This window comes from Mobula hypostoma, chromosome X1 (assembly GCF_963921235.1).
Source record: "Mobula hypostoma chromosome X1, sMobHyp1.1, whole genome shotgun sequence".
NCBI lineage: Eukaryota > Metazoa > Chordata > Chondrichthyes > Myliobatiformes > Myliobatidae > Mobula > Mobula hypostoma.
In genome coordinates, this window is record NC_086128.1 from 36,390,396 (window position 1) to 36,462,484 (window position 72,089).

The 72,089-nt window shown below is 39.3% G+C and overlaps 1 protein-coding gene across 1 annotated transcript; it reads right to left on the reverse strand.

The window, feature by feature from the left end:
- Positions 1-1,655: 1,655 nt before the first annotated feature.
- On the reverse strand, positions 1,656-59,883 carry LOC134340149 (serine/threonine-protein kinase 17A-like). The gene is made up of 7 exons (XM_063037052.1): positions 59,480-59,883; positions 36,030-36,242; positions 14,895-15,039; positions 9,156-9,282; positions 8,365-8,413; positions 6,822-7,001; positions 1,656-5,172 (listed from the first exon to the last, which is right to left on the reverse strand). The coding sequence occupies exons 1-7, from the start codon at positions 59,575-59,577 to the stop codon at positions 4,917-4,919; spliced, it is 1,068 nt and encodes a 355-aa protein (XP_062893122.1). The 5' UTR covers positions 59,578-59,883; the 3' UTR covers positions 1,656-4,916.
- Between the last annotated feature and the right edge of the window lie 12,206 nt (positions 59,884-72,089).

Here is a 72,089-nt window from a genome sequence, read left to right on the forward strand (position 1 = left end):
ATTGCAATCCATGTGGTAACTTCCCATGTCCGTTTTGTAACAGACATAAACACAGTGCTGCTGAATGGGATTACTAGCCCAATGTCTTTAAAAAGGGAATTTCAGTGCTTGTGCAAATTCAGAAGCAGCTTTGCCTTCGTCCCGGGAAGAAGGTGGTATCAAAAAAATAAATTTCCAAGTAAATTTATTATCAAAGTACATATATGTTACCATATAGAACCATGAGATTAATCTTCTTGCAGGCATTTGAAAAAGAAAAAAGAAATAAAAGCTCATTGTTGAATTTGAAGGTAAGAGGATTGGCATAGAATTCCCTCTGCCCCAGCTAAAACATGTTAAACAGTTCATGGCACAGTAACAGTGGGGCTGCTGCTTGGAGATTCAGTTGTCCTGGGGCACATGGTGTTGAATTCACCTTGTGTAGGAGAGGACCCTTCCTTTACATGCTAGGTTGGTGACTGTATGAAATTGAGCATATCTGGGGGACATCGATTGGAGGGTTGGGGAATACTTGTTTTCCGGTGATTAGTGATGGTAGAAGAGAGGCTGGACTTATCAACAAAGGGATATTGTATAATTGGAATGTTGTGTGAGGAATGAGAATTGAGGAGGGAAATATGGGTTGTTGCCATGGGATGTTGCCATGTAAGGAGAACTGTTAAGAGAGGCCTGCATGGGCCAGACTCCAGGCTCTGGGGCAGGAGTCTCTGTCCAGTTGGCAGTCTGTGGGCATAGCTCACTCAAAGCTGACTTAACATTCAGAAGATGCCAACAAGCATTCATTATATTTCGATGGCCACCATTATCCAGATCTGTTTGTTTAAAGCAAGCTCCAAGAAGAATTGTATAATGATCAGATAATCTGCATTGATAGTGTTAGTTGAGGGATACAGGTTAAATCCCCTGATATTTTTGAAATTTATGCCATGGGATTTTTTACTTCCTTCCAAAGAAACAGACTGAGTCTTACATAAAACATAATAGGAGTAGGAGCAGGTGAGGGGATCTGGGGAAGATCTTTTTGACCCAAAGCTGGTTGCAATCTGGAGCGATCCGCTGATGTGGATTGTGGTACAAACGCTTTTATGTTTAAGGCATGAGCAGGTGAATTGCCAAGACGGAGAAGGCTACAGATCAAGGGTTGGTGAATTTGTACTTGCTGACTGGCAAGGGACACAGTGGGCTGATATTTTTCTCTATTCCAAAACCCTGTTTTTGCACTAAAGGCAAAGCAGGATTAGAGTAGGCTATTATCTAATTGAATGGCAAAGAAGTGGGCTAATGTCTGATGGAGCCCAATACCATATTACCCGAGTTCTGAAGCACAATACATTCATTCAAATACAAGTATCAAAAAGGTCAATTTTGAAATGTTCAAATGATACAACTTCAATAACCCTGATCATAGGCATTTCAAATTTCTGAAACCCCTTGTGTGAAGATACTTTTCTCCTTTATTATGGACCCCCTCTCCTACTAGAGGATGATTTTTTAAAACTATGCTACAAAATCTTTTAGATTTAAACAACTGATCATCATTTTAATTTTCCATAGTTCAGGAGATAAGTCTAATTTTTGCAAATTGTCTTGGTATTATTCATAATAGCTTTGGAAACTGATTTTCATAAAACTGAAAATAAGCTAATGGACTTTAATACTATTTTATTGTAAAAAAAGTCAACACATTACATGAAAAACATTAAACAGTACCTTTGTCATCAGTTTTGGCTATCACAACTATTGCATAAACATATTGTACATTATATTATTTGTGGAGGTGCTGATAACAAAGTTGACAGTATTTTAAAAGGAAATAATACAATTATTATAGTTTAATGATTTGGTCCAACAAACCTTCTATGCCCAGGAATTGCCAACCATCCTATAGAATTTCAGTAGTTAATTGTCAACTTTATACTTGTTAATCTGATTGTTCTACATAAATTTTACACTTTTTCCATTACAGAAGAAACAAGCTACAATTGTTTCATGACAGAAGGAATACTTTCTTCTAATCCGATTACTCAAACAAAGGATGCAACAATCATTGCTGGCCTTCTTAACCCCAAACTGGTCCTCCTTTTGGTGATTTCAGATGGTTTATATATTGTTCATTTTAACACATCTTTTCTTGACTTCTCTGAACCACATGCTGCTGTAATCAACAGACACAACACATTTAACAGATCTTGCCTATTCTTCTGCTCTTGGTAACATAATTGGTTTTCTTTGCTGTTGGAAGCTGAACATTTTTTAAACCATCCAACTGACTGCATTCAATACAATTGTGTTAAGTGTCCATATGATAACAAGATTCAGATAATATCTCTGAAGCCACATTAACATCACTTCTGATAGAAGACATATTTGCTACTTTATCATTAATCCATTTAAAATAAACAGAATAATGACTATTGGAATAACAAAAGGTACTGCCTTCAACAAATTAAGTGGCATCAATAAACAATTGGTTTTGGCAGTTTTCTTAAAACATAAGCAAACCCCACCCCTCCCCCAAAAATAGTTTTTACCAATATTGCAGGTGCTTTTCTTGATACAAATAAATTTATTGTACAACTATTGTATTCAGTCAATAACAATACATTTTAATATCCTGTGAAAGCTTTATCTATGAGTAATTCAATCCTAAAATTGTCTGTGTGGCATTGAGACAGAGAGGCACTAAAGCAATACCCGGACCTTTCATTTCACACACCAGTTCTGCAGAGAATCTGCTTGTTGCTTCTGTTTTCTGGCAAATAAGGGGATGTGATCTGTCGGAAGTTGGCCAATGCAGAAAACTCCTGCAATTGTACTGATTAGTCATCAAATTACTTTAAGGCAGTCACGCAAAACTTCAAACAGAATGCATCCTGATCAGTTCAATGCAGTTGACACAATTGGCCTAATGGTCTCTGCCTGAAGAATGTCTAAATACGTTGATGATTCTATTCAACCATTGAAAATAGAATACAATACAAAATTCCATATCTCTATTTCAAATATTTCAGTTCTGATGTACAACAGGAAAGTTGAATGAAAGACTTCTCACTTGTGCTTTGTGGCAGATTTCCTGTCAGCCATGTGGCAAAGTCCTCTGTGCAATGTAAATATGCAATCAATGTCTCAACACTTTTTTTTTGCAGTCTGTTTGTTACGGGAAAAATCATGCAGAAAATACTGACTGTTTAATTGTTGAAAAAGATGTTTCTTAAAAAAATGTCCATCCACTCCTCCCTCCTCACTTTGAATGTGTAAATGAGGTCAAAATAAAACAATACCCGGAAAGCATTGCTGTTGACACCTTAACTGCTGAATAATTATTCCTCAAAGTGAGCAACTGTACATTATTGGCCCACTCTTATAACTGTGACTCATTCATTTGCTTAAAACTTAGGTGGTCCATGCTACAAAGTGGATCTCTTGCTATCTATCCTACAGCGACTTACTCATGAGTATTTTATCTAGCTTCAGTGATAAAAGTAAAGTGACAATTTATGTGTCTATTACATAGGCCCCATAGGTGCTCAGTAAAACCCTTCTAGCCCAGCCATTGAATACTCAGTTTAAAGTGATGCTTAACAATCTAAAAAACCGCGCGAACGCCTGATGCATGCCTCACTGTCACAGGGCTCCAAAATTGATAATAGGAAGAAGTGAGCCACAAGTTAATAACCAGGATAAATGTCAGATTCCTAGAATAACAAAGCCAATATTTCTGGAATATTCTTTAAAAAAAGAAAATATTCTATTCCCTGCCAAAAAAATCTTTCAATAATGGTTCTTTTTCAACCAACAAGATACAATAAATAAGAGTAAAAAGGCACACCTTTTCCCTAGGCCTGAAAAAGACAATCACATGTGCACTAATGCTTTATGTGCCATTATTTCATTGCAGCTCCACACATTCCAATGTATAGCTTTACAAGGAAATTTGCATAGCATTATTATTGTTTCACTTTATTACTTGAATTTTAGACCCACCGATCTTACTTTGGATCTCTTAGAATTCCTTCCTAATTTAATAAAAAGAGCTATGGTTCTGTATTTTATAATTGCAGGAACAGGGGAAATCAGGTTTTATATGGAACGGAATTTAATGTGAACTGAAAAACTGAATACTGCACAAAGCATGCAGCTTGAAATTATAAACAGCAGCGTACCTAGTAGAAACTGATATTTTTACATCAAATCCAAACTTTGCTGGTCTTGTTTTAAAAAAAAAGCAGTTTTAAATACCACACATTATTTCCCTTTCTATTTAGGAAGAAGGCAAGTATAAAACAGGCCTGGAAAATGAGGTGCCGTAGGGATTGTTGGAGCTTTTGCTCGTTAGCATAAACTGCATTCTCCAGTTACAATGTAAATGGAGGCACCTTCCACCAAATAGTCAAATTGCACTCAAACTTAATGCAAGATTTGCTTTTGCTGAATTGAGAAGTGCCGTTTTGTTCAATAAAATCTATTGATTGACAGGATCTAAGTGCCAGGAGACAGTGAAAAAGCTAACCCAATGTTGGCCTGCTCCACTTCTGGCAAAGATCTTCTGTAACTCAACCACTGCAGCTAGTTACCTAGCAACGGTAGGTAAGGGCATGACATTGAATTCATACATCCAATCGGTAAAGGTGCTATGGCTTTAGCTAGGATTTCCCTATACCAATCTCTCAGCTTAATCACTAGGCTTGGGAAGGCACCATTTCCCTAGAAAAAGGTTATACTTTTTACCTTAAAACCATGTGCTCAATTCAGGCTATTCATTCTATATTACACCAGGCTTGTGCCCAATAAAAAGTTAATTGTCCAAGATAATGAAAGCCTACAGAGCATTCAGCCATGTGGCACTCTGAGCAACAGGCAAATGTGGTGCTCTGTGCAGCTAGATTGAGACTAGCATGTTAGCAGTCCAACGCACATCAAGCACTCAGAAAATCCCGCAACGTTGTGAAGGGTTCCTTGAATTTGAACTGTTTGTGCACTGTTGTCCGCTCAACGTCTTTGTCTAAAGGCTGGCACAGTGTGTAGGACGCCATTAGTACCAGTTCTTCCGAATCAGGGCTGTTCGGTTCAGACTCTGATTGTTCCTCCTCCGACTCGGTTATGGGTTTTTTCACCTCTACTTCAGGAGAAAGCCAGGGGTGTTTGAGACACTGTTCAGCCTTTGCTCTTTTCCTTCCATAACAAAAGAGAATTATTAATGCAATGTTGAAATCCAAACATCATTTAAAAATTATGTTCCTGAACTAAAATCATAACATCTATCAACCTAAAATTTATTTTGGATTGTGGTTCCCAAAGCTGAACATATTATAGTGAGAAATGGATTTACTATAACACAAACATTCAAAATACAGAAGCTGAGTTCCCTCCCCCCCCCCCCACCTTCTTAATCAGGCTTCTTCCCACTTCCTTTTCAGTCCTGGTGACGAATCTTCGTCCGAAACGTCAACTGTTTATTTCTTTCCGCTACTCTAGATTTCCAGCATTTGCAAAGTCTCTTGTGTTTATGGAAGCTGAGGTTATAGTGCTTAAAGATTTGCATAATGGTTGTACTCTTTGCTGTTCTAATGAATGTCTTCTGAATCAACAGCATTAGAAAGCATTTCACAAAAATGTATCAAGCAGTCAAAGTATTATCTTTTGCTCAAAGGGCATTTCCTTTTTTAACAGGAGGCTGAATTTAGAACCAGTGATAATGAAATCTGGATAGTGTGTGACTTGATGGGATGCTTGTAGGTGGTGGTACTCTCATGGACTAGCTCTTCTGTTCAAGATGGTAAGGGTCTTAAGTTTGGAATGTGCTCCTGAAGAGTTGCCTTTAGTGACAGTGAATACAACTTCTCCATTCTGACATATATTCAATGGCTAATTTATTAGGTAAACCTGCTTGTTAATACAAATATCTAATCAGCCAATCATGTGTCAGCGACTCAATGCATAAAAGCATGCAGACATGGTCAAGGGGTTCAGTTGTTGTTTAGACCAAACATCAGAATGGGGAAGAAATGAGATCTGAGTAACTTTGACCAGGAATGATTATTGATGCCAGATGGGGTGGATTGAGTATCTCAGATACTGCTGATCTCCTGGGATTTTCATGCACAACGATCCTTGTGCAGGATTTCCTAAAGGTTAATTTGCAGGTTGAGTCAAAGGCAAGGGAGGCAAATACAATGTTAGCATTCTTTTTGAGAGGACTAGTGCAAAGATGTGAGACCGAGGCTTTATAATGCATTGGTCAGACTGCACTTGGAGTATTGTGAGCAGTTTTGAGCCCTTAATCTAAAAATAATATGTGCTGCCATTAGAGAGAGTCTAGAAGAGGTTCATGAGAATTTTTCGGGGAATAAAAGGATTAATGTATGAGAAGTGTTTGATTGCTCTGGGCCTGTACTCACTGGAGTTCCGAAGAATGAAAGGGGAAATCTGACTGAAACCAATCAAATATTGAAAGGCCTAGACAGAGTGAATGTGGAGAGGGTGTTTCCTTTAGTGGGTAAGTCTAGGACCAGAGGGCACAGCCTCAGAATAGAGGGACATCCATTTAGAACAGAGATGAGAAGGAATTTCTTTAGCCAGAGGGTGGTGAGTTTGTGAATTCTTTGCATGGATGGTTGTGAAGACCAAGTCATTGAGTATATTTAAAGCAGAGGTTGATAGGTTCTGGGTTAGATAGGGTGTCGTAAGTTACGCTGAGAAGGCAGGAGAACGGAGTTGAGAGGGATAATAAATCAGCCATGATGGAATGGCGGAGCAGACTTAATAGGCCAAATGGCCTAATTCTGCTCTTATACCCTATGGTCTTATGCCTTAAAGCTTACCTGGGGTCTTTAATAAGGAGAGATTGAATGAAATCTATCGCTAAATCAGAGATGCCTTCAAAGATATCCTCTGAATAGTCAATATCCACTTTGGAAATGTTGAGGAATGTGGTCTGTTTGTCATCTCCAAGGAAAGGTGAAACTCCTGTTAGCATGACATACACCAGCACGCCAATACTCCTGGGAAAGCAATAGAAAACAGAATTAAAGGAATGTTGCTATTCTGCATTCGAGTATGAATCAAACCTCAATGACTTTGCCAGTAACCACAATGACATTCATGTGTTAAATCCTTGAAGTGTAACATTGTTTGGTAATTTCCAGAGAACTAATGTTAAATCCAGGCTTACATCCAAAGTTCTGTGGAAACTCTGGAGAAGTAGCAGAAGCTTCTCCCTTTCACACCTTATCCTGTAGTTCCACCCATCATTTTTATCTGCTAGCAGGAATTTAGAGAAATAGTTAAATTCCAGGGACAATTATATTGGGACTGTTTGAATGATATTGATTTCTTTACTGAGAGGAGTTGGTGTGGAAACCATGGCCCTGCAGTTTCTGAAGCTAGTTTGTACTAAGAACCTTGGACAATGTAGTAAAACAGAGAGACTGAGGGTTACATGCACTTAGTTCACTAAAAGCATTGACACAGCTACAGGGTGGTGAAGGAGGCATTTGCACACTTGCCCTTATCAATCAGGGCATTGAGTAGAAGAGTGGGACATCATGTCGTTCATGTACAAATTATTTTGACTTGTACCAGGAAGTACAGGAGCCTTAGATCCCATAACACCAGGTTCAGCAATTGTCAGGCTCCTGAACTAGTGTGAATAACTGCTCTCACCCCGATGCTGAACTGACGCCACAACCTATAGACTCACTTTCAAGGACCCTGCAACTCAGTATTATTAATTTACACTTGTTATTTCCACGACTTGTCTTTTGCACATTGGTTGTTTGTTAATCTATGTTATTTGTAGTTTTTCATAAATTTTATTGTATTTTTTTTTATTTTCCTTTAAGTGCCTGCAAGATAGTGAATCTCAAGGTAGTATATAGTAACACACACATACATTGATAATAAATGTATGAGTAGGGAAAGATTTTAAAGTCTAGAGGAGAAACTTGTTCAAACAGAGGGTGATGGATACATGAAATGAGCTGCTAGAAGAAAGTATAGAGGTGGGTAAAATTACAACATTTAAAAGACATTTGGACAGATGCATGGATAGAAAAGATTTAGGATATGATTCAAATGCAAGAAAATGGGACTAGCTCAGATAGACATCTTGGTCAGCATGGATGGGTTGGATCGAAGGGCCTGATAACTTTATGACCTTCGCTTATGGTACGCTTCCACAGATACATTCTACCTTTTTGATTTTTTTTAATACATATTTAAATATTATATAATGCAGCTTCAGAAGCTGACAATTCATAACTGAAAACTGAGCACAATCTGCCAATAACTTTCCAACATTCATATCCAATAAGAGTTCACTGTTAAAATCTTCCGTCGCCAACCCAGGAAAAATTGTGCTCTTACCACATATCCGTTGCTGTGCTGATTGCTTCATAATTTAGTATTTCAGGAGCTGGTGGAATTAATGGAAAAAAGAGGAAAGAGGATTAGACACTTGATTGCTTGTCAATTTTCTGTTGCTTGTGCATTGATTCTGTAACTACTGCAGGTAAAGTGGTTTCGCCCCTTGTGCAAAATGGTTTTGCAGTAGAGCCAATTTTATCTTCAGTTTAGTATTTTAAGAATTACTAAAATCAGCTGCATCTACATATGAATTATTTTTAAAAATCATTTTGGTAGGTAGTTGCTGTAGCAGCTTGTACTCAGCTTTCAAAATTCAAAAACTGAGTACATAGTGCATTTAGCATTGCTGACTAGAGAAGAGTTCTTAGGCAATGTCTTTAGGGAAGTTTATATACTTCAAAAAAATGTACATTAGAACTCCCCTTCATCTGGGATACCTCAGACTTTGGTTGGGCTGTACAGCTTTTCTGCACTATTGAATGTTATTCACTTAATTCTCTCTTTAAACATTATACAATAGGATAATATTTTCCATTGGCTCCAATGAGTTAAAAGGGAACATGGGAATCGGTATCTGGTGAGTCAGATGCTGAAACATTGGGATTCTGGATAGCTAATTATTAGACTTTTACTGTAATTCGGAATCATCACAAAATTCACTAAGGAAAATAGATTATTTAATTCTTTACAGAATATTCTAAACTGATCAAAAACAGACTGCCAATAATATTAGTCATTAAAATAATTCAGGAAATGTCTTTGAGGGAAAGTTGCTATGGCTGAATACTTACCTACATATTCTGGAGTCCCAGTAATTTCCCTGATCTCTTCAATGCTATCGACCCTCCTGGACAGGCCAAAGTCAACGATCCGAATGTTGCCCAGTGGATTGCAATTAGTAAGCAAAATGTTCTGTGGCTGAGAGAAAGAACAGGAATAGAGTTTCAGGAACCCCAAGCACTGTGAAGGACACTGAATGCAGGCTTCTCAAATGCTTTATCAGTTTGCTATGATAATGTATACAACAGGGTGGAAAACCTTTTTGAGAGTGTCCACTCAATTTGGCGATAATCCTCTAAAAATTCTCTTGTGTGCCATGAAAGTTTTGAGCAGAGATTATCATGGATTAATGAATTAGAAATGTTAAGTATGGACTTTTTTTTTTAAAGGGGAAAGGACGAGTCCTGTTGCTTATTTATGTGTATTAATTATTTTACTATAAAAAAGTATAGCAGAGACAGATTGAAATAAATGAAGCATTTTAGAAAACCTTTTCAAAAATATTAATATTTAAAAAATACAATTGAAAAATAATACTATTTCTAAATAGTATTATTATTGTAACCATTTACTATTCAAGTACCAATTTGTACACCATGTCTGAGGATTTTAAGATGCATCATCCAAAGTTACGTGTTCTCACAACTGTCCAGTTGGCACCAAGCTGGTAAGAGCCATTGCCTGTGAAAACATCTCTCTGCTCTCGGGTTATAAAAATTCATTTGCCGCTTTATTTGGCAGTAAAGATAATCAATATGTATCTTTTTAATTATAGGTCAAGTTTAAAGAATCAAGGGATGGTACTGCATGTTGCGTGCCAACAAACTTTTTGCACGTGCCATCTTGGGCACACATGCCACAGGTTTGCCACCTCTGAGTGCAAGCATAGGATAAACTGATACAATGTCCTAACCAAAGCTTTACATTGTCAATTTGAGTTTAAAAAGATTGACCACATGTTATAAAAAGTTGCACAAATTATTCATTGAACTTTCTTGCATTTATTGGGAATACAAATGCAAGTCTGTTTTCTTAATTGATTTTAGGATGTAGGTATCACAGGTATCACCTACATTTTGCCCAAGTTTGGGTTACACTGCACAGTTGTTAGACAACTTCAGAGGGCAATGAGAGTCAATAACAAAATGTGGGCTTAAGTCATGTGTAGGCCCAATGAGTGGGGTGTTTAAGTTCTTTTCTGTCTAGTACACTAGTGATAAAGCTGAAATTTTATAGCTGTTCTTTTTGCCAATTTACTGAACCATATCTTGCATTTTGCCTCAATGAGGTTTGAAACCTGATCACCAGTCCAGATCCAGAAACTGTACAGCCCCAGAGGTTATTAAATAATGGAGCTTCAGTACAAAGTGTGATTTTATAATAAAAAGGAAGGTCACAGGACAAGTAATGAATGATAGACAGTAATTGAACTAGATCAGGAAAGGAAAAAGGACAGTGGAATTTGTGATTTATGGATGCTTGATTATCTATGATTATAAAAATACATGGAAATGTCTGTCAGTGTGATGGTGAAGGTTTCATTGATAGTAAACAGTGCCACTTTAGTGTTTTGCCATTCCAAGCAATGGAAAACAAAAAGAACAAGACTAGGTCATACTCCCCCTCAAGGCTGCCCCCACTGTTAATATGATCATGGCTAATCCTCTCTTCTACTTTTCTGCACGTTTCCCTACCCACTGATTCCACAATGGTTAAAAGAAACGGAGTTTCTAATATACTTAATGCATGCTCTGAACAGTGATTCACATGTGTGACCACCTTCTCAGGCTCTTGGCTCGATCACATAATATAATTGGTTGCAAAACTACTCTGAACACATTCTTCAATACTAAAATGAAAATGAAATTCAAAATGCCCTAAGTCTTTCCAATTTGAACACACAAGGTTACAATGTGCAAAATTGAACTGTCAAGAAGTTTTGTTTTAAGTGAATTACTTACTATCTGTGTTGACTAGTTTCTTTCTCTACTCACCTGGGCAAATGACATTGTTGATGCAATGTGTAGTACTAATGTTTGCAGTGGATACATTAAGTTAATTCTGTAAATGTTTAACTAATGAGCAAAGTACTATGATTTTCACAGTCACCACAGTGCACTTTGTGGCACTTGGCAATTCTGATACGAAGCCATCATGTAGGACTTCACTTAAGCTGTTTAATTCAGAGGCTTTCTTACTCAAACCAGTCATTTTCTATTTCTTTCAGAGGCTGGCGTGCATTTCACCACATGTATGTAATTTTCTTACATAGGTCATTAATGCAATGCAGTGCTGGTTCGACAGTAATTCACAACCTGCGCAATGCATCATATATCAAGTCTGCTGAGAAGAACAAAAAGCCCTCAGAAACCCTTCATTCAGTAGGTTAACGTTGCTCATTAAGTTAATTCAGATTTCACAACATGGAGACTTGAAAGTTATATCACACAAGCATAGCTGTGCAATATGACCATTATGCAGTATGCTAATAAGCATTTCAGTTGGCACCGATTATGAAAGAATGGGCATTATCCTTTTATCCCAAAGGAAAAATGTTCATTCCAACCATAAAGACTCCTGAAGCGAGGCTGAGTCTGGCTCGAAGGGGAGAGGGAGCTAGCAGCCAGAAGTCCAAACAATTAGAAGTGGACAGACACTTGGTACAGATCAGCAATTAGTATCACAGCTTCAGTGGAGGTGTGGAAGAAAGCGAAGGGTGTAGCAGGGTGACTAGTCTCTCCAGATAAGGACAGGACTTGACTTAGAGGTGTTCCAGTCTGGCACCATGTCCTGAAACCACAGATGCCCCAAGGCTGACAAACACCATGGTGGTCTTATCCAGGGCAACTGTCTGAGCTGGATGTGATGCCAAATACCCTTTAGGATGAGGAATGAGTATCAATAGAAAAACAGAACACAGATCTTTCATGAGAAATAAGCACAAAGTGCTAGAAAGTTTCAGCAGATCAGGCAGCACCTGTGGAAAGAAAAATCACTAATAGCTTGGGTCTGAGATGGGAACGAGAGAGCTGAAAGTTAGCTTTGAGTAGGAGAGAAGGTGGGAGAGGTATGTGTAGAACAGGGACAGTTACCAGCACATTAAGCTTCTTGGTCTGTGAGATGTTGTTAACCTGCCCAGCAGGCTAGACTCTATTACCAGAAATTCCCTTTGTTGCATCTAACATCCTGCCCTACCTTTGCTGCTACCTAGACCAATCTGTTTTTCGCTGCCTTTGATCTGATGGAAGGTCTGAAATGTTAATTGATTCTCTTTGTCAGATGCTGCCTGACCTGCTTAAAAATGGAAAAAAAGTACTGAAAAATCTACATTTAAATTATATTGGTTTAGTTTTTCTTAATTCTGATGAAGGGTTGTAGATAGAAAATGTTTACATTTTGCTGTTCCTACTGAGTATTTCCAATACTTAATTTTTCAAATTTCCAGCAGCTGTGTTCGTTTCTTTTTCCCACCCAAATCCCTTGCCTGATCCTCTCTCTAACTTGAGTTATCATACTGTGACCAAGAATTGTCACTCCCAGGACAACGCTACCTAATATGTCTGTTCTGAAAGGAACAAAGCACAAGGAGCACTGCCACCTGATGTACATGAGATCTTGAAATCACTTTATTTGCATGCATATGGTCAGACTTCTTGGATGGTGCATCCAAAGTTTATTTCTAATCTCTTTAAAAACTAAAATGAACAGGCTGGGATATTTTGTTTAGTTAGCAGAGACAGCAACAGCTTTTCTCATTGAACCTTTAGAATAGAGGGAGAGCCCAAATGTACACCATGTACACTAGAAGGCTCCCTGTGAATACAGCAGGATATAGACCATGTTGGAATTTGAACAGAATGGTGGCAGGTGGAACTTAATCCAAACAAGTACCAAGTAATGCACTCTGAGAAGTCAAATTCTGGTTGGGTAGATCAGACAAGTGGTCAGGATCTTCAGAGTGTTAATGCATGAAGAGACCTTCAGGACCAAGTCCCTGAAAGCTCCTTGAAAGTGGTGACACAGGTGTTATACCACACTCGGAGTGTACGGGATGTGTTACATGTCAGCGGTCCCTGTAAGCAGAAAGTTGCATAAATTTGTTGTTTTTCTTTAATGAAAGTAAGATTGCCATAAAACTTTCAGGAAACAGGATTTCTGGACAAGGAACACATCTGTTCATCATTGTGTAAAGCTGAGATTAGCAGGTTTGCTGTTCTACCCATTAAAACATCTCATTGAACAATAATGGATTCTATTTCTTTCCATCTTCATTAGATTGTCAGTCCATTTCATTGTAACAAGTCCCCTCACAGTACAAGTCACAATTTAAAATTCAGCTCAATGTACATCTTCATGCAGATTTATTTGAACAAAAATGGATCCTTAATTGTGTCATTTAAAATGGAGTGGAATTTCTGAATGTGCAAAGGAAAAATAAGACTCTGGACTGTTAATTTAATGAATGTTGCATACATACTGATTACCAGTTAAAACTTGCACTAACTTCATTGGTTGCCAAGCACCTACCTGCTGATTCCTTATTTTGTTTTAGTGGTAATTTCAATCTGGCAAGTGTCCCACGCAAACTTAGAGAAATCCACCTAGCCACAGATGTGATGATATGAGCAGACAGCAATCCTGTCACATTATAGAACCATTGTGGCGCCTGCTCTATAAGCCTTTCATAGCGTATTACTAGTGAGTTTAAATCTATCCACTAATAGCGTGTAGAAACAGGCACACCATACAAATTCTCTTTGAGGCTCATAAACAGTTTGTTCCATGGAAAAACTCACAGTTAACTCTCACAATGGCGAATCCAGTCGAAGTAGTAAAAATTTTTCTCCTTGGCATTTAGTGGCAATGGCAACACTGGAGTCTAAAGCTACGTTCAGTGGCCATTTTATAGGCACCTCCTCTACCTAATGAAGCGTCCGCTGTGTGTATGTTCGTGGTCTTCTGCTGCTGTAGCCCATCCACTTCAAGGTTCCATGTGTTGTGCATTCAGAGATGCTCTTCTGCACACCACCGTTGTAATGCATGGTTACTTGAGTTACTGTCGCCTTCCTATCAGCTGTAGCTAGTCTGGCCATTCTACACTGACCTCTCTCATTAACAAGGTGTTTTCAAACCACAGAACTGTCACTCACTAGATGTGTTTTATTTTTTGCACCATTCTCTGTAAACTCTAGGGACTGCTGTGCGTGAAAATCCCAGGAGATCAGCAGTACTTAAACCACCCCAACTGGCACCAATGCTCATTGCACAGTCAATGTTATTCAGATCACATTTCTTCCCCTTTCTGATGTTCGCTCTGAACAACAACAGAACCTCTTGACATGTCCACATGCTTTTATGCATTGAGCTGCTGCCACAATTGCTGATTGGATACTTGCATTAACAAGCAGGTGTACTGGCGTACCCAATAAAGTGGATGGGATACTCACCAGTTACCTTGTGTGCCACAAAATCTGGCATGCGCTATAAGCCTTCAAAATCTTGATAACATCTTAAACTGACAGCAAGAATCAAACCTCTCTCGATATTGCTATACTCCCACCTATCTTCAAATGATTTTAAAAGGATCAGCAGTTTCATTTTGCACAATCCCATGTTTCATCTGTGTAATTACACCCCATGGTGCAAAGGCAACAATGTCATTGGAAACACAATACTGCCACATACTTTTAGGGTATTCAGGACCGGCAGTAATAAACTGCGATTTCCAACGTGCTGTCAAGTAGCCTTACCTTTAAGTCCAAATGAACAATATTCTTCCCATGTAGATAGGCAACTCCATCTAGAATCTGACACACAAGGCGGATCACATCTTTCTCTTTGAAGGCCTCGTCTCCTTCTGCAACACACTGGTTGAAGATCTCTCCACCTGCAGCACTGCAAGAGGAAAAATAACTCATTAATATCAAACTTTACCAGATGCTGGAAATCCTGAGCAACTCAGCATGTCAAGCAGCATCTATGGAGAAGGGTAATCCAAAGGTAAGAAGGGTCTCGGCCTGAAACATTGACTGTTCACTCCTCTCCACAGATGCTGCCTGACTTGCCGAGTTCCTCCAGCATTTTGTGTGTGATGCAATCCGTTGCACAGAATCGCAAAAGGCTGCAGACGCAGCCAGCTTCATCACATGCACGATGCTTCCCACCTCTTACAGAGAACATCTATAAGAGGCAATGTCTCAGAAAGGCAACATCCATCATTATGGACCTGCTCGCTTCTCATTATTACCACCAGGGAGAAAGTACAGGAGCCTGAAGACACACACTCAGTGATTCAGGAACAGCTTCTTCCCCTCTGCCATCCGATTTCTGAATGGACATTGAACCCATGAACACTACCTCACTACTTTTTATTTTGCACTATTTTGTAACTTATCAGTGTCTCTGTGCTGTTGTTGCAATGCAACAAATTTCACACCGTATTAGACAGTGACAACAAACTTGAATGTGATTCTGAATCTGAGGAAAAGACTAGAAGATCTATTAATGAACAGATAGGTTGGAGTGAGTCAGGATCAGTCGATTTTCTGGGGATGAATCAAGATGACCTTAAGATGAGTATTGTCCTTGGCTTGTGAGCACACAGGTCTAGTGCTTCACTAGAAGGACTGTGTTGCCCTGCAAGTGCCCCATAATGGAGTGGGCATTGCACAGGGAAAAATGTGCCATGTGCCCCTGCTACAGAGTCGTACTGGCACACAAGAGTGACTCACACCTTGAAATACCCAATGAAGTGCTTACAGTATTGCATAGAACCTGGGAATAGTTCTTTATATGTTCATTCCAGAAAAAGGCACAGTAGCATAGTGGTCAGCACAATCTACTACGGTGTCAGCGCCGCTGGTTCAATTCTGCCACTGTCTGTAAGGAAGTTGTACATTCTCTCTGCGACCGCAAAGGTTTCCTCCAGGTGTTCCAGTTTTCTCCCACATTCCAAAGATGTACGGGTTAGGGTCAGTAAGTTGTGGGCGTGCTACGTTGGCGCTGGAAGCACGGTGACTCTTGTGGGCTGCCCCCAGCACAGCCCTCAGACTGCGTTCGTCGTTGACGCAAAATGATGCATTTCACTATATGTTTTGATGTACAGGTGACAAATAAAGCAAATGAACTTAATATTCAGTTGGGTAATGGCACAAAAGGCATAGTTAATTTAATTTCTCAGTAGCGAACTCAAGATTAATTCACATGCCCAGATACAGCTAAAACAGAAAGTTTCTATTTATATCAGAAACAATGATTTAACACATTTGTACATTTCTCTTCAGTCCATTGTTTAAACCTGTTGAAGCGCGCGAGGGTGCAGCACCATATAACTTGTCAAATATCTCTAGGCTAATGCCAACCTTAGATGTTTCAGTACACAGCAGATTCATGTGGATCGTAAAAGTGTACCTTGCCTCACTGATGGGAAAACAAGTCACACCCTGTAGCTTGCATAACTGTTGATGTGGAAAAATACCATCACACCTCAGATATGCAACACCAGTGATTCCATTTAAGGAAAAGATATGTATTGCGAATAGTCATCAGTCACCTTGTGAGCCATGTGCATGATTCAAGCTCTGTCACGGTACGAGGTTTCAAGGAGGACAGGAAAAAGCATTCCCATGGGCATTCTCGAAAAGCCCCTTCAAAAGATGCAATATCCTCACTCGCTGATGGGAATTTATGATTCCTGATTGCGCTATAGGGAGAAGGAGCATTTGGGAAGGCACTAAGATGCCTCCCGTGACCACCTAGCCATGATGGGAGCTTGCGGAAGCTAAGCACAAACAGCAGAGCCTACAACACATCACCCCAAATAACCCACCCAGCCTTCCAAGTACCACTTGTGCAAGAGTCTGCAGATCCCACACAGGTCTTCAGCCATACTACAACCTCAGTGGAGACACCTAAATGGCCTCAGAACTTACAACAGCAACAACAGCAAAGGAATGATCCTTTGGCACTTCTTGTCTGTGTGGACCATAATACTGATCTAATCTAATCCCATCTGACGACACAAGGTCTGTATCTCTCTGTTTCCTGGTGTTCATGTGTCTGTCCAAATGCCTCTTAAAGGTTGCTATTGTATCCGCTTCCACCACCTGCCCTGACCACTTCCAGTGTAAAAAAAAATGCTTGCTCACAAATATTCTTTAAACTTTCCACCTCTCACTTTAGAGCTATGCCCTGTAGTCTTTAATATATCCATTCTGGGAGAAAGACCCTGACTCTAGATAGGGTAAATGCAAGCGGGCATTTTTCCACTGAGGTTGGGTGAGACTAGAAGGCCACAGGTTAGGGGTGAAAGGTGAAATATTTAGGGGGAAACAGGGGGAATTTCTCCACTCTGGTTTGTGTCGCTGCCTTCAGAAAGGCCTCTGATGCTTTCAGAGGTGTTATCGAAATTCTGAGATTTATGGATTGGACTCTTTTAGTTCTATTTTTTTTCGTGTTCTTATCCACTCTTACTTGTTGCTGATTTGAGGGCTGGGGTTTGGGGGTATGATGTTCTTCTTGTCTCTCCATGTGGGTGATCTGTTACTTTTGCGTGAGGGAGGGGTTGGGGTTTTCAAGTTTTTGTTTCCTTCTGTTTTTGTGTGGCAGGTGGGGAATTGATGTCTTTCTTTCAACTACTTCTGTGGCTTTCTGTATTTCATGGCTATCAGGAGAAGACAAGTCTCAGAGTTGTGTTGTGCATACATACTTCGGTAATAAAATGAACCTTTGAACACTGAGTCAGAGGGTGATGCGAGTGCGGAGTGAGCTGCCAGCGGAAGTGGTGGTACAGGTTCGATTGCAACATTTAAGTGAAGATTGGATCAGTACATGGGTGGGAGGGGATGGAGGGCTACGGTCCAGAAGCAGGTTAATGGCACAAGGCAGAATAACAGTTCGGATTGGACTAGATGGGCTGAGGGTTTGTTTCTGTGCTGTAGTACCCTTTGACTAAACTTTATAACCAATTTCAGTTTAATTTGTTATTGTGTTCAGCACAGATTTGTTGGGATGATGGTCTTGTTTCTGTCCTGAAGCTTTATTTGAATAAAATATTTTCACTTTCATTGATGCTGACATTGCAAATTATTCACCTCACTATAATGACTTTGACTGGAATAGAAAGTCATGGTTACCAAAGCATTAGAGAACTTGCATCCACTAGGTGATTCTTCTTTTTTTTTTAAGCACTACCTTGCAAATGAAACCTACACATTCCATACAGATTGACCTTGTATTAGAAAAATCAAAAAAACATATGATCCTGCAGATACTGAAAATCTGAAACAAAAACAGAAATTGAAGCTTTGGTGGGAAGAGAAACAGTTAACGTTCCAGGTCCAGGATTCCTTGTCTAGTCTTGATGGAAAGTGCAGAGATGGTCTGGGCCCTAAACGTCAACTATTCATTACCCTTCATAGATGCTACCTGACCTGTTGAGCTCCTACAGCATTTCATGTGTGTCGCTCTAGATTTCCAGTATCTGCAGAAGCTCTTGTTTATGAGCCTGAAATTTTGGATGTTTCTCTTTCCACAGAGAATGCGTGTTTTCAGCATTTTCTGTTTCTATTTCAAGTTAGCATTAGAATAGTGCGGCTGAAGAAAAATTAAATTTGGGATATAAATAGGCAATCAAAAATACTACCTACAAAAGTGAAAAAAGACATTGTTCTTTAAACAGGAAAGTATAAAGCTGGGCTTGTTTTAACTGTGGGAGCCAATTGTTGCCTAAAGGAATTGCTTGGCAATTACTACATGAACTAAAAATGTTCTCTAGGATTTGAGTAATAACAGGTAATTATGTGCATGCCTTGTTGTCAAATTCAAGTGTTCATTTTGCAAGATATGGTCAAAAAAGGCAAATATCCCATTTTATTAGCAATGTAATATCATGTAATGTAATTGGTAAAAGAAAGCATTCACACTTTAAGTATGACTTGCAATTATGTAGTGCCTCCTATATCTATTTCCAAATGACCTAAAGATCTTATATTTCTAAAATGCTCTAATATAGAAAACATAGAGTCCAATTTGTATACAAGTGTCCACTGTGAGACCAGTTAACTGGGTTTAATGAATATTGATTAAAGGATAATGTTAGTAACTGGTATATACTCCTTGCTGTGGGATCTTTCACACTACCTGAGAGAGCAGAGACAAAACATCATTTAACATCCAAAAGATGGCACTAGGAAGGACAGGATATATTTTTTTTAAAAAAGTCTGCAGATGCTGGAAGTCCAAAGCAACACAGAGAAAATGCTGGAGGAACTCAGCAGGTCAGGCAGCACCTATGAAGGGGAATAAGCAGTCAACGTTTTGGGCTGAGGCCCTTCATCAGGACTGGAAAGGAAGGGGGAAGAAGCCAGAATAAGAGGGGGGAGGAGAAAGAGTACACACTGGCAGGTGATAGGTGAGACCAGGTGAGGGGGAAGCTCTTCACCTTTTCTACCTATCCCCCAGATTCTCACTTCATCCCCCCTCCCCCTCACCTGGTCTAACGTATCATCTGCCAGCTTGCACTGCTTCCCATGTCTCACCTTTTTATTCTGGCTTCTTCCCCCCTTCCTTTCCAGTCTTGATGAAGGGTTTCTGTCCGAAAGGTTGACTGTTTATTCTTTTCCATACATACTGCCTGACTTGCTGAGTTCCCTCAGCATTTTGTGTGTGCTTCCCAAAATTTTCAGCATCTTCAGAATCTTTTGTGTTAATTGTACCCAGAAACCTGGACCTTGGGTCTGGAGACAGCCCACAGCAGCCAAGTATTTATAAGAAAATAAAAATATAAATATGGGAAAAAAAAGCTGGCTCACCAATGTCAGGGAAGAAAATCTGCTACACTGACCTAGTCTGGCCTACCTGAGCCTACAGACCCAATGGCATAACAGTGACTCCCAAATCCCTTCCTAATAGTGAAATTTAAGAGACTACTAGACAGGTATATGGAGGAATTTAAGGTGGGGGGGTTATATGGGAGGCAGGGTTTAAGGGTTGGCACAACATTGTGGGCCGAAGGGCCTTACTATTCTATGTTCTATGTTCTATTAAATAGCTTAAGAAACCAAGATCTGAGGAAGTGCTCCTTAATATTTCAGAATGACACACAAGTGCTTATCTACTGCCTCAGTTTGATGAGACAATCCTTGGGAGTATTTTGGAGAGCAGGTGAGTTCTTCCTTGTGTCCTGCCCAATATTTACCCTTTGTACCAGACATACTGATTAGTCATTTCATTCGTGTACTAACAGTCTGCAACATTTTCTGCATTGTAGGTTCAGACTTTATTCCCTGGAGCATAGGAGATGGAGGGGAGATCTGCTAGAGGCATACAAAATTATGAGGGGTACAGATAGGCTAAATGCAACGAGTAGGCTTTTTCCGCTGAGGTTGCGTGAGACTAGACTAAAGGTCATGGGTTAATGGTGAAAAGTGAAATATTTAAGGGAACTTCTTCACTGAGGGTGGCGAGAGTGGAGAACGAGCTGCCAATGCAAGTGGAGGATGCGGGTTTGGTTGCAAAATTTACGAAGTTTGGACAGATACATGGATAGGAGGGGTATGGAGGGCTGCGGTCCAGGCGTGGGTTGATGGGACGAGGCAGATTAACAGTTTGGTGCAGACTAGAAGGGCTGGAGGACCTGTTTCTGTGCTGTAGTGCTCTAGGACTCTATGACACACTTCAAAATTACCTCACAGGATGTAAAGTATACCGGAGGATATCACAGAAATGTCCTATCCTTTTAGAACCTTTGGTATGTGTAACTAATAGAACAGATGAGAAACATATTTTCACTTCAACCTCGTTTGATTATTTTTGTGTAAACAGTGAGCTCACCAGGCAACGAGATGAGTACAGAGCCTAACCAGTGTAAAAGGAAAGTGTCATTGGTGAGGAAAAACGAACAAGCCAGGTATTGATTACTCTATCTGTCAATGTCCATTCACCTCTTCAAACAACACTAATTGAAATGCACCAGTATGAACTGATTAGGCGAACTTTGCTGTTTACCACTCTCTGGTTGATTAACTCCAGACTGGTTTTCTTGTGATATCACTTGCTGTTGAATCAGTGAAAAGAGAAAAAACATAAATAAAGTTGAAGTTAACCCCTCCTTTCAATTTTATAGTACGTTTGAATAAGGTCACCTCTCATTCTTCTAAACTCCAAAGAATACTGGTCCAACCTGTTTAGCTACTCTCAACTTGAAATTTCTCTTATTCTTTGAACTAACTTGGTGAATATTTTCCAGGTTACATCCAATGCTACTACATTCTTTCTTAGCTAAGACAATCAAAACTGTGTGCAACATTCCAGGTGTGGCCCCACCCTAACACCCTGTACAATTGTTACAAAACTTCCCTACTTCTAAGATCCCACCCTCTTCAAAAGAAAGGCCAATATGTCATTTGCCTTCTTAACTACTTGCTGCACCTGCCTGCTAACTTTTTTTGTGACTTGCGATGTTTGTGATTTATAGTGTTTCTTTTACCCAAAGGAATTTTAAGAACTTCCTTGAGATGGTCCACCAAATGAATCTAAACACATGCAGGAAGTGACCCTGCCAGGTTATGATTTAAAGATAAACTAATAAGCAGTCATTTTCCACACATTGTGGTCTGTTTCCACACCTTGCAAACAGGTGTGTGGGATTCAGACCCATCACATCAACTCACAACATCACAAGAATGCAGAACTGCTTCCAGCAGTTCATGTCGGCCCCTTGGCATTCTCATGTCAGTTTCTTTTCCGGTGTGAATGACGGAGAACTACTAACCTAAGTGGCTTAGCTGTAATGGTCCTCCTGGTTTTAAATTTTGTTGTCAATCAAACAAAAATTGAATCAAATTTGAATTGAATGTGCCTCTGATGCTGCTACAAGAAAGTTTAGCATTGTACCTGTGCATAAATGCACTTGCGCATATGATAACAAACTCAACTTAGAGAATGACAATCCTAATATTAAAAAACCTACAGCAGAATACAGGCTCTTCGGCCCACAGTGCTGTGCCGAATATTGTTCAAGTGAATCTCATCCATCACAAGGTTGTCAGGGAAATTTGATCTAGAAATATTGGACAATAGAAAAAATAAAAATATTCGCAATGACAATAGTGTTTTCACTATTTAGAAATCCTGATGAAGGGTCTCAGCCCGAAACGTTGAATCTTTATTCCTTTCTATGGATGCTGCCTGACCTGCTGAGCTCCCTCAGCATTTCGAAATCCCCCTGCTACTGACATGATTTGATATACCGTTTCATTGCAATTATTCGTTCTGAACAAGTTGTTGGAATGATAACCACATGGGCAAGCACGTGAGAAAAGTCTGGCCCCTGGTAGAATGGTAATTCCCATTCTCCAGTTCTGAGGCACTTGACTCATTCTTCTCTTCCTACTTCATCAATGCTTCTGTACTCTCTGTTTCCCTTAAGTGTTCCTCTCCTGATTCATCTAACCTGGAGCATATTGCTTCAAGTTATCCCACCCTTTCTCTACCGCACACATTCACTGTATTGAAATCAGAGTCTAATGTGCAATCATTTTCATAACTAGAGTGTACCAGACATCACCAGATCTGTCAGTCATCTGTCGCTACTATCTAATTTAACCTGTTCTCTACACCATTTTAGTTAATATCCTTGTACTTCAGCTCTTTGTAACTTGAGCTTGCTTCTCAATGTCATCTAGACACTCTTTGAAGGCAGGTGTGTGTCACCCTTGCTAGATAATACCTGCCAATGAACCCATGTCTCGTCATTACACGGTACTGTGCATGGTTGGTGAAATTCTAACCAGCTTACTTCATCCACCTTTCCAGTTTATATATGCAGTTGATTCCTCTGGGAAAGTGGTCCAAATTGAAGGAAAATAAAACAAAGTAGCAACTCTGAGGAAGAATAAAATAAAAAGTAAAAAAAGATAGTTAACAAATTTCACGTCTCATGCTGGTGATAATAAACCTGATTCTGATCCTCCAAAAAAGTAGTTAACATTAAATTGATAATGTTCTACACAATATAAAGTTTGATTGCTTCCCAAAGAAATGAAAAGTAAACACAATGCATGGTTTTAATTCTATTATTCTCAACAGTTAAAACTTAATCGCATGGGGTTCTTAAGATTACTATTCTGGTACTAAGCTAATTTAAGGAGATAGAATTCCCAATCAATGCATTGGTTGCATTATATTAGGTGTCTATCATTTTTGCAAGGAAAGTATGTTTAGGTCTCCAGTGAGTGTATGTTAGGACTCGAGATTTTCCAGGCCTTTTCAAACTTGTAAAATCTTTTGAGAGACGGAACAACTGCAGCATGTTGAAGAAATGTGAACAATAGATTTCTTTCTCCTTTACTCAGCAGTTCCACTGTCTCCAGAATTATTTTGTGGGATTACAAATGGCAAATGGCCATGCATTTCTTCTTTGGTTCCCTATTTCAAGCGTTTACCTAATTACTTGAGACAGAATAACAGCTGCACAGCGCCAAGTCATGATGAGCCATGGGTGCATGGGGTGGGGGGGGTGGTATTAGGGTATTATCCAGCAAGGGTGATGCACCCCCTGCTTCCAAGCCAGAGTATAGATAAAACTGAGAATTAAACTCAAGTTATAAGAGCCATAGTACAGGGATATTAAGTAAAACAGTGTAAAGAACAACTTAAATATGATTGATGACTCACAGGTTTGGCAATGTTTGGTACACTCCAGTTATGAATCTGATTACACCCTAGACTCTTGATTTCAATACAGTGAATGTGTGCAGTGGAGAAGGGGAGAGGTAACGTGGGGTGGAGACTGGATCTTCTGTCTGACGTGTCTGGGTCATTTCAAGCCTGCAATGCCATGAGCACCTCTCTCAGCGGTGACCTTTACTTACTCTCAATTGGATTAGTAGCTCAGGTTCTACACAGCAAGAGCCAACAAGACCAGGTCTGCTGAAATTAATGATTGAGGAGCTGTGAGAGCAGCTTTTGTGAAACCGTTGGTGGCTTGGAAAAACAAACACCGTGGTTGAGTTAAGGAGATCACATACAGTAATGGCCATTTCCCATCTCCCTCACATCTGGCTGTCAGTGATCTCAGGAACAACAGCAGACCACTTTCGAAGACTGGACTGTTAGGCAAGGTGACTGATGGCATTTGCTCTAAGTTACTCAATCTGCCCATAAAAACAAACAATGGTATCTTTCCTCCCATTACATAACTTTATCTAATTTTGAATGAGATCTGCTACTTTTGTTAATCAATCTGCCTTCTGCAGCATACCTTTAGAGTCAAGAAAGCCACATAATTCTATTTGGGCTTAACCACCCAAGCACAAGGCTATATTGGAACAGAGACAGAAAAAAAAACTATAAACGTTGCAGCAAATCAAATCTAACATCTGGAGCCAAAATGCAATAATTTTAGCATCAGAACAATGAGAAACACAGCACCAGTGCCTTAGATTATTTTAATCTGACTGTGTGGTCTCGTCCAGTTCGCAGATTCTCATTTCACTACATGTTAAGACAATGTAACTGATTAAGATATCACCAACACTAGATTACTGACTTCTAAGGCTGGACCACCATTCATGAATGCTGACAGAACATTCAAAACAAGTGGCACTCTTATCACTGTTCAGCTGATAGCTACCAAGCTAAAATGTTGGTAATGTAAAACAGAGAGATCATGTGATGCAGAGTGTCTAAAATTGGTTTACCTCATTTCCTCATAGAAGTCAATATATCTCTAACCACAGTCACTTCTTCCGCTCTGGCTAAGTGTCAGTTCCCCTTTGAAAGAATAAGCCCTTTTGGTAATGATCCCTCCTCACGCTGAGAACACTCGATTTGTTTAAAACCTCCCACCAGTTAATAGGTCAGATTGTGAACTCTGCAAGTAAATAAAACTGATCGTTGGTCCCTCTTCAATGTCAGCAACCTTATCCAGCCCTAGTCCAGTGCATTTTGCAGTATTATTCAGGTGCTACAATAAGAGAGGAGGTACTTTGTGGGTAAGTTATTAAACTGGAGTCCCACATATCTGCTTTGGTGGATTTAAAAAGCTGTCATACTGTGTTAATAAAGAACATGGTGCTTCCCCTAATTTTCCAGCCAATGTTGTTTTGCAACCAATGGTAACCAAGGATGTTATCAATCGACTAGCTGCTGTTTGTGTGACACCTCTGTGTGAACTGGCTGCTATACTTCCTGCATTATAACATTTCAAAATTCTTCAGTAGCTGTAACATTACTTGCAAAGTTTCCAAAGTACATTGCATAAATACATTTGAAAATAAAACCATAGGAGTAGGCCACTTGTACCCCCAAGCCTATTTCACTATACTATATGATAATGGATAACCTTCTCAAAGACTCATCTCACCTTCCGTGCTCATTCCCAATGGCCCCTAACTCCATGATCTTTCAAAAATTTATCAACCTCTTCTTTAAGTGCCCCCAGTTATCCATCCTTCACAACTCTCCAGGGTAAGGAACTTTAAAGATTCTGAAAGTTGCCCCTACATATCTCAGTTTTATATTTCTGTCCCCCTCAATCTTGAAACTACGACCTCTTATTCAAGTTCTTCCGCTACTGGAACTATCCTGACATCTTGTCACTTCTCCTGAGTATTTTACATGTCTCCATAAGATCACCCATCATTTTGCTAAGATGCACTAAATGTGCATCTAAGTTCTTTGGCTGCTCATGAGTGAAGACTTTACTCATCCCAGGAATTAACCTAGCAGATCTCTTTTGGATTGCATCAATGGAGTTCTTAAATAAGGAGAACTAAACTGTGTTCAAGGTGTGACCTCACAGTACTTTCTACAGTTGTAACAATACTTCCTTACTCCAAAAGGCTATTTGACTTCTTACCTCTTGCTACACCTGCCTGCTAGCTTTTTGCAATTCATGCACAATCACACAAACTCTTCACTTCGTCTTTGGTACAAGTATAATGGGTTCTCCTATATCAAATTAACTCAAGCACAGTATTAGCCATATGCAAAAGTATGCAAACACTTCTTCACACTTTTTTTTTGTCAGTTTGAGTTACAGGTCCAAGCTTTCCCTGAGCACTTTGCCACTTCTCCTGCAGTTTTAAATCCCCTTTCTCTCTCAGTCTTCTCCCCACTTCCAATGCAGTACCTGCTTTCTGATGTTGATGTTTTTCATTAAAAGTCACGCTTTGAATGAAAAGGATATCTCAGCAGTCTATCTATTCCTCCATGAAGGTTGAATAAAAAGAACTCAATGCAGCTATTGCCCCATCACAGTAGTTGGGATTACCCCGCAGATCACCGTTGAAGTAGTGGTAAATATCATACATTGGAAAAATGTAGTCCATGCATTTCATACACTGTCATCTCTAGTTGCATGAGTAATAAGAGTCCCTTTTACATCCTTAGAAGCAACAGTGAATTTTATATCCTAAGAAATCACCTTTACTGTGCAGAGCATTATATGGTAGTGAACAGGCCTAATTTTAACCCCCTCGCGAAGCTGGGTTCCCAACACTGGATTGTAACCTACTCAAGCAGTCCCTTCTCAGTCAGGCTGAAACAGGCCTCATAAGCACTGTGTTGAGCAGTGTCTGCCCTGGGCTGGGGATGGTTGTGTGTGGGCACTGCACATAACCACCAATGTTTATGGATATACCACATATATTGCCTGGTAAAAAGACACTGTGTACTTAACTCATGAAGGATTCAAAATTGTGTAAATTACATTAGGTGTCTAATTACTTTTATATTTTTTAAAAATAAAATTAAACTATTTACCACACAAAAATATGGTGTCACACTATCCAGCTTTAAGATTTCTTTCTCCAATGCTTTCTAATCACAGCAGCGCTGTCAGGTCACAATGTACTTAAGTCCAGCCTCAGTAGTTGTGGAATTTTTGTGGAAATAATTTTGGAGTTTTTATTTTGAATTATTCATCTGCTGTAGAATTTATCAAAACCTTTTTTTTTTACTATTATCCAAGGTTTGTATAACACACAGTTAAGCTCATGCTTTATTCAGAACAAATCCATGATCAAAATTAATAAATGAAACTCAAAAACCTTCAGATCCAAAATAAAAACAGAAAATGCTGCAAACACCCAGCAGGTCAGACAGCAGCCGCGGATAGAGAAACAGTTAACATTTGAGGTCAATGCCCTTTGATAGAGTTTAACTGTTTCTTTCCACAGATGTTGCCTCACCTGTTGAGTGCTGACTGCATTTTATTATTATATTTCAAAATTAACAATCATAACAATTATCCTACATTTTGGACTTGTGATAATGCACTGAGCAAGCCTTGGGGTTTGTAGCCCTGACAAAGTGCAAGTGCAAAGTACATCTGTGAATTAACACACAATGCCATAAGACGTTACATTCAAGCTCACCTACTAATTCAGGAGATAAAGATATTGCAGAAGCAAATCTCCCATACTAAAATATTGTGGCTGGTATCTTCTAAATTTTATCAGATAAATTCCACAACATCTACAATTAGATACAGTAGCTTGTCGATAGTAATGTCACTTCACTCAACAGAGAAACACCTTTGAAACATGGTATTGCACTGAGGCCCACCACTGGTCGGAGTCAGCCATGGATGCTGTGTCCCAGCTGTCTACGTGATATGCAGGCCAGGGCAGTACCATATGGAGAGCAAGCGTTTGCCCTTGTAGCAACAGCTGATGACTCTCCACACAGCTGATGAATCCAAAGGAACAGCAGGGACTGATACATTTTGGTACCAGCAGTGTCGCAGGAGTTGCCAGTCAGCATTGAACTCAACGTAGGACTGCCCTAGGGACTCCAGCTCCAGACTTTTTCTCAGGGTTTACTCCTGAAGCCTTTCCAATGAGTGGGTATAGCTACAAGGCAGGGAAGGTTTGAGATCAGAGTTTCCCTTCTCCTAGGTGAGTTGCCAGCCACAGCAGACAAGCCCTGTCTGCACAATAGGAATCACTGTTGCCAACTTATACACAAGGTCTCACAAATAACAATATCAGAAAGATCAGATCATCTGTTGTAGAGATTAGTTTTGGCCAGATCACCTCCTTTACTTTATAGGAACAACTGATTGTTGGCAATCCTTACAACAGAATGTGCCAGAGTTTTCTTCAGGGCACTAGTTATACTTCTGTACTGAGCTTTTTAATTAGATGAGTTCTCAACTAAATGAAAACTGCAGGATGGTCCTTTTGCAGCAAAAAGAGTTGAAAAAGATATTTTAAATCCAAAAAGCTGCAAGCCTGCAGTTAAACTCTGGAAAATTATATGGAGGTTTGAAGACTGCTGCAGTCTTTTATTAAGCGGTTAGAGCAGCAACAACTTCTTCCCCTTGAGACAACTCGCATTAAAAACGAGACATTTGATCTGAAGACATGAAGCTGGAGAGACGGGAGTCAGTCACTCGAGAGCAATGTGTTTCCTGACTTGTGCAGGTGTTAGCTTTCACCCTATGAACAAAAAAGGCAATGTTCACTCCACTGCAGGCTATCATTTCCTTCGTGGCTATCGGCCTGCAGAGTGTATTAGGTATCACAATGAATGTAGCAGCTTGTACTAACAGGCAATTACTGCGCTGAAAAGCCACCAAAAGAAACAGTAGCTAGTCGGTGCCAAGGGGTTTTCTGCATCATTATAGGATAATGGGTGCACTTGACTTTGCTACATAAAACATTTCCCATCACCTGGCAGACTTCAAGATGGAAGCTTACCGATGTCCTTTGAACTGGAACTCTGCTAACTTTGAACTTTCTTAGGTCATGAAAAAGAAAGTGCAGTCTATGTTTCCTCCATTATAAATGTGAGATCATTTTTATTCCGTTGGTTTTATAAAGTCTGGCGATGAAGCAAGTGCACTGATACTCTTGCATTACAGCTCAGTAACAAAAATCTACACAAACCTCACAGTCACCAGTATGCACTCTTTCAACAGGATAACTCTAATAAACTAATTTAAGTCAATCTTAGTAAAAATGTGTGAACCTAACCTCAAGCTGAGCTACAGATTCTCCCCATCACCAAGTATACATCCTTCTTCCTCTAACACCAAACAACATTCTCCCTGTCTGAATGCCCTTACTCCCTGTGGACTTGCCACTGTTTTCCTGACTGGCCTCCTGCTTGCTACCCTCCGTGTCCTTTAGCTCATCCTAAGCCCTCGGTCCATATTCTAACTAATGACAAGTCCTGTTAGCTCACTGAACAATCCTTATCCCCAATCTAGCATCCCCTCATTGAAGAGAATGAGAAATTTGAAGTCTTCCATGATACAAGATCCATCATTTCTGGTTGCCTCATTATAGGAAAGATGTGGATGCTTTAGAGAGGGTACAGTGAAGATTTACCAGGATGCTGGCTGGATTAGACAGCATATCCTTTGAGGGCAGGTTGAGCAGATTTGGGCTTTTCTCTTTGGAGTGAGGGAGGATGAGAGGTGACTTGATAGAGCTGTATAGGATGGTAAGAGTGGACAGCCAGAAGACTTTGTTCCATGGTGGAAATGGCTAATACGAGGGGACATACTGGCATAATTTTAAGGTGATCAGAAGAAAGTATTGGGGGGGGGAATGTCAAAAGTAGGATTTTTTTTAAAACACAGAGAGTGGTAGATGCATGAAATGTACCACCAGGGGTGGTGAAAGAGGAAGGGACATTAGGGGACATTTAAGAGAGTCTTTGATAGACACATGGATGAAAGAAAAATGGAGGGCTGTGTGGGAGGGAAGGTTTAGATTGATATTAGAATAGGTTAAAGAGTGGGCACAATGCCGTGGGCTGAAGGGCCTGTATTGTGCTGTAATGCTCTATATTCCATCTTTCTCCCAATCTACATAACGTCTTCCAGTCACGTGAGATCTCCACTCTCCTCCAATATACTGTAGGTCTCTTGCGCAGTCCAAACTTATATCATTTGACCACTCCCTACCCCAATTCACTTTATCCATTCTCTCTGAGACACTCCCTAAATGATAGAGGATGCTCCTGAATGGCTGAAGGATGTTTGTCAAAGGGTTAGCGAAGGGGAGGGGAGAAGGAATGAATTTATGAAGTGGGAGGAGATAGGGATGGTCAGAGCTATTAAAACCTATAACCAAATAAAATTTTGATGTGGATTAGTTGCACATTTACTTTGAATTACTTGAAACATGTCCACCTAGAGTCAGATAATATTTCTGCATAATTTTTCTTTAAATTGCATTTTTGAGGTAATTTCTTAATTGTGTTTTTAAATAATTCTGATCACTACATGACATTTAAAGTTATAATTTGCAACTTTAAAGGTCTAAAAACGTTAAAGCTCAAAGAAGTGAGACAAAGGATGTGGGCAAATTCTCATCACTTGTGCACAAGTTTCTGGAATGATGCTTGCTGAGGTGCCACATGAACCACCGGATGCAGGTTACGTGTGAAACTAGAGCTTGTGCTTCAGTCTGGGTCTTACAATGAATATCTAAGCTAACCACATCACCACACACCTCTGTGCAGTCGTCATAGTTTTTCCTATAAACATAAGCCATCTTGTGAACTGCTGATTAGATGGGTTTTCAAATGTTAAATTTGTTCAAGTGCTTAGATGCATTTAATTGTTCTATGTGCTCATTACAAAGGATGGATTGAATTCTGTGTCAATTTAATCCAAATTTTTGGAATGGGATCAGGAAATGTGAAAATCCAACTTAATTAAGTAAATAAATAGTAAATGCCTTTTTAAGTCAATCTTTATGAAAGCAAGGCACCTCTCATTTTCTAGTCAGTTATGCCAGCCCCCTGTTTGATCAAGCCAATCTTTACTCTCATATTTTAATTCAGTTTTACACGTGGGCATCACAATTAGACCATAAACCTTTAATAGCCATGCACTGAGGCATTGTTGAGATGTTGTACCTTACTCGGGGAGAATGCAACACTGAGCACTGACTCAGTGACCAAACAAAGAATTAAGTAATCTATGCTTAACATATCATAAACTATCTTAACAACAATCTTAAAAAGACCTATTAACTACCGAGACAAATCCATCCATAAGTAGACTTTAGATGTGGACCTAGCATTACACACCAGGAAGGCCTTGGGGTTCAATTCTTATTTTCTTTTAAGGAATTAATGCTGTAAGAGATCAAGGTTGCAGGTTTTAACATCAGAAAGCTACTAAATGATTCCTGTTAGAAACTGTGCTTGTGCAATAGATTAGACTTGGCTGCAATTCAAACACTGGTGAAGTTCTTTACCAATAGCCAGCTCTCTAAGCCCCTGCCCTCAGAGGGCCTACTTAATAGAGAAAGTGCAAGGAAACCAGGAACTCTCTTCCAGATGGCCCTTGAGGAGAATGATGGAAAGCACTTAAATCAGGAATTCAAGACCCAATATATCAATGATAAAACATTATTCAATCAGCAGAAATATATTGTTAAGAAAGTGATCAATTTTATTTGTAGATTTAAATGATATGGATGCTTTTATAACAGTGGCAACGTTTCCAAAAAAAATGGCTGAAACAGACTCTGAGTGCCATCAGATTTCCCTCTCACATTCTAGAATTAAATCTTCTTTTTGGATCATCATAATTGCAGTTATATCCGTGGACATTTGGTAAATGAGCCAGCTTCTACACAGAATCTCACATACTGATTTTTCACTGCTAATCAGTGTTCCAGAAAACTAACTCCACCCTAATGAATCTCTCAGTCCTGTTCTAGTAGCAGTACATTCTGTATCTTCCATTCCATTTCTAACATATTCCCAGCAAGTGCCAATATTATCATCATCAAGCCTTGAAAATTCTTCATCTCTCCAACATTTTTCCCCTCATTTTATAAAGATTCAAAAATAATCTTGTCCAGCAGCCTTCCTGAGTCTTGGTTTAGGTTGTGCTTACAATCTTTTGTCTTGTGCCCTGCCTTTGTAAATGGAAACATGATTTTAATATGCAAGTTTTGATCAAGTTGTATGTGGGAGCCTGGCGTATGCAAAGATAATCAAATATCCTAAGAGTGACACTTTGGTGGAACAGATTTCCGGGACAACCACCTCCCCCCCCCCCCCCACTCCCAGTGACTCGTGAGCAGACAGCACAAGTTCTATTTTATACCATAAAGTTACAATGGAACAAAAGCAATTTTAAAAAGAGTACACCATAAGACATAGGGGCAGAATTAGGCCATCTGGCCCATCGAGTCTGCTCCAGCATTCAATCATGGCTGATCTTTTTTTCTATCTCCTCCTCAACCCCAGTTCCCAGCCTTCTCCCCATAACCTTTGGTGCCATGTCCAATCAAGAACCTATCAATCTCTGCCTTAAATACACCCAACGACCTGGCCTCCACAGCTGCACATGGCAATAAATTCCACAAATTCACCACCTTTTGGCTAAAAAAAATTTCTCTGCATCTGTTTTGAAAGGGCACCCTTCTATTCTGAGGCTGTGCCCTCTTGTCCTAGACTCTCTCACCACGGGAAACATCCTTTCCACATCTATTCTATCTAGGCCTTTCAACATTCGAAACCTTTCAATGAGATCCCCCCTCATCTTTCTGAATTCCAGCGAGTACTGACCCAGAGCCATCAAATGTTCCTTGTATGATAACCCTTTCATTCCAGGAATCATCCTGGTGAACCTCCTCTGAACCCTCTCCAATGCCAGCACATCTTTTCTAAGATGAGGAGCCCAAAACTGTACACAATACTCAAGGGGAGGCCTCACCAGTGCCTTATAAAGCCTCAGCATCACATCCTAGTAGGTGTGTATTTGTCTTCACTGTCAGGCCAATAATAATCCAGTGAGTCTGGATCACTTGCATGACTGATTTTCATTTCATTTCTTTCAAAGATGTATTCTATAAAGAAGGCACCGTTGATCTTTTTAAGATTACAGGCTGGGTGGCGAAGACAGGAATCTAATCCACACTTCAGATGGATTAACAGAACCCTCCAATGTGGTTGCCTTTGAAGAGATGCACACTCTTCCGATTAGGGACCAACTCAGATGGCCCAGTACATTTGATAAGAAAGGACATCCTTTAAAATGTAGTCACTGCAATGGAAAAGCACACAAAAGGAGCTGGAGGAACTCAGCAGATCAGGCAGCATCGATGGATGGAAATGGGAAGTCAATGTGTCAGGACAGGACTCTTCATATGCCCAGTCCAGACCCAAAATGTTGACTGTCCATTTCCCTCTATAGATGCTGCCTGGCCCACTGAGTTCCTCCAGCTCCTCAGTGTGTTGCTCCAGCATATGTAGTCTCTGGTGTCACCATTATTATGTAAATATGGCTGCTAATTTGCACACTAATTTACCAAGCCAAGGGACAAATATCCAGACAATGCTTTGGTTTGGTGATGTTGATTGGCTTCCCAAGGACTCCAATAAAAGACATGAAATTTTTATTATCACTTGTCAGGACTTTACTTTAGAGCCTGATCCTAAGGATGAATGGTTGTACTTATATTTTACATGTTTGCTGTAATGTTCTAAACCAGGTCCATAGTCCAACCATGTTAAAATGGTGACTAAGGAAGCAATGGGTGTTTCTTATAGGTTTTCTGCTTTCAAAATTACCCATTTTTACATAGCTCACAGAATGTTAAAAAACCAGGTTCAGGGCCAAATTAGTGGAAGCTAAAAGTAAATCCTTGGCATATAGACTGACAAGAAGCTACGATCATTTCACATGACCATATACGGCAAGCAGTCTCTATCATCTGGAGTCGACTGCTGACGGTTACAGAAGACTGTCTGATTTTGGTCATACTAATCAAGAGCTGGCGGATGTGGCTTCACAAAAGTCTGCTATTATAACAGGAAGTGCGTGCAAGTTACAGCTGTTTCAAGATACCTAAGTTTGCCTCGCTACAATAGTTTAGAGACAAATAAGTTTCAGCAACTTCTGGAGAAGTTCTAATTGCCGAAATAATGTAAATCTTTTTGAATCATTTCCAAAAATATATATTTTTTAAAACTTGAGGTTTGCATTAACTTCACCATCATCAGTGCTGAGAACTATGCAGAAACCTCCCATTCTCTTTTCTGCACATTTTTGCCTTCACTGTCAGAACAGTAATCTACTGAGTTTGCATCAATTGCATGCCTGACTTTCACTTCCTTTGTTTCAAAGATGGATTCACAACTGAGACTCCATCATCTGCAGCCTTTTGTTGTATCCAGCTCCCCCGCTCCTGTTGCTGTCGCCTCCTTTCCCTCCCACACCCAACTCCATCTGCCAATCAACCCTTCCTCATCTGATCCACCTTGTACTCGCTTCTTTCAATCTGGATGCACTGTCTCCACCCAAAACGTTGGTTGTCCATTTCCCTCCACAGATGCTGCCAGATGTGTTTTGTTACATGATTGATTGGTGTTGACTATTAGATTACTACCTAGGTGGTGAAGACACTGCAAACGTAACATTCTGTGGGTGAAGGGATTTAAGTTATCAATTTTCCTAGGCCCTTTTCGATTTGAAGATAACCAAGAATAATTTTGCAATCAGTGTGTCCCAGTGCGTTACAGAGTAATGTCCCTTGTTGCAAATTCAATGGTTTGATAGCTTGGTGACATGCAAAGTTCAAAGTTCAAAGTACAAGTGCAAATGTGTTGATGACCAATAGCTACCTTGCTCATGATGCTACTCGACAGAAATTCAGTTGCGCCCGAAGTATTGAGTGATACAGATTCTGCTTTACTCTTGGTGTGATCTGTCCTAAAGGAAGAGGAGCACTACAAGAGCATGCAAGGGAAAACTGGTATGTCTTGGGAGGGAAAGAGAGGAGAAGGTGCCGATGAGCCTTGGATCAGTAGAGAATCGATAAAAAAAGAGTCTTCCACTGAAAACTATGTCGTAACACTTTGTTTGACATAATATGGCTCATCCACTCGAGCATGATCTGGAATGTATGTTCCTGTGGAGTGATGCAACTGAAGTTGCAAATCATTGGAATCAATGGTTTTCCCCATGTATAGCACTGATAAAGGAAATATTATGTGATCAAAATTGTAGTCAAACTTGTCTTTGGTCCTGAATGTGACTTCATAAAAACATTACATGTCATGAAAAAAAAAGCTCTAGAAATGGGTATGCTCGTTTAAAAAAGGGAAGCTTATACTTAAAAAAATGAACTTACATATTGGCATCATGAGATGCTTACCAACAAGTGTAATGTGGTCACAATTGTTGAATAAATGGCATAGCAGCTCATGAGATAATTATCTACCAATCTATTTTCACTGCAGGGTCACCACAGGAGCTCCTTTGTGTTCTTTCAATAGTGACATGAAAATCTTAAACATACAACTACAACAGGCAGCGTAGGCCTTGGTTTAATTTCTCATCAAAATGACAGAACTTCTTACAACGCAGCACCAATGAAGTAAAATTAGGTTAAGTTGTGGAACCTGAACTCAAACCCACAATAGTCTGTCTCAGATATGACTGTGTTACCACTGAAACAAAATGTCACTCAGAGATAGATTTTTTCAAAAGCATGTGAAAGATGACTGATAAATGATCCCAGGGTTTCAGAATGCATTGTCACTTCATGCTTTCCATCAGATTTTGCTGCTGTATGCACTTATATATCTGTGGAAATGTCAAGACAAAGTTAAAGACGAATAATATTTCCCTTCTATACTTCTAAGTCAGTCAGCATTCTTAGAATTGCTTGTCACCTCCATAATGACTGATAAGAAGTACATAGGTTAGCTTCATTAAATTAACTCTCATCACATTTTTGTGCTCAGATGCCATGCTTAATGCAGTGAGGTATAAAACCATTAACCTTTACATTATCCTATGATAAAGATCAGTGGATGCAAGTGTTGAGGTTGTGTGTCACCAAGAAAGGAAATATTGATTTTTCGCATTGGCAGGCAAAGCACATCAAGATCCTACTTACTATTCCAGCACCAGGATGATTTCTGAGGTCGTCTCATACACTTCATGCAAGTCTACCACATGAGAGTTGCTCTTCGCTATCTCAAGGATTGCAATCTCGTTGATAATGTCCACGCGGCAATCTTGGCCCTTCCTTCGTTTCCGTAAGAACTTGGCTGCATATTCCTTTCCGGAGGCATTTTCCATGCATTTCTTGACGACTGCAAATTTGCCCCTGTGAGCGAAGAGAAACATCCACATTAGTGGCTACTGCCTTTAGATTATGCATTGTATCTAGCATGGACTCCACTTATTGAAGAAGAGACTTAAAATGGCTCATCATTTTTGAACACTCAGTTGCTGTAACCCAACGGTAGGACTGCAGATTTGTGCAGCATGTAATGTGGAAAACAAAATAGCTGTTAAAAGTTTTATTACATATGACTATTTCAAAGCCAACTGGAGCAGTGCAGCTCCAACAGTGTTAACACCACCCACAGCAATGCACCCTGCTCGATTTGCACCCATCCTCTAGGTTAATCATTCACTCCCGCCACTGCCAGTGGACCATTGCTGCAGTACATATCATTTATAAAACGCACTGTAGCAACTCACCAAGACTTCTCCAACAGTGTCTTCCAAACTGGAGGCCTCCACAACTTAGAAGGTCTAGTGCCATACAATATAATGCAAGGGTTTTCTATTGCCCCTCATACAAGAAATTCCATCCTTAAGGCCACTGCTCCCTGTTCCCTTTGAAGTTAAATACCTTCCCAACAGAAACATGTTCTCTAGTTTGCGAGAACCTGGAACACCCCACCTAACTGCACCGGGGTAAGCTTTCACAGACTGCAGTGGTTCAAGACAAGGGCTCGCCATTCAGAATTGGAATTAGGTTTAATATCACTGCCATATGTTGTGAAATGCGTTCCAGTTCCAATTTCTCAAGAGCAAGTAGTAATGGGCAGTAAATGCTAGCCTCACAAACGATGCGTACATTCAGTGAATGTACGCACCAAGAAAATTGTACCCTCTCTCTCTCCAATGTTCAACTATTAATTGTGTAAGTCAAGCAATATCTCCCCAAAATGGCTGAGTTCAGGATCGTTGTGGAAGATCTAACAGGAAAGTAGTTGTATTATATTGCCAATGACACATTGAATCCTGATGGTAATACAATTGCCCGTGCACATTGGAGGATGGTAAACATTCCCCATCCACAAACGTGCCATCCCAGTTTTCAAGGGATGGTAATTGAGCCATTAAGATCAGATAAAATTAGATTGTTAGGAATGAGAAATGACGCAAAAACCTTTCTATAACCTCCGGGAAAGATGCAGAAACAAGTGATTTCCCCATCACATTTTGTGATTTCCCCATCAGTACATAAATGCGGCTGTGGAAAGCATCAGGGACTGAGAATAAAAGAGTGTTTGTTTCTGTTTTAGAAAATAAGCCCATAAGAACATACAGCACAGTAACAGGCCCTTCAGCCCACAATGTTATGCTGGACTTTTAACCCACTCTAAGATCAATCTATCCCTTCCCTCCCACATAACCCTCCATTTTTCTGTCATCCGTGTGTCTATCTGAGAGTTTCTTAAATGTCTCTAATGTATGTGTCTTTACCACCACTCCTGGCACACAACACTCTCTGTGTAAATAAAAACACTTACCTCTGACATCCCTCCTATACTTTCCTCCAATCACCTTAAACAGCTATAGGTAGAGAGGTTAAAAAAACAATCTTTATCACACACTAAGCATGCAGTGCATTGCTTTTGATAGTCAATTTTCAGCAAAGAAGTGCATCTTGTAGCTGCTGCAAATTACCTGTTTAAATGCAAGTAGGTATTTTCAGGTTTCTACACAATAGTCTTTTCCTATTTATCATAATGGCTCTTTGAAAGAAGTAAAAATTCATAACAAGTAATGATACCAAATCCCAATTCTAGTAGTAACCAGCGAGTCAGAATGCTTGTAGTGCTTAACTTCCAATTCTATAGAAGTTGTATTAGTTAGAAAAGTAACAATGGGAGCACACCAAATAGTGGTTGTGCAACAAGATTGCTAATGTGGCAATTATTACAGCAGATACTGGAAATTAAAATATTTTGAGTATTTTGCCTTTCTGTTGTGTTTCACATTTCAAAATGCTGCTTGCAAGCTTCACTGGAATGAATTCCTCAGAGACTTACAAATTTTATCATGAATCATTTTAGTGTATCTTTCATAATTTCACTAGAATGTCGTGGCTTGGCTTCCATCCAAGTATTCCTGACCTTGCAGTACATGGGGAAAAGGGAGTCATTAGATATTCATGTTCTTTATTGCAGACAGCTCAAATACTTTCCACTCCCATCCCAAAATTTTCTCACTTCATTATCTCATTCAGCTACCTTTTATAGGGCATGGGAGAGTGGTGACAGGAGACCTTTCAAAATGTTTTAGGATCAAAACAAAAAGAACTAGCCAACAGGAAGACCATTAAGTTTTATTAGCCTTGGTGCTTTTTTTTGGTTTTAGTTCAACTTATATTTTCAGTTGAACTGGAAATACCACTGCATTTTCTAATTGTGTCAGATGTGGTAGCAACAACCTCAGGTCTAATCTTTCACCGAGCTAGGCTTTGACACTACAAGTTAGTTTTGCAGGCCCAATTGATCAGACGTAACACTGCACACAGGGCAAGTACAAAAAAAAAGTCACTTCCTCCATTAAAATAACATGAAATGTCAATCAAGGAAGGTATCCAACAGGCTGTACCAAGTTAAACATGAAATATGCAGTTTTAGCAATTAAATGTTACTACTTGTCTTCAAACATGTTTTGGTAATTATTTACTGCTTACTATTTACTAAATGACATACTGCTTAAAGCACTTAATAATTTGTTTTGATCCAATAATCTTTCCAGCTTTAATAATTAAAACATTCTCTAAAATCTTCATAATCCAGTTTAAGTGGATTAAAGACCATGATATGAATTGGAGTATATTGCAGTCCAAGCCGCACTCTTTTAAGTGAATGTTAACAGCACAATAGTTGAATCAGAGCTATCAGTAGGATATGGAGAAGCATTTGAATTGGTGTTGCTGCTTGCTAGTGTAGAATCCATCTGGATTTTATGCACTTAAGTTTCAGTGTGCAATAGTTTTCAGTTTTATTTTGCAGAGTCCCACTCCACTGCAACTAGTTAACCTGTAATTCCACAATTGTTAATGGAGTTAACAGGGGTAACCATTAAAACTGAACAGAACTGAAAGAATTAGCAAGAATATAGTGGTAAAACAACAAAGACAGGTCTAGGAAAATGTGGAGTTGATAGGTAGAGAAAGATAGGTTGAATCTCTTCAGTGTGATGTAACAGGTAAGTATACATGAAAGATTAACCCTTCTCAGGTAGTTAGAAAGAATAGTGAGATATATTCACATGTTTGACATTGGATTGCTACAAGCAGCAATCATTTAAAATAATCCATTTGCAATTTCAACACCTAAAAATACATTTACCAATGTGATCGTTCACTGTACACTGCAGTTTGCCTTTGCTGGTTGCTTCTCATTACTATAGATCAATTGCCCCAGGTTAAGTAGAACTTACTCATACCTGAATAATTTAATTATGTTGTTAATAAGCGTTAAATAATCCTAAAGGGAGATCCTACTTCTCTACGATCACCAGTATTAATATCTCGGAGGTGCTGGAGTCTTGAGTCATGGTGAGTAAATGAATGAAATAAAGAAGCTATCATTCTTAAAGATTCTGGTCAAGTCCTGGAGAAGACGCTGAGCAGCTGCTTCATTAGTGGCCAGGAGCCAGGACTTGGTAATGTGGAACACATTGCACACTATGGGATCAGTAACACACATGGCAGAGTGCTGTCTCTTCAATTACATTGCCTGTTTGAGCTTCATAATTATGTAAATTCAAAGTAGTTTCAGATGATTAAAAAGTGGATAGGGAATTTGGAAAGTTTAAAGCAAATAAATTAATAATCCCTTCATTTAGACAGAGTGGCAATTATTCTATTACAATTCTTGTGTATTCACCTCGGCTTACTTCATTGGAAATTTATTTTTCACTGGGCATGTTAGAAGAATGTACTGTATTGCATGCTTGAACCTGGTTCAGCTGCCCTCACCTTTGTACAAGACCCATTAGGTCAAAATATGTGTAAGCTTTGTAAAATGATTACAACTACATCAGGATATATCCAAATTTGCGGCTTTGCTGGCAGAATTATATAAATAAAAAGCTACACTTTAATCTTTAAAGAAGCCCTTTTACATGGACAGAGCCAACTTTTTAACCTGAAAGACTCATTTGAGGAATACTATAAGGAGCTGATACAAGATTTGTTTGTTGTCATTTTTCAGTACACAAGTGTAAAAGAAAATAAAATGATTGTTACTCTAGATCAGATGCAGCACAAAAAAAACATAATAAGCATAAAGAGCAAAATTATATAAAAGAAAACACATTAAACCACCGAAGAATCCTAGAGGTCTAAAAGAACCCATGGACTTTATACCCTGTCCAAACTTTGGAGGTGTGAATCATGCATTGCTGGTTAAAGCACACATCTTTAGATCAGTGGGCATGTGGTTATGAATGGTGATAGAAAGTTTCTTCAAAGTAAAAGTGAGTGGGCAAATTTCCTCAAAGTAAAATATCCTATTTCAAGATACTTAGCAAATGCTGCATTGTAATAAAAATCGAGGGATCATATTAAATGGGCAAGGATTCTAGTGAAATTATTTTGTACTGTAATTTTTATTTAACTTATACTTTTGGAACTAGGATTAAAAATTCATAAACCATTTTAGACATTTCATACAGGGTTATCGTAGACTGCATAGATAGTGCATATTAGGTGACCTTAAATAAAAGTCACTTCAAATATATGAATGATATTTCTGATATGATTCATTTCAAGAATCTCATGTTTGTCCCCGAACAAGACAAACACTGATTTGACATTGTGCTGTAGGCTAAGCAAGTAAACAATTACCAAAAAATACAAATATAAGCTTCATTCACATTTCTCTTTGATTCAATTAAACTCCGTTATCATTTTTAAAAAAAGTTACTTGATTATTCTGGAGGAGAATTCAAATCAAATCAAATGCACAGCAGTAATTAGCAATATATTAACAGAATATTGGGTATTTAATTTAATCCCAAATTATGTTTACAAATCAATATTTTTGTGAGTTAGATCTCACTTTTGAGGAAATTTGCCCACTTACTTTTTCGTTGGAGAAACCTTCTTTCCCCACACATAGTCACACACAAGTTGAAGGATAAAGATGACTATCATAAATCAAATCTTTACCTCTAAAATTTAGGCAAGATCACCTAGGGTCAAAATCCTAGGCTCTATTTAGAGATGTATAATCAGATTATTCACTCCTCGTGGATTCGTTTATAACAAGAGCCGCGAGATAATGTCGCAGCTCTATTAACCCTGGTTAAATCACACTTGGAATATTGAGTTCAGTCTGGTCACCTCATTATAGGAAGGATGTGGAAGATTCAGAGGGTGCAGAGGAGATTTACCAGGATGTTGCCTGGATTAGAGAACATGTCTTATGAGGAAAGATTGAGTGATCTAGGGTTTTTCTCTTTGGAGCAGAGGATGAGAGATGTGTAGAAGATGACAAGAGGCAGTGGACAGCTACAGATATAGTGGATAGCTAGTGACATTCTCCCAGAGTGACAATTTCTAATTTAAAGAGGGAATAATATTAAGGTGATTGGTGAGAAGTACCGTCAGATTGTTTTTCTTTCTTTTTTTCTTACACAGGAAGTGGCAAGTATATTGAACGTGCTGTCAGGGGTGATGGTAGAGGCAGATACATTATGAACATTTAAGAGACTCTTAGATAGACACATGGATGAAAGAAAAATGGAGCGCGATGTGCGAGGGAAGGGTTAGATTGATTTTGCAGTCGATTAAGGGGTCAGCACAACATTGTGGTACAGTGTAGTACTATGTTCTAAGTGCATTGATCAACATCCCTCAGCACCTTTTTAAATTAGATGTACTTTCACCCTTTCAAAACATGCAGACTGCAAACTCTACCCAATGGGTGACCAATTCTAGTTGTTCTGAATGTAGGGTGTTAACTTACATACTTCAAACCCCAAACGCAGCCCACCCATCCAGGCTTTGACTTCCAACTTGGCAGCTGGTGGAGAGAAGAATTGGCCCCTTAGCCTTTGAAGCCACAAATATATCCCTCTAGCCTCAACTTCTGGTTAAGTCTTTCCCCTCAAACCTTTGGAGCTTCATCTCTAGTTTAATTTTATTCCAAAGGACCCTTGACAGAATCAGCTCCTGTCTGACATCCATTTTTTGCTCCTGTCTGACATCCATTTCTTTTGCACCTCAGTGAGATTTTTAGTCACGCATCATGTGTGTCAACTCAAATCCACTATCATAAGCCATCTGGTTAACAGTGCAGTGATATTTGTTCTGAAGGGCAGACAAATTAATAAAGCTTTGCACACTGCAGGATTCATGTGGAATTTCTGGATCCTAGCCAAAATACTTATTTCTTCACCTTTGGCAGTAGAATTCCACTGGTGACAAATGATGGCACATAACAGTTGTTTGTTGCAATTTGCCACCTCTAACCTGCATTCCAATCCAGTCATAAATGCAGGCTGGGGCAAGTCATTACTTCTCTCTGTTTGTTATACACACAAGCCACTGTTTTATGAGAAATACAAATTATAAAAGCACACGCTAAAGGAAAGGGCAATCCTTGTGTGACTGGAATACAAAGAATTCAATAGACCTTTTGGATTTCTTTAAAGTCAGCAATCATAAAGCAAGGCAAGTCTGCTGAGGAAAATTTTGAAAAAGATATTTTCAAACAATAAAGGAAAGCATCAATTTAGAGTGCCCAGGAGACTGCCAGGAATGGTTGTTTCATTGTAGCTGCTTATGAAGCAAATGCAACGTTTCCTTATTAGAGTCTTAGATGTCTACAGTAAAGAAACAGGCCTTTCAGCCCATTGAGTCCATGTTGACCACCAGGCACCCACTTAACAATAAACCTACACTAAACCTATTTTGATTTTCCCCACATACCCTTCTAAATTTGCCTTTGATTTTACTTGCTCTTACACATGATATTTGGACCATTTTACCCCCAGTGAATGTAACCTGCATCTCAGAGAGACGCCCTGCAAGGAGCTGTGCAGCTTTGTGCAAAAACTTTCTCCTTCCCCACTTCAAAGAGAGACATTAAGCAGGTATGCATGTGGGCCAAGAGGCAGGAAATGTATGTGGGTTGTAGGGGGTGGAGGTGTTGGAATGAGGGAAATCAAACCCCAGGAAGGAGTGCTAACAAAAAATTTTAAAAATGTAAAACCATAACAACAAAGACAACATTTCTATATCACATTCTCCTCACTAAAATGATCACCCCTATCTAATTAAATGATGGAACAAATCTGAGAGATGAACAGCTATTCCTAGTCTTAAAATAATGGTATCTTAGGCCTTTATACCTCCCAGAAACCAGAAATATTAACATTCTGTGTTAATTCTTTTAAGTGAATCCTCAGTTTACAACTAAGAGGGCTATGGGCCAAACATGGGCAAATAGCACTAGTTTAGGTGGGCATCTTGGTTAGCGTGGATGAATGGGGTTGAAGAGCCTTTTTTATGCTGTGTTACTCTATGATTCTACAATTGAAGCTCAAAGTACACTTGCAGAGTTCAAGTCAGTTTCAATGTTGTACTAGATGAGTGACAACAGTTGTCATTGCATCTAGCAGTTAGGCGGGGAAAAATACTATAGAGATCAAAAGAGTTGTGACGACTTCATGTCATTGTCCAGAGTGTGCAAGCGTCACTTGTCTGTGGTGACACATTATCATATCTCATTACACTGGTTATTGTAACCTAGCAACAGTGTTATTGCGCAGAAACTACAAAATGGTCCACCATAACTGTGCTACAGTAAAACATACAACAGGTTGCTACCGGTAAAATATACAAAAAGATTTTGTTATGATGATATTAGCATTGAATTTTCCTATGCCCTATGCAGCTTAAAAGGTCTGTGCTGGGTCTGAAATCTGGTTTCACCCTCTTTCCCCATTTCCTAGTTTTCTGCTAATAGTTTGACTTTTTCCAATCACAGACACTACGGTTACTATTTTTACTGACATTGTAAACTTCTATGCACAATATATTACATAAGCACTAAATTACCTCAAGTTAAAATGTCAAAGTGTGAGTCTGCCCTTGGAGGTTGTTGCATCATTATGTTCCTGGAGCAGTTCCATGGCAATTAGCAAATCTGCTGCTGGAACAGTCACAAAGCCAAAAAGGACAAAAAAATATTGACAAAGAAAATAGTGCCAAGGTAACATAGCGGTCAGCATGACAGTAACATAGCTCGGGGTGCTGGAGTTTGGAGTTCAATTCCAGTGCCGACTGTAAGGAGTTTGTTCTGTGTGGGTTTCCTCTGGGTCTTCCCACAGTCCAAAGACGTGCTGGTTAGTTAGTTTAATTAGCCGTTGCAAATTGTTCTGTGATTCGTCTAGGTTTAAAGAGGTGGGTTGCTAGGTGGTGCGGCTGCTTGGGCCAGAAGGGCCCAATTCACACTGTATCTCTAAATAAATTAATTAAAAGGTGCAAGTGATAGGCCAAAGAGATTTTTATTCAAAGAGAATATAATTCATCTGGTTTAGCAGCTAGCAGAAGATCAGAATACTGAATAACGGCATATTCTCATCACCTGGTCGCAGTACCCTCAAGAAAGGCATGTCTGTTTTCAAAAGCGACCTGCCCCATCCATTTGAGTCTGAGTGAAATAGTTACACCTGTGTTAAACAGTCCTGACTGCCATTGAGATGAAAAGCAAAAGGAAACTGGGCATCTTGAGTTTTGTGGAACCATAATCATAACATTTCCTCCTTCACAGAAACATTGGGAGCGTGCAAATTCTGAGGACATTTGGGTTCTCAGTGAAGCACAGTAAGAAGATCAAACGAAAGTTTCCAAACACTGTATACACCCTTGAGAGATATTCCATCCCTTCCTAGGCTTGAAAATCTATGCACTCAATTTGAATAGATTACAATCTGGCTCCTGTAAAATAAAACATTCTTGTAACTTTACACTGTTGTGATAGCTAACAATAAATTTTATGTTAAATGTAAAATGATAGCAAGAATGAAAAGTTAAGACAGCGATTGAAATGAAGCACCAACCTCCGAATTTAACATTTTTTAGACATTGAATGCTATGGTTACACAGCATGGAAACGGCCTTCAGCCCAGTTCATTCATGGTGCCCACTAAATTAGTCCCATTCGCCCACATTAGGCTCATAATCCTCCGAAACCTTCTTCTTCATAACTTAACAGATTCATTTTAAATGTTGTTATTGTACCTATGTCAAATATTGTTATTATACCAGCTAAATACTATCAACGTCTTGTATGTCAATGCCTCCAGCCTACCACTCCATTCTGTTAGATTGTGACTAACCTATCCAGCTACCCTTACAGGAAATAAAAAACCCATACAATTCCACCCCAACCAATCAAATGGTTACATCCAGATGCAATGAACAATGGTCACAAGATAATAGATCACTTTACAACTTACAAATGCTCTATTTGATTTACAGCAGACTGCTTTAAGTTATTCAGTAATTATCATGTGACCACATTCTCTTACATCAGAGTCTTTATTTGAATTATACCTTTAAATGGACAAAGTAGTACAAAAAGGAATTACACCTATTTCATGACTAAACTATTGCACACTGGGAGTGTTCTTCCTGTGCCCATGAGCGTCATGATCATTGGACTTCCTGGGTGTGGAGTGCTCACTGTATCACTGGGATGTAGGGTAGAGAAAAATCAACCAAACAGGAGTAGCTACCTTCATGAGATCTCCCAGCATTGCATCTTAAGGAAAGAACTGCGAACAATCAATGTGTATCTATTTCTCTCCCATTCTTCCATAATATCCAATGACTTTCTTTAATTACCTTTAGGTAATTAACAGAAATGCAAATTGTATGAAGTTGCAATTGCTCTAATCGCAGAGTGCTCTATTGAAGAGAGTCATATGATTTTTGAGATTTTACTCAGCATACCTGTTTAATAAACTAAGCATACCAGTTTTCATTACAGTGGTTGTGCTTTATGTCAGTAAAAATTGATGCTACAAAGATGGATTGTCAGGGGCCTTAGGATGGAGATGCTGACAAGAAATAGGCAGGCACTCCTGTAGAAACATAAAAAAAATTGTCAAGCAATGTTTCTAAAAACATAATTCTCAACCCGGCAGGTCTGGTATGAATAATTCCAACAAAACAATGAAGTGGTTTAAAGACTGCATTTTTAATCAGAATGTATTGACTTAGCCAATTCCACTGGGCCAACAGCTGAAAGACCCTCTACTCTTCTTGGGAGCTATAAGGAGGCCAATGGGGAATAAGAAAAGAATAGTAATGCTGTCCATATTTCAACGACTCCTGATGAAAAATGACTGGTTAGACAGGAAGGGCTTCATTTTAATCCTCCCAACAAACATCTGGTGAACACGTAAAAGATGTGCACTTGGACAAGGTACCAAAAGTTCGTAAGCATCAAGGAGCCATACTAGGCTGCACGACTGGTAGTAAAATAAGTACACCAGTAAGATGATACTGCTGGAAAGACAGCCCAAAGTACCATATGGTAAAGTTTCAAAACTTCATTTCTGTACCATGACAAGGGGCATTGCTTAATCTTTACAGCACTCCATTAGGCAACAATAGAAAATGTTGTGTGCACAACCTACTCTGACAAGATGAATGATTAACATATAAATATTGATAAGATCCTTAATCATTTTTATATTTGTGGCATTTGATGCCAACACCAACCTCTGGACCCTGTGCATATGGAAACCTTGTCTTGCTGTTCATTCAAGTAGTGATATATTTATATATTTGAGAAGTAGCTTATTTTGTGGAAGAATAGTTAATTTTTATGCTTTTTTGATAATATAAACTTCCTAAGTACTGAGGTTGGATAAATGGTGTATTTCTGCGCTGTTTAGCCCTAAGGCCAAGAGAGCTAAACATAGAGAGGATTGAGCAGCTTAATACATGAGAGAGGGACGATTTTGGAAGGTCACAGATAAGGAGGAAACTGAAGGGAAAGAATGTCATATAGCTGTAGGAACTACTGGAAAGTAGATGAAAAGACCATAGAGGAAATCAGAAGGAGAATTAATGCGAAAGAAAGAAAAGTTGTAGGTACCAGGAGAAGGTGTATGTGAGAAGGCAGGGAGAGATCTTGGGGGCAAGGAAGGTCCTTTACAGGGAGCATAGAATGATCACAGTTGGTGGTGGAGGAGCAGATGCAATGTAGGAGTAATCTCCCCAGAGGAGTTTACCATAACCAAGAGCTGCCCAATACCAGCTTGGATAGGGACTAAGTAGAGAAATCTTCAACCCTTCAGAGGACCACACTATTCACGGTCTCAGGTAACAAAATTCCAATAAAAACCTGCCCGCCACATTTTCCTGCATTTACTTGTTTCTTCAGCTTACAGTTAGTTGGAGATGATAAGTATTGCTAGGAAATGGAAAAGAATCCCAAAATGAGATCTGGTAAACTGTAGGCCCACAACACCACTAAGCCAGCAGAGAGTTTGCGCTATACAGTTATACTGCAGGCAATGGGAATAACATCAGGCCAATGTTAACCATTCAAAAGGATTCATAGTCCATAGGAAAAGGTGATACGTCATTTGACCCATCATCATATTTTGGAAAGCTAATGTAACTAATACTTTGCATGCCTGGACAGCAGGGCTCATGCAGAACCTGTACACTGTTACTCAAACAATTCCTGTTTTGTCACTCTATTTGTTTGGACAAGACTCTGGTTAAACCTAGTGTTAAGTTACCCAAGCACAAAGCAATAAAATTAATAACTTTTGAACAGTGAAAAGCATCCTGCTTTCGATTTTTCAAGCGGTAAAATTATTTTTGAAGGACCCAATATAAATAATTAGGACATCTAGGAACTTAAAAAGGACACAAAAGCCTTGATCCTACCAGAAGGACTTGAACTCCCTCATGAGGCTATGAATTGCTTGCCCTCCTCTGCCCACCCAAATCTCCCTGCTACACACACAAAACTGTACTTTGGTAGCGGACTCAGTGAAACTCCGCAACAGATTAACTTGTAGGCCCCATCCACACAGAGGTGCTTCTCAAGAAAATCAAGTTTCAGGTGAAAGCAAGGAAGATACACTAATGGGATTTCTTCCTTTCAGATCGCGGTGTAGCTGCACTGTAACACTACTACATGTGGACCCTGATATTTAAAGCTGCTGTGTTACTGATAACTGGAGACCACCTTCCCCATTAACTGGCAACGCAATATTTGTTTTGTCTGGATTCATCCAAGTGAAATATCTGGAGAATGCTGCATTAAGAAAACTGTACAAAGTACAATCACTGTAAGAGAGTTTAAGCTAATATGTAGAGAGGTAGGACCAATGAGCTTCACTCTTAATTTCATCTTATTTCTTGTGTGCAGTGGCAAGACACAGCACTATCAGTGGCAGTCATTTCACCTACTAAGTTATGGTCAGAAAAATGATACAGCACTGGAGAAAACCATTCAGTCCATTTCATTCGTTCTGGCTCTTAAACAGCAATTAGTCACAACCTCTGGCCATTGACCTTTTACTCTAAAGAGGTCAAAGGATTTAATCTGTACTTGGAACCAATAAAGGAATAATCTTATTAATGTAAACTGTTAAAGTTAGTATTGATGAGGCAGAAATGAATGCAGCCTTTGCACTGATGCTGATCAAGGCCTTAAGAGCCTTATAATATTAGAAAACACCAATAAAGTACAGATTACATTTCTGACCAGAAAACATTATTTATGCAAGTCCAGTTGAATGAAAACTTACTTCCACTTTCACTATGCATGCTAAAAGAAGGTGTTTGCTCTTAAAATCCAGTAGATTTTCTTGGGCAATGAAAGTGGTGCTAACAGGACTGAATAAGTTCAAAACAAAAACACAGCCAGGGAACAAGCAGGCAGCAGCTGATTTTCTACTTGCTGAAGGAAGGTCACAAGGTTAATGAGAGTAACTGGTCAGTGTACTTAACATAACTGTAGCTGCTTTTATTATTGGCTTCTAAAGCCTCAACCTCCCACAACAGGTGGCCTTGAACACCCTCTTTTGCACCTTTTGGCATTAGTGTCTGCCATCATCCTAATTACCTCTTTTAAAAGCCACTAGAGGGGTGGCAGCACAATCCAGGTGGGCTTCTTGGGAATATTATATAGACCCATACAAGTCTTGTCTGTTGAAACAATCACAATTGTAAAGAAAAGGCACAGGGATCATTTAGTTACATTTCTACCCATGCATTTTATTCTCAAGTCACACAGGGACAGGAACAATGCATCTCAAGCCTGTGTGGGAAAGACTGTTCTCTTGGACTACATTCCCCTCTATGTGTCCTAGAATGTAAAAAACCCTTCTGTGAACTGCAGAGTTGATGGAACATGACTTGATATAATGAATCAACTTTTAATAAAATATTTAACATTTTATTTAGAGCTATAATGGTAATTAAAAATTAGTTTCTTATTTCAAGCATTACATTTTCCATGGGAAGAAATTCAACAGAAATTCTTCAGATCTATATTGAAAAGTGTTTCAGATCCCACCTGGCAACAGTGGTTTAGTGGTTTATCAGTGACGATCACCGCGAAAATCACCAGACTGTGGTAAAAATCACCAGACTCTTTGGGGAGGAAATCTGTCCCCCTTATCAGGGTACGTGCAACTCCAGATCAGCAGTATTGGGCTTGACTCACAAAATGTACTCTGAAAAAGCTGAGGCAAGTCATTCGGTTCAGGCCTTTAGGGATGGGCAATAAAATTAGAGGTCGGGGTAAATAAAGATGCTATGCGGAAACAAAATTGAAATATTTCAATGGCAACCAACTGTCATGGATAACTGCATTATTATTACTTAAGTCATATTCAGGCACCTAAGAGTTTATTTTTGGAGTGCGATGTTGCTTTGACATCTGGACAGAGGCAAATCTAATCCTCATCCTATGGTCACATTCTCCACACTCATATTTATCCTGAGTAACTCCCACATTTCTTTGACTATCTTCATATCTCCCCAGAGGGGGGGAAAAACAAGAAAATAAATGGATGCTGTGATAGACAAGTTATTTTTCATTCCAGGTGGTTTAAAAAAGAGCAAAGAGCAAGGGTAAGCAATGCATTAGCATCTCATGTATATTTTGCCTGGAGCTGAATGATTGATTGTCTCAGTACATGTAAAGCATAGCCACAGCTGTATGGACAAAGTCCATTGGCAAAGATAAAGATCAGCTTAAACACAAGAGATTCTGCAGATGCTGGAAATCCAGAGTAGCACACACAGAATGCTAGAGGAACTCAGCAGGCCAGGCAGCATCTATGGAGAGAAATAAAAGAGTTGACGTTTTGTGCCAGCTAAATAAAGCTAAAGATTAGCTTTATTAATCACGTGTACAGCCAGTGAACATACAGCGAAATGCGCCATTTGCGTCAACAATCAACACAGTCTGAGGGTTGTGCTGGGCAGCCCGTAAGTGCTGCGATGCTTTTGGCACCAACATAACATGCCCACAAGTCACTAAACCTAACTGTACATCTTTTGGACTGTGGGAGGAAACCGGAGCGCCCAGCGGAAATCCATGTGGTCACAGGGAGAACGTACAAACTCCTTACAGACAGCGGCAGGAATTGAACCTTGATCACCAGCGCTACGAGCCTTGCACTACCACTAGGCTACCGTGCCCACCAACAGGCAATCTACTAGGCAAAGTGCTGCATTAAACATGAAACATGTTCAGGGGCTTGCCTCACCCTCCCACTAGCATGCATCATAAAAAGATACCATTTCACTCAAAAAAAAAAGTAAAAGTGAGAAAACCATTTATAGGCATCTTCACCTTCATGGGCAACTTTTTCTACTAAGCATGTTTCAGTTTGATGACACCAAGACATACTGGGAGTTTATTACTTCACACGCAATATCTGCTAAAATTTAAATACAGGGATAAAAGTAGGTGTGCAGATCATATTCACATCAAAGTTGCTGATGAACGCAGCAGGCCAGGCAGCATCTCTAGGAAGAGGTACAGTCGACGTTTCAGGCCGAGACTAACTTCGTTAGTCCTGATGAAGGGTCTCGGCCTGAAACGTCGACTGTACCTCTTCCTAGAGATGCTGCCTGGCCTGCTGCGTTCACCAGCAACTTTGATGTGTGTTGCTTGAAATTCCAGCATCTGCAGAATTCCTGTTGTTGCGTGCAGATCATATTTGTTAGCTTCCCAACGATTCCGTGGGTGACCATCACTGCCTGATGTAAGTTTAGTAAAATGTAATGTTATATTCTTTGCTTGCATTATACAAACAGAAGCTGCTGTCTCGTCTCAGTTAGTTCAGCAAGAACAGCAGTGGAGTTTTCTCAGCAGATGTGAAGAAAAGCAGTCGGCATTCCAGTTCCTGAACATTACTCAGTACCTTATGAAGGATTGTTTAGGTGTGAGAATATTAACCGGGTTATGATGGGCCCTGTGACTGAACAGCCAGCTGATGTTCATTTTGCAAGGTGTCACGTGAAGAATGACCGCTTTGGAAGAAATGTGGAGAATTCATAGCTCCTTGGAATTGCACTCCATCCTGAGTTACCCCTGAATGAAAGGATGAGATTTAACTGAAAAAGCATTGAGAAATTGACAGAATATAGGGATTATCAAAGGACAGGCTGCTTTCTATCAATGGTCACATTAGTTCAATGGCTGAGGCAAGAACCAATCCCATCTTCAAAAGTTCCAGGCAGTAACAGTGTTCTTTTAGTCCAATACTGATTTGTGCAGTTTTGTTAAAATCCCCAAAAGTTTACATAGAACACAACTATAGAATAAATTTGGCAGCAGATTTAAATTTTGCTTGACTAATGCAAATATTCTAACCTGATGAAATGCCGGGATCAACTGAAGCCCTGATGAAGGCTGAACTCCATTTGAAATAAGAACATGTTGCAAAGAATGAGATCTCCCCGAATTCTGTTGGAGCAACGGAAGTGGTGAATAGTCTGCCTGACAGCTTTGAGCAGAGTTTTCTTTTCCCACAGAACGCAACAGATAATTTGCATCCGGTCTGTGTGTCAATGTGGTGTTGGCATATCAATTCCTTGCCATGCAGCCACAGACTGTAGTTAACGTATCACGGTCTGAACTTACTTGCTAAACAGACCATGATTTGGAGGACATACTGTAAAGCCATAACTTGGCACACAGGTGGAGTTACATATCTGGATTACTGCTATAGAAATGCAGCATATACTTGTACCAAACTTTCCCCAATTTTAACACAATTGAGATATTGTAATTAGTCCGACATTTATACTATTTTAAAGCTGCCTTTACTAAGTCAGAACACAGCCAATAGCAGACTTGTTGGCTGTTGACATCCTTAGAAGTTTGCCTAGATTTGGCATGTCATCTAAAAATATTGACAGACTTCTGTAGACGCATGGTGAGAAGTATCCTTACTGGTGTTTCCATACCAGGCTGGAATGCAACCAATGTCCAATGGAATGGAAAACTCTACAAATGTGGTAGATACAGCCCAGTCCATCACAGGTAACGCCCTCCCCAGCATCAGGCTATGCTCTCTTCTAAAGGAGGTACAGGAGCCTTAGGGCCCACACCACCAGGTTCAGGAGCAGTTATTAACCTCCAACCACCAGGCTCCTGAACCAGTATGGATAACTTCACTCACCACTACTCCGGACTGACTCCACAACCTATAGACTTACTTTCAAAGACTCTACAGCTCAGTATTATTTATCTATTTATAGTTTTTAAATTTATTATTGGCATAATTTGACCACTTTTGCAAACTGGATATTTGTCAGTCTTTGTTATATATATTTTTCATAAACTCTATTGCATTTCTTTATTTCCTGTAAATGCCTGCAAGAAAATGAATCTCAAGGTACTATAAGCTCACATATCCAGTATGTACTTTGATAATAAATTTACTCTGAACTTTGAATCCTTGTTATTTTTGCTGGCTCCCAAGTGAATTCCAACAAGTGGTGCTTCGGAAGCTGGCAAGTAGGTGAACTGCTTCATGATCTCACATTCCTTTCCCCTTTCCCCTACCGTAGATATGAACTGATCTCCAGTATTTCTTCTTCCAGTTGTCACAGTTCATTCCACGGAAACCAGCTAGAGAAATGAGCTTTTGGAAGTAACAAGGAGAAAAAGTTCTTTGATGTTCCCCCACACCCACCCCCCTCGCCAGATCACGGCACACTTCTGAGTAATGCAGCCAGGTGTGTGCTCAATGCTTACATTTTCCAAATAGTTTTTTAAATATAGGTACCTTCATCACCCACTTCAGGATGGGGGGGGGGCAGCAAAGGCATGTTTGAGAATCAATAAAACTACAGATGCTGGAAATCTGAATAAGGATAGAAAATGCTGGAAACACAGCAGGTCAGGTGGCATCTGTAGGGAAAGAAGCAGTTATCACTTCAGGTCTGGGATTCTATATAAGAGCATTTGAGGCGGGGACACTCATGGCCAGGTGCAAGAAGGGCTGTTCTGAAAAGATGCACAATGAATGGTAGCTGGATGTTCAGTCACAGGGGCTATCATAACTTGCTTAATATTCTCACACCTAAGCACTCCTTCATAAGTTACTGAGTAGTGTTCTGATATTGGGATGCTGACCACATCTGCTAACCAGTTGTAAAACTCCACTACCGTTCTGGCTGAACTGTCAGAGAAGAACCACCAGCTTCTTTTTATATAATGCAAGCAAACAGTATGACATTGATTCAAGGAAAAATTATAATATTGGCTCAGACCCTACCCCTTCCAGTTCAGAGATGCCTCGGCAATAAAACCCTTTGAACCTTGAAGAGCTTGGGATTCAACATTCCAAAAGGACGCCAGATCTAACAAACTACAAAGCCAATCCTATATCTGCTTATAGGATGAAGCAATACTCGATTTCAGTACCAATGGACTTTGAAAACTCATCCTTATAGGTTACTACAAGGTGATGAGTTACTCACAAGAAGTAATGTTCAGAAACATCCTCTTGACTTTGCTGCTTAATGTGTACTAGTGCCAAGTTCAAACAGATACTAACTTGCAGCATTGGCATTAATAGAGCTTCATTCCCCATCACCCAGCAGCCTACTTCTGCCCCCACTGCATCTCCTTTTATTCACAATGCCATTTTTGCAGACCCAACCACAAATATCAAGATTTGACAATGAGGAGGATTAGGGCTACACTCAGTGGCTACCTTATTAGGTACACCTGTACACCTGCTCATTAATATCTAATCAGCCAATCATGTGGCAGCATCTCAATGCATAAAAGCATGCAGACATGGTCAAGAGGTTCAGTTGTTGTTCAGGCCAAATGTCGGAAGAGGGAAGAAGTGTGAGTGAAGTGACTTTGATAGTGGAATGATTGTTGGTGCCAGATAGGAGTATCTCAGAAACTGCTGATCTCCTGGGGTTTTCCCGCACAACTATCTCTAGACTTTACAGAGAATGGTGTGAAAGACAAAGAAAAATATCTAGAGAGCAGCAGTTCTGTAGGCAAAAATGTCTTGTTAGTGAGAGTCGTCTTTATTATGTACATGCCTATACCTAATAAAGTGGCCACTGAGTGTATATTGATTGATAAGTGGTAAGAAACTGACCATACATTGTACAATCAATTCAATACATATACAGTACGTATAAAAGCCATCGACTCTTTGCAGAGGCTGAATTTTAAAAAAGTGGCATAGCTGTCAAATTTTAGGAAGTTAATCATGAAAAAGCACCAGAAAATTTAATTTCCTGCAATTGAGAACTAATAAAAACATATGCTAGTGCACTCAATCATCAGCTACTGTAGTGATGATAATATTACAGATTATTATATTCTAAGCTGCTTACATTTAGTCTCTATATATGCTGAATAAAGGCTACAATTCTACTTTAATTAGATTAATTAGCGTTACATCCTCAGCTACACAGACCTGCATTGAACTCGGTGAGGATGATACAGAAGCTTTTCTGGCACAATGCCTAGGTTAAATCAGGAAATTTACAGCTGATCTTAAGCTGACAGTTGTCTGCACTGCCACACTTTCTAGGTCTGGGCATGACCTCCAGCACAGATAAACTGACGACAGGGTAGCAAAGACCACAGCAATGAGACAGAATCCCAGAGATACGTAATGTAAGACTTCCCTAACCCTGACACCAGGAAGACACAGTGCTCCAAAAAGCAACCGGCTTTCCTTCTAAAGCAGCAACATTATTTCACAGATTATTAGTCTTGATCATGATTCTTTGTCTGAATTTTCTAATTAGAATTATACTTCTGTGGCAAGTTCCACAATTTGGTTCAGGTGCACTTGTGTTGAAAGAGTGGAGTTCTAAGAAAGTAAGTTACGTTCTCCCTGTGACCGCGTGGGTTTTTTCCAGGTGCTCTGGTTTCCTCCACAGTCCAAAGACCTTCAAGTCGGTAGGTCGATTGGTCATTAGGTTAGGGTCGAATCGGAGTTTGCTGGATGGGGCAGTGCGGTGCAAAGGGCTGGAAGAGCCGATTCTGCGCTGTATCTCAATAAATAAATAAATAAGATTAATAAATATATCTTTTGTCAGATGGATTCAGGTAACATAAGTGCATCTCTCCATTTACTGAGTCCTCTTTTCTACATTGTTCACAGGGGAATTACATCCTCAGCCAAATATGTTGCCAAGTTAATCTAATTACAAAGTGAATCAACTGTCAATGAATAACAAAAAATGTCCAGTTAATGTATATATATATATTATTTTTTTACTTGAAAGTTTGCGCAGGAGAGGGAATTTAATCCAGCATTTTAATTCAGAGATAGATTGCGACAAACAAAGCATTATCCTGCAAAATAAATTGTTGGCATCCTTGAAAATTTCCAGAAAAAAATTGTTATAATAGAAGGCATGAAACATCGAAAACCACCGTACCGGACAGCCCCAGCTGAGCACTTACAAGCATCTTTTGTACGATAACCCAACCTTCAGGAAAAAATTGTTTGTTTTTGAGAAGGGGCCGTGGATCACATGTACATTGAACCAATACAGACCTGATGGGTTAAATTACCTACTGTTGCAATGTTTTTAAGATATTCATTCCCCATTTTTTGTGTTATGATGGGATCTATTAGCAATCGTTTCTGAAATATGAACACAGTAGAGAGACAGTGTTAGATGGAACGACTCTCTTTTTACTTAATTGCTTTTGTCAGGTAGATTTCTTGCAATAGCCATACTGCATCACAATATAGAGCCAAAATACTGGTCTAGTTTTCAAAAACCTAGAAAACTGTTCTGTAAGCAGCAAGAAGAATTTGTCGGTTTTTTTTGCGCATCAGCTGTTTGTCTGTCTTTGTTGTCTGCCGTTTTTCATTGATTCTATTGCGTTTCTTGGTATTTACTGTAAGAATGCCTGCAAAAAAACGAATCTCAGAGTAGTATATGGAGACATATATGTACTTTGATAATACATCAAATCTCACCACAGCGCAGCAGTTGTGGAATTTAAGTTCATGGATTGCGACAAACCTCCATCTGATTTACAAGCATACATCTATAGTCAATAGTTTTCAATAGCTTCATTTGATATCAGAGAGTGTAAACAATATACAAACTGAAGTTCTTGCTCTTCGCAGACATCCACGAAAACAGAAGACTACCCCAAAGAATGAGTGACAGCAAAAATGTTTGAACCCCAAAGACCCCCTCCCACACATAAGCAGCAGCAAAATGTCAACCCTTCCCCTCCCCTCCTCTCCCCCACCTATTTCAGCCAAAACCATCAGCACCTACCACCCACCAATAGCAAAGCCCCCAAGAGGGACAACGATCTGCAGTACAGAAAAACTAGTCGTTTATTCGACAATTTGACATGCAGTGAAAGAAATCAGTCATTCTACCTCATATATAACTCCAGGTCCATCAACGTGGTGGACTTTGAAATAGTTTTGAAGCTGGAGGTGAAGAATAAATGTTGGCCTCACATTATGGTGCACAGAATTGAATGGGGAAGGTGGTGCACATAGCTCCAGGGACTCGAGTTTGGATCATGACCTTAGATTGAACATGTTTGTGTGGAGCTAGTGTACCCTCACTGTGATTGCAAACGGTTCCACCCACACCCTAAAGAGGTGCTGCAAGCTTATGTTGTAGCTTATCCCTTAGGGTAGCTCAGTGGCAAAAGAATCAAAGGGGATGGATGAAGTTACGAGAGAGAATATGTTGCACAGGTAAAGGGAAAAAAGGAGGGGGGAGGACAGAGAGGAGGAGCTGAACTGATGTGATGGCTCTGCTGTGAGCAAGCATTGACCAAATGACTTATTACTACTGAAGAAAGTAAGGACTTGCCAGCATATAAATCAATGCAAGCTTGCCTGCCTGGTGGCAGTAATCTCAGTTGCAATGATTTTTGCTCACTAATATTTATTACTTAGATGAAAGAGTCTTATGGCAGAAATACTGGGCATTTTTCTTTCCCCACATTACACACAAAAATACATTCCCAGAAAACTAAGCCTCAAGAGACACAGATAGATTGGACATCAGAGGAAACACTCACTACAGAGTGGGTTCAGTTGAGGATATGACAGATGCAACTGACAGTGTTCAAGCAGATGCCTATCCAAGTTTTATAACTGAAACATGGCCAGCATGCAAATCCACCATTTATCTGATACAGTTTATTCAAGTTCTCATCAAATCCTGGTTTGAATTACCACTGGATGAACTGTTTTAGTGCTATTTTCATAGCTAACTGGTTTGTTGCAATAATAGGAAATCTACTCCTCACCCCAACCCCAACCCCAACTTTGCAAACCTAATACCAACATTATTATTTTCTGAATCATTAATAACTTGTGATTGCAAAAGGAAAGGGGGGGGGGGTGAAATCAATATTCTATCAGCCCAGTCATTTTAGTTCTACAGATTTAGTCATTACAATTTTAATGTATATAGAGTGTACTTCTTATGAAAACCAAGAGGATAGCTAAGTGGATTGGTCATATACGCTGTTAATTCACAGGTTAACTGGTTTTCCAGGAGAGGGAGGAATTCTAAACTTGCCTACTAAAGCCTCATACTCTGCATTTACTTTCTCAACTTTCAGAAGTTCGCTTCTAGCTGACCACCCTTCCAAACACTGGTTAGGAATCAAAGCAAGGGTGTGTCTCAGATCAATGTGAGTGCTAACAGTGGATAAATCCAGAGAACTTTGATCAATCTGGACTCAAAAGTGACTTTGACAAGCACTATTCCTGGGTTCTGGCAGGAAATGAATCACAGAGAAAATCAGAGCAATATTGAAATGCACCTGAGTAACATCCTATAGTAAGCTTGAATTATATCCAATTTTATAAGCTTTTTGCTTAACTGAATAAGCTAATTAATAGGAACTATTTACTGAGAGAGAAATAACCAGCTTTCCTGCAAAAAAAACATGAAAACATATTGTTTTCCAGGAAACTTGGTTACTTCTCTCACAGTAAACACTTCCTATTTATTATAAATAAATATAAATATATTTATTAAAATATATGTATTTTAAAAACTATACAATGCACCAAGCTTTGAAATACCCTTGTTTTGTGAAACCATCCGGAAATGTGCCCTTAACAATTAAAGAAACGAGTGCTTATGTTATTAACTGAAGAGGTTATACTCACTGTCTTCAACCTGCAATAACGAATTCCTTGTAGGTCCTTTGGCAAGTAGCAGGACAAAATCAGGACTGCTGTTTAAAACTTATTCAAAAATATATGATCTAATAACTATTTTTTATCATGACCTAATATGACGGCTTTTTTAAACAATGGTCTACAATGGCATGCATATAATCTTCAAGTTATGATTAAAATAGCAATGCGTGTTCATCAACAGGAACTATATAATGTGTTCAATAGCAATTAAGATACTGAACTGGTAATTACAATGCACTGCGACTGCATAAGCATTTACAAATACTAAAACAAATGCATTCAACCTCTCTGGACTTGTGCTGCATCGGCTTTAACATTTTCAAGATGAACTAACATGAGTACACACTTGATTTAACCGTACACCTTGAAGTTAAGGTTTTCTTCTCCCCCAGGCAGACGCCCCCATTAAAACAAAACCTGTCACTTTAAATAATACACGGACTTTTTAAGAGCGACTTTCTCCATTTAATTGCCCCTTTCTTGCTAACGCGTCGTTTTACTCCTGATTCTCCCAGTGCCCAGTTACGTGAAATCGATGAATCTCACTGTAGGAGGGAATTGACAGTTAATACTCGCAGCTTCCGAAGGTCGTGTGTCTTTAACACTCACCTCCCCAACTCCTTCCCCAGCAGAGTGTAGTTACTGTTGAAAGAGTCGGTCCGTATTCGGGATAAAATTTTGGCGACCATTCCTTTGCGATTCATCATTACAGTAAAGAAACTTCACAGCAGTCACGGGCGAACTCAAACGTCCAAAGAAGGTTTGGAGTCAGTGCGAATTAAACTTCAGGGCAGCTTGGGCACGGTTAAATGTCTCGGCCACAGCAGCCCAGCAGTTGACAAACCTCCGCAGAAGTCTGCAGTGCACACTGCTGACAATGTCTTCCACTCCCCGAAATAAATCGGTACAGTGAGAGAATGTGAGCAGTGCTCCGCACCAACCCGGCGTGCCCGAGATTGCTCTGACAGCACAGGAGCTGCTGCGGGACATCAAAACACTCCGAGGAACTTAAGTCCAAGCGACATCACGCTGCAGAGAGCCAATCACCGTTGGACGGAAGCAGCGATGCTGTTGAACAGAGGCGACACCGCTGCTCCTGAGGCTCGATCACAAACTGCACCGGCTACACATATATTTAGCTGGGGAATTAAAGCTTCACATGTCAAGATCTTTCGAGATTTTCCCGTCAAAGTGAAACCATATATGCGTTGTTTCAATGCAGGCAGTGGTATCAAGGTTTAATTAACATCTACCCGTTGCTTTCCTATCAATAGAAATGGGTTGAATAACTTTGTATCCTCTTAAACCATAGGCAAGGTCCCAGAGGACTGGAGAATAGCCGCTGTTGTTCCTTTGTCCAAGAAGAGCAATAGGGATAATCCAGCAAGTTATAGTTTGATGGGTTTTATATCAATGGTGGTGATATTATTGGAGAGAATTCTAAGGGATGGGGTTTAATCACATTTGGAAAAGCATGGACATTAGTGATAGTCCAAGTGGCATTGTGCTGGGAGGGGAGGAAGATCGTGTCTTAGAAACCTGATTGAGATTTTTTGTACAAAGATGAGAAAATCTGCAGATGCTGGAAATCCAAGCATTGCACACGCAATGCTGGAGGCCAGGCAGCATCTGTGGAAAAGAGTAAACAGTTAACATTTCCAGCCAAGACCCTTTATCAGTACTGGAAAAAAAAGATGCAAAGTTGGAGCAAGAAGGTGGAGGGCGAGGGGAGGAAGAAGTACGAGGTGGTAGGTGATGGGTGAAACCAGGAGAGGGGGAGAGGGTGAAGTAAAGAGCTGAGAAGTTGATTGGTGAAAGAGATAAAGGACTGGAGAAGGGGGAATCTGATAGAAGAGGGTAGAAGACCATGGAAGAAAGGGAAGGGGGAGGAACACCAGAGGGAAGGGATGGACAGATAAGGAGATGAGGTGATAACACTGAGGAATTTAAAGTTTATTTGAATTAAATTAAAGTTTCAGAATTCAAGATTACATGGGATCAATGGTGACTTGGTAGAATTATATTGGCCAGACAAGACGGAGGATGATGGTGGAGGGGTATTATTCTGATTAGAGGTCTGTAAGCAGTGATGTTCCACAGGGTTCGGTGTTGGACCTCTGTTGTTTGTGATATACAAAAATTCAGGGAGAGCTGATTAGAAAGCTTGTAGATGACATGAGAAATTGACAGAGTTGTGGACAGAACACAGGTAGGTTTTTCAGCGCACGATGCTGTGCTGAACTTTTAAACTACTCTAAGATCAATCGACCCCTTCCTTCCCATATAACCTTCCACGTTTTTCGTCCAGGCACCTCTCTGAGTATCTTAAATGTCCCCAATATATCTGCCTCAACCACCACCCCTGGCACCTACTTCTCTGCAAAATAATCTACTGCTGACATCTCCCCTCTACGCAATCACCTTAAAATTATGCTCCCTCATATTAGCATTTCCACTTTGGATAGTAAGGTGTCCTGGTCTATGATTAACTTATAATGCAGGATTTTAGTGACTAAATGATTGTATTCTTGGTCCACAGTGGGGAAGGAGTGGATTGTGAAAGAATCCATCCCCATCCTGTTTGTCATCCAGCCTGAGTTTACTTTCCATTGATCTTGAATAGCAGTGCATCAGTTGTGCTGTTAACCAAGTCAATATGGTAGGTAGGATCCACCAAATTAGCTCTAACATTGTGTCAATCTCCAAGGGCCAGTTACAGAGTATAATCTTTCTTTGTATATCAGATATTCTTCCCTAATGAGAACTCAGAAGATTAGGCAACCATTTTTGTTGGCCCAAATTTTGCAGTGGCTTGTCGAAGTGACAGTCTGACCCACAAAGTTTGAAGAAAGCTGCTCACAGAGATTCAGCATTTCTATAGCATTTCTTCCTTTCCAACATGTTGTCCATAACATTTGATGCCATTACTAATCAAGAACCTATCAACCTCTGCTTTTAAAGCAGAGTTTGACAGGTTCTTGATTAGAAAGTACATCAAAGGCCACAAGGAGAAGGCAGGAGAATGGGGCTGAGAGGCAAAACTAATCAGCCACGATCAAATGGCACAACAAACTCAATGGGCCCAATGGCCTAATTCTGCTCCCATGTCCTGTGAACTTGCAGTTGAACGTTGTGCCTCAGTTTCAGGTAAATGGTGGCATTGCAAGTTAGTCAAACAGTAATTATTAGAGAGGATTAACTTGAACATACAAAGTACAGTTTTAACACACATTTTACATTGGACACAAAAACTGCAATATGCATATGAAGGAGAGGTAAAACTAAAATGTGTAACTTTATAAACTGAAATGTATACATCATCTTGTAATATTTATCCGAGGAAATTGCAAGCCACACATGTAAAATTAGTTTCATAGGATAAGAGGGGTAATAAAGAAATATTTATTGGGGGAACCACATAGAAAATTCACCTACACCATATGCAACAAAATTTAACATTCACAGTGTCTGTGGAAGGTTCTCATTACTTTGCTGATTTTTGCCAGTTATGCTGGAGTAGTTACAAAAATTGCATATCTTATTGAAGATCAGAGAATCACTGGAGGCATTTTCTGGACCGTATCTTTAGCTGGCTATATGCCTGCTCAGATTCAGTTTCAGATTTACTTATCACATGTACCTGTCAGGGCACTGGAGCAGGGATCCAATCGCAGACCCAGTACTGAGCACACAGTGATATTAATTGAGTAACAAATTCTGAGGTGCAAACAAAGTCGGCGTCAAAGATCAGACAGAGATCAAAACATCTAGAGAAATTCAAAAAACCAGAATCAGGAAAAAGTCAGAGTCGATATTCGGATGGACAGAGTTCAGATACGAATGCTGGAAAGACTCAGGAAAACTCACTGGCACAAACAGGCAACAAACAGGTGAAACACAGGACTGAAATACACTGAGCAATAGACAGAGAGGCAGATGATAGGTGGAGCACAATGAGACAGAAGTGGCAGCAATACAGGTAATAATGAGAAACAAGTGAGAGGCAGAGTACTCAGTAATACAGGGGCTGGAGTAGAGCAGGAGCGGGGACAGGAGCACATGGGGCATGGAAACAAACAAGAGCACATGGCAATACAAAACCACAGACTGACAGCTAGGGGGAAAACACACAAAAAGACAGTTCAACTGGAGGTACTAACAGTACCATGCATCAAAACATACAGTGAAATGCATTACTTGCATTTGCAATGCTCAAGGATGTGCTGGGGGCAGCCCACAAGTGTTCCCACACATTCTGGTGCCAACAGAGCATACCCACCTTGTTCAGCAGAGCAACACAGAACACAACAAAAGAGAATATACCAAGCGGTAAACAAAGAAAGTAACAGCGAGAAGAAAGTTCAGAAACCTGAGATGCCAAGGGACTTGGGAGCCATTGAAATTCATTGTCACAGACGGCCATGGAGGCAAGTCATTTGGCATATTTACAGCTGAGGTTTATAGGTTCATGATTAGTAATAATGTCAAAGGTTACAGGGAGAAGGCAGGCGAATAGGGTTGAAAGGGATAATAAATTAGCTATAATGGAATGGCGGAGCAGACTCGATGGGCCAAATGGCCTAATTCCGCTCCTATGTCTTATGGTCTTATGGTCTTGACAATTTATCTACTACTGCAAACACAGAAACCAAATTACTTCATGGAAGTATGGAATTTTCTCCATTGCATGGGGTATTGAAATAATAATTTTTATGAAATGAAATGTTTTAAATGATCTTGAGTGCAAAAAGAATACAGGTAAAAATTATTTCTGTTTAGTGAATTAGGGTTTGGGATTTCTTAAAATTTCTTATGCTTTTCCTTCTCTAATAGCTTACTTGAAACACATTTTTCCAAACATCTCCTTAGGCTTGATGATAACCCTGGTAAACTAATTTGTAATCGTACAAGAATACCATTAAAGGCTCCTTTAAGATAGTAAAATGTCCCACTGTGATTTATAAGCAAAATCAGATTCCATATTACATAAGGAGATTTGAAAACCATAAGAGTTATGCAATACAGAAACAAACATATTAGCTTCACAAGTTAATACCAACCAACAAGCATGTAGTTACACTAATCCCATTTTATTCTCCTCAAATTCCCATCAACATCTCAGGTTCTACAACTCAATTGCAATATATGCAATATATAATGATCAATTAACCTACAAACCTGCAATTCTTTGAGATGTGGGGGTAAATTGAAACACTTGGGAGACATCCCTGCAGTCACATGAAGAACGGGCAAACTCAACACAGACAGCACCTGAGTTCAGGATTGAATGTGGGTCGCTGGATCTGAGAGGCAGCAGCTCTACTGGTTGAGCCACTTTAGGGTACATGAGCAAAAGCATGTTTGAAGAGATAGTTTTGTGGAACATCATAAAGGAAGGAGAGGTATAAAGAGGGATTTTATAGGGATAAGGATTTGTCAATGACAAAGGCATTAAATTTCTTTAGAAGAATAATTTTATTTATTGACAATCATTGCTCAATTACTGTGATTTCTCCATGTAACCTTTTCAACACTGATCTATTTAAAGAGACCTTTCTAGTTCAAGAATTTTATAATTAATTCACATTCATCTAACAGTTGACAATGGTCAATATAAAGTCGAAAGAATAGTTTGTCACATGATACAAGGTCCCAATCTCTCATGTATCTGACAAAGTTATTCAGGTTTTGTGAGTCAGCTTTCTGCACAGAGCTGTGGTTCCTCGCGTTCTTGCTTATCTAGGCAGAGTGGTTGCTGCAACCGAAGAGAATGGGAATTTACCCATCAAATGTGGTTGTGGCAACAGCACGCATGTCTTTATGGAAAAAGACTGCAGTTTCAAGGGGTAATATCATTTTCTTAAAATATAGTTTCTGAGTAAAGTTTGCACATCCGTCAAATCCGTATCTGCAGTCAGGTATTTCACTGGCCTATTTGATCACACTTCTGGTTAACCAGATATACCTTCTTAAGAATGGTACTTTTGTCCATATGATCACAGTGGTGTTGTGGTAAATTTAGTAAACCAAGTTCTTGTAAATTGTTGAGTAATAACTCCCCTTGCTGCATCTTTCATCAAGGTAATATATCAAGTTCAGTGCATAAAGACTGATTAAATATGGAGACTTCAATATTTTTCAAAAATTATACATTTTTAAAAATCTTCCATAGAACACCGTGTTGATCTCACTTTCTGATGCCAAAATTTTGGTTCCTACTTTTCTATCAATATTATTCTTTGCAAACTTTGATATATTTTTCTTGTGGCGTTCTATTCCAAGTGCTATCAAATAAGTGGAAGGTCTGACTCTGCACTGAAGTAAGATCTGATGCCTGTTATTCAATATCATTACGTTTTATACAAACAAAAGATTTAAATTTATTAATTAGCCGTGAGTGACAGCTGAAACAATTTGCTGTTAATATAAATAACAGATGCCACGCACACAGTGGGTTCAGAAATGTAGCCTGATGCAGGGCTATGATAGAGTTATAAATTGCTTAAACTTTATTCTTCCAGATTATAATACAAGATATAACAGTATGCAAGGGCCTGGTGAGACTACAGCTGGAACATTGTGTGCAAGACTGGTCTCCTGACTTAAGGAAGGATATTCTTACAATAGACGGAGTGCAATGAAGGTTCACCATATTGATTCCTGGCTTGGGTTTTGTCCCGTGAGGAGAGATTAAGCAAACTGGCCCTATACTGTCTTGAAAGAATGAGGCACAATCAATTGAAACATGCCGTAGAAAAATCTTACATGGCTTCATGGAGTGGATGCAGAGACATTGATTCTTCTGGCTAGGAGTGTCTAGAACCAGACAGCACAGTCTGAAAATAAAGGGTCAGCCATTTGGGACTGACATCAGAACAAATTTCTTCACTGGGAGAACTCAAAGTGATGTGAAGACTCAGATATTGAATATCTGTGGTCCCATGTTTGAATCAAGCCAGCTCCTTGCACGCTTTCCATCCGTGCAGGGTTGACCATCGAGCTAGCAACTCGGCCTCATAAAAAAAGACAAAGAAACAACAAGGTTGCCAATGCGCAGAAGGAACAATGATCTATACAGAGTTCAATCAATTTTTTTGGAATTATGTGAGTCAAGAGGTATGGGATTAGTACAGGAAAGGGAACTGAGATAAAAAGGTCACCAATCACCTTAATGAATGGCAGAGCAAGCATGAGGGGCTTAATGGCTGGCTACGGTTTCTATTTCCTATGTTCTTAGGTCCTTCCATCAACCTGGGTGAATATTAATCCCAGGTATCTACTCAAGCTGTTTTGATTTGTATCAAGAGAGTGCCAGATCAAGTGTTTATGAAACACTTGGGTTCGTGATTATTTCCTGGTACCAGAGCTTGCATAGTCTCTTGCTATTAATTTCCAACAATTATCCACAGTTATTTTAAGGATATTATATAACCACTGTACAAAATTACTGTTGTAAAATACATAGTTTTCTTTATTCATTTTCTCAGTGGGAAACAAGAATCCCTTTCTAAGTAATGATGTTCTGCTTTTCTATGGGTTTTCAGTGCCTCTCACAACCTGTGATTGGATAGTGCACAGCAACACTTCTCTGACATTTCCACCAGCATGAATGTGATCCGCAGTGAATCAAGCTGATCATGTGGCCAGTTGTTTGAGTCTGCGGTACAATTCCCCATGCTGGGACAGCAACTCTCAACCCCGTGATCTCTGCCAACCAGAGGGCCAAGAGAGTTGGACTCCCTTGAGTTCCACCAATCTCTACATCTGTATCGACTACAGAAGGAAGAAGCTGGAGGTCCATGAGCCAGTTTTTATTAATGGATTAGAGGTAGAGAAGGTCAATAGCTTTAATTTTTCTTTCTTTTTCAATCTTTTTATTAGTTTCATAAAATATAAACATAAGATAGCAATAATACAAATAGTTGGGGATACAATGTTGTACTTAAAATGAGTAATTATAAGACCAAATAGTATAAATTGACAAAACTCCCAATCGTGTAGGATAACAATGAATAATACAGGACAAAAAAAACTGAAGAAAAATCATGAAAAAGAAAAAAAAATAGGAAAAAAAACCAAACCCCACCCCCCAAAAAACTAAACTAAACAGAATTAGACAACTAAGCTAAAAGACTTGGGCAATTCTAACAACGTAAAAATGGAAGAGAAGAAAACCTTTGTGTCTGCGACTCCGTTCCTCTCAACCAACAGTACAGAGAGATAAAATAAGTTTGGAAATGGTCAAATTACATCATATGAAAATGCTGAATGAATGGCCTCCAAGTTTTTTCAAATTTAATGGAAGGGTCATAAACCACACTTCTAATTCTTTCCAAATTCAAACTCAACATAGTTTGTGAAAACCAATGAAATGCAGCAGGAGGGTTAATCTTTTTCTAATTCAGCAAAATGGATCTTCTAGCCATAATAGCTTTAATTTTTAGCAATACCATTTCAGAGGATCCGTCTGGGACCAGCTCCTAAGTGCCATTACTAAGAAAGCACGACAGCACTTACACTTTCTTAGAAGTCTGCATACATTCAGCATGTCACCAAAAACTTTGACTAACTTCTCTAGATGCACAATGATTGATCCTTAAATGGTTGCATCACAGCCTGATATGGAAACACCAGTGTCCCAAAATGGAAAAGACTATAGAAAGTGGTGGATACAGCTTAGTCCATTACAAGCAAAACATTTCCCACCATTGAGTACATTTACATGGAGCGTTGCCACAAGAAAGCAGCATCCATCATTGAAGACCCCCAACATCCAGACCATGCTCTGTTCTCGCTGCCACCATCAGGCTGGAGGTACAGGAGCTTTAGGTCCCACACCACCAGGTTCAGGAATAGTTATTACCCTATAACCATCACGCTCCTGAACCAGCATGACCACAACTCTGAACTGATTCTACGACCTACAGTTTCCCTTTCAGGGACTCTTTTACAACTCATGTTCTCAGTATTATAATTATTTTATTTACACAACTTCTCTTCTTTTGCACATTGGTTGATTGTCAGTCTCTGTGTATGTATAATTTTTTTGTAGATTCTATTGTATTTCTTCATTTTCCTGTGAGTGCCTGCAAGAAATTGAATCTCAAGGTAGTATATGGTAAGATATATGTACTTTGACAATAAATTTACTTTGAAATTTTAAATCTGAGCTTTGAATCTCATACACTGTCCTGACTTAACGTAAGAATTGAATAATTAGGAGTAGGAATCCCTCAGTCCCCTTAATATCTAGAAATCTGTCAAACTCTTTTGAATGGATATCATTTCAATTTCAAGATTTAAGAGAAATTTGGATAGGTACATGGATGGGAGGGGCATGGAGGGCTATGGTCCAACTGCAGGTTAATAGTTCAGCATCGACTAGATGATCTGAAGGGCCTGCTTTTGTGCTGTAAAGTTCTATGACTCTATGAACAAACAAAATGACTGAGCCTCCATAATCCTGTGTGTTAATAAATTCTAAATATTCCCCACCTCCTGAATGAACAAAATTTCTCTTCGCCCCAGTCCTAAAAATTTTATCTGAGACTGTAAATCTTGATCCAATGGAAACATCCACTGTATTCACTCTATTAAATCCTGTTAAACAATTCTACATATCAGTGAAACCACATTTCATCCTTCTAAACTCCAGAGAATGCAAACCTATTCTACTCAACTTCTCCTCATATGGCAATTCTTCCATTTCACAAAATGATATGATAAATCTTTTTTTGCACTTTCCCTATGGAGATTGGCAAGGCAAGTTACTTACACAAATAGTGGTAGGCATCTGGAATATGCTGCCAGAGGAGATGGTTGAAGCAGAGATGATAGCATTGTGTAAGAGGCATTCAGAGGGATGTATGAAAAGGAAGGAAATGGAGGAATGGAAATGTGAAACTTTATTTAGTAAAATGGTCGGTTTATGCATGATGGGTTGAAAAGCCTGTTCCTTTGCTTGTTCTATGTTCTAGAAGGTAGGGGATGGGGACATGGAGAAAGAGCTGGGGATTGGAGTGGGAGAAGGTAGAGGATTGGGATCAGCTGGATTTCTCATAGATAGACCCAATGAGGACATACAAGGATAAATGGCCTCTTCCTTCTTTCTTGCAAATGTTCTGTGATTCTGAGATTTTTTTCCATGTTAAATGTACACATTTGATATTAGGAGATTTAAAAGGATTACACACCAAATACCATTCACTGAGAAGTTTATTTTTAGAACCATCGACAATGGTTTTTATTTACAATGTTGAATCCGGAACCTGCATGGATAACTCACTGACCTCAACACTGTACTGATTCCACAACCTATAGACTAACTTTCAAAGACATCACAACTCACATTCTCAGTACTATATGCTGTATATATTTGAAATTGATCATTATTTGCACGATTTGTCCTCTTTTGCACATTGGATGTTTGCCAGACCTTGTTATTTATAGTTTTCATAAATTCCATTGCACTTCTTTATTTTCCTGTAAATGCCTGTAAGAAAATTAAGCTCAAGGTAGTGTATAGTGATAAAAATGTACTTTGATATAAATTAACTTTGAACATTGAACTTTGGGACAGCACTTTATTCAGAAAGAAAATTAACATTTCATTGTAAAATCATAACTTTCATTTTTGCTGTCTGTTTTGCTGCCCAATAAAATCTCTTTCATCTTTTCTATTAAATTCACATCACTCAATTCCCCCTTTCTAAAATGGTAGGCAAACTGGGTAAATATTAAAGAGGAATGAGGTTAGGCTGCAGATCAAAACACATTTCTGATAAAGCAAGGACAAGAATGTGGGGAAATGGACTGAAGATACAGATCCAGCTGAAAGCCATTGTAAGTTTGAAAAGATAAGGTGGTCATAGAGTCACAGAGTAAAACAACACAGATACAGAACCTTTGGCCCAACTTGTCCATGCTAAGCAAGATGCCTGTCTATCTATTTCCATGTGATAGATTCATAGAGTAATATGATTCTAGTCTTTTTCTCTTCCAATGATCCTTCCTTCATATGTTTCCAAGACTCCTGTGGCATGAAAAATTGCTGCAGGGAGAGAACTGCAGTAAATTAGAGGCTAAGAAGAGACACACATTTTTGTAATGACATACAGTGCACAAAACTCAAAAGAATCAGACATCCATGTGATTTTGCGTAGAAAGTGCATCATATGCAGTCAGGTCAAATGATCAAGTGTGACTGGGAAAAGCTGCTTCACATAATACCTTCACGTTGGTATTAGAAGTAAGCACAGTCCTTCCAACAGCCAATAGATGCTGTTCTGTTATCAAAAATGAGAAAATCTGCAGATACTGGAAATCCAAATAAAACACACAAAATGCTGGAGGAACTCAGCAGGTCAAGCAGCATCTATGGAAAAGAGTAAACAACTTTTACTCTTTTCCATCGATGCAGCCTGGCCTGCTCAGTTCCTCCAGCATTTTGTGTGTGTTGCGCTATTCTGTTTGTGCATTTTAGTTTGCACACTAGAATATGGAGTTCCTACTCTAATCGTCATGCCACAATTCTTCTCCCCAATCCTCAAAAATCCATCTGTCCATACAGCTACTTTTGTGGCTTGCCATTAAAAAAAGCAGCTCAGTTGTATTGAAGGATCTATATAAATGTAAGTTGTTGTTGTTAAATGAAAATTTGTCCATTTTATTTTCACAGATTAATTCATTTATAATGTTAAGTTCATGTTTATAAAGATGAATGTCTACAAGTTCTTTTTTGTCATTAGCTTTAAATAAGCATTATCTTGCACTTTCAAACTTCGGTTCATCGGAAACTATTGCTCAGTGATATTCTTAGTGCTAGCAAAAGGAAATGCATTTCTAAGCAATCATTTGCTAATATTACCAGTTTATTTTCATTCCTGGATCTGGTCTAGATGTTTCAGGAAACCCTTTGGTTTGGTTTGTGCTACTCAAGTTCTCTAGGAAACTGCCTCTCTAACAACATTCACTCTCTTTTTTTACAGCCATACAGACCAACCATTGCTCTGAGCAGGAAAATTTTACATGGCCTGAAAACTGTGCCGCACTTAAAATGTTTTTTTGTAATATGCACATCAAACAAACACAAGCTACAACTCACAACACAAGTAAATGATGTCAAGCAGTCAAAACAACTGACAGGTACAATGGCAAAAGTACAACATTTTAACTAGATGGTGTTGGCGTACAGTGGGCTGGCAATTTATTAACAATGAGCTGCTGACTTCCATTCTGTGTTTGTTGTTACAATTTGTAACAATGTTGTAACTTGAACCACTGACAATGTAAATATGTTGACGCTCTAAAACATTTCAAAGTAAAGTTATTGTGCAGTTATTATTTAGAAAATTTATGGATTATATTAATTAACACAATTAATTACAGAGCATTTCACAATTATAGTAACATAATTTCAAAGTTATATTAACATTATATAAAAGAAAATTCCAGCTGCGTGAAATAAAGGCTATGTGCGTAGGAGCATTTCAGTTGCTGTACGGCTGTGCACCCACCAGCTTAGAGGAAACAGTGCTTTTCAACATCATTTTCCAACAGTCCAATGCCCACTCTTGCCTCTCTTTTACACTTTATACAGTATATCTGAAAAACACTTCTGGTATCCCCTTTTATATTACTGGCTAGTTTACCATCATATCTCATCTTTTTTTCCTCCTTTTTGCTTTCTAGTTGCCTTCTTTTGGTTTTTAATAGTTTCCTAATCCTTCACCTTCCTACAAATTTTTGCTATATTGTATGCCCTCTCTTTTGCTTTTATAAAGTAAAGGCATCATAGGTTATAGGGAGAAGGCAGGTGATTGGGGTTGACAAGGAAAATAAATCAGCCATAATCAATAGCAGAGCAGACTCAATGGGCCAAATGACTTAATTCTATGTCTTATGGTCTTATGAAACATTGACATGTCCAGAAAAAGAAGGAGATGATACTGAGAGATAGACACATGCAAAATGCTGGAGGAGCTCTGCAAGTCATTTCACATCTATGGAGGGAAATAACAGTCAACATTTCAGGCTGAGACCCTTCATCAGCAATGCCCGAATCCCATAAGTGAATTTAAAGTAAACTAATGGTGTGTGCCAATGAAAATGAGTGCACTTTGAAGACCATTCCCAAAGCAGGATAGTTAGCAGAATATTCTGGTGCAACACTGGAGGCATGTCCTGATTCACAAATGAAATTGAAGCCAACATAAAAATC

Excerpts from the sequence above, each read along its gene's own strand:
- LOC134340149 (XM_063037052.1), bottom strand. The coding sequence starts at position 59,577 with ATGATGAATCGCAAAGGAATGGTCGCCAAAATTTTATCCCGAATACGG. Across the intron at positions 7,002-8,364 it reads AGCACAGCAACGGATATGTG|GAGTATTGGCGTGCTGGTGT; the intron begins GTAAGAGCACAA and ends TTGCTTTCCCAG. Across the intron at positions 5,173-6,821 it reads CTCCTTATTAAAGACCCCAG|GAAAAGAGCAAAGGCTGAAC; the intron begins GTAAGCTTTAAG and ends TTGTTATGGAAG.